The sequence below is a fragment of the Chiloscyllium plagiosum genome, chromosome 1 (assembly GCF_004010195.1).
Source record: "Chiloscyllium plagiosum isolate BGI_BamShark_2017 chromosome 1, ASM401019v2, whole genome shotgun sequence".
In the NCBI taxonomy this organism is placed as follows: Eukaryota; Metazoa; Chordata; class Chondrichthyes; order Orectolobiformes; family Hemiscylliidae; genus Chiloscyllium; species Chiloscyllium plagiosum.
In genome coordinates this window covers 42,047,083-42,119,171 of record NC_057710.1, presented here as the reverse complement: position 1 = coordinate 42,119,171, position 72,089 = coordinate 42,047,083, and the positions used below count along the sequence as shown (strand labels likewise).

The window sequence follows — 72,089 nt, the reverse complement described above, 5'->3', positions numbered from 1 at the left end:
TGTGACAGCCTGAAAGCTGTATTAACCACTGCCCCAGTAATATCCACACATAATTACACAAAGCTATTTGAGGTGGCTACTGATGTGAGTGTCAGTACTGTATTCTTACCAAGGAGACACTAAAAGGATAGAAAGACCTAATGTGCGTCTATCCAGGAAATTGAACATTTATCAACAGAAATATTCAACAATTGAGAAGGAGACTTTGAGCTTGGTGTTGGTGTTACAATATTTATGTTGCCACTAATGTGTCTGAAACAATCAATCATGTTTACTAATCATAACCCATTAAAAGTTTTTGGAGAAATTTAAGGACAAAAATTCCAGACAGTTTAGGTGTAGCTTGTTATTACAACCATTCAATTTAAATTCTGCACGTGATAGAAGGAGAAAACACAATTGCCGATGCATTGTTGAGACTTGGATGAGAAGTGGAGGCACTCAGTGGCAGGAGTAAACAGACTGAAATAGAATGTAATAGTGTATGTTTATGTGGGTTATAGTCAATGTAATATATATGAATTATAACATACTAACAGTAAAGCTAAGGGGTTTCAAAATGAAGCAATCTTTGTATATTGATGGTTCAGTTTTTTGAGGAGGGAGCTATGACTATGCTGTCCATTTAAAAATATTTTAAAGGGTTCTGGCCTGGCTCATAAGTGACATGAACCCAAAATCGTAATTGAGGCAGTCTTCACGGGTATGGAATTTGGCTATCAACCTTTGCTCGGCATTTCTGCATATTATGTAGAGGCTAGTTTGTGCAGTTTTGGAGTATGTCTTCGGTTAGACCCTCGTCATGTGACTTATGCCTATTGTGTTATTACAGCCATTTCGTTTGTATCTAGTGCCATCTTAATTTTAATTTCTTTTGTAATTATCCCTCTGCCTCAATTAATCAGATTATAGGTCATCCCTTCACTTGCTAATCAGCTGTTGACACTTTACTCACCCTGTCTGACACTTGTGATTACCTGCAGAGACTTGTTATTCAGCATGTTGACACTCCACCTCACCCACTTGTACTATCTATTGACACTCTTAATTGCCTGGAATTATCTTGTGATGTTAAATTTGTGTGCAACACTACTTCATCCTAAACCGGAGTATTGCCCCTGCACTTTAGGAGGGATGGTAATGCATTGGAGGGTGCACAAAAGAGGTTTACAAGACTGATCCCAGAGATGAGGAATCACAGTTATGGTGGATTGAAGAGGTTTTCTGCGTAGAATTCTAGCTGGAGATCTGATAGAAATATTCAAAATTGAGAGGTCTTGACAATGCAAATAGGGAAAAATATTTCCACTGTTAAAAGTGGAAGAATGAGATAACATTTTGTTTCAATAACAAGTAAAATAAGCCAAAATGATATGAGGAAAAACACTAACACAATGAGTGGTTATTGTCTGGAATGCACAGCCAAATTATGTGGCTTTCAAAAGGAAAAGGTAGTTATTTGAAAAGCAATGATGTGCACAGACATGATGGATTGAATGGTCTTCTTCTGTGATGTAACAATTCTGTGAATCTGTGGTCTTTGCTGTACTTTTCTGCATTGGCCAGATGAAGAGCAATTTACTTGACCCTTAACTGACCTCTGAAATAGTCTAGCAAACTATTCAGTTGCAAAAAAATGCTAAAGGGAATGAAGTCAGAAAGCTCAATTAGCATTTATCTAGGCAAAGGAAACCACAACTGCAAAACCTGAACATCCACTCTTCGAGTCCTCCTTCCTAACATTTGTGCCAAAACTGGGACAGCTGTCTTACAAACTAGTCAAACAGCCAGGCAGAGTCATTCTGCCAGGTCATTCGGCTATAATGCGTATTTCGTCAATAAGAGTTGGCTATAAAGCGATTGATGAATAGGGGACGCTGTTTCTAAAGTGCGAGCTTTTAAAACCGGTGTTGGCTGTAACGCAATTGCATCACCAACACTTTAAGTGTCATTTTTATTGCATGGTTTTTATATAGCACAGGGTCACACAAGAACGTAACCATCACATTATAGAGGAACTACCTGTAAATGAATTATCATAGTCCTTAATTGGTAATTTCATATTCACACCATTATTAGTTTGGAGACCACTTACTGCAAAAATAAATGTTCTGTTTTCAAAAGTGAACATTTTGTAGAAAGTACTTTTTATAAAATACACAAAGATAATGAAAACCCAGTGGGATTGGCTCCCTCCAAGTCATTGATGCCAGCCCTATTATGTTCAATGCAGTGAATGCTATCTTGCAATGAAATATTGATATTGTAAACAAACATAGGCTCAATAAAATTCTTGTAGAAATGAACTAAGCAATTTGTGGAAAGACACTGACGAGTCCTTGGAGGAACACACTGTTCATGCAGAGACCTATTCTCAAGGGAGAGTTCCATATTGCACTGTTGTTTGTAGCTTGCATCAGGAGAAGACTTGCAGATGCTGATCTTCAGCTCATCACTATTGAATCCAAACTTCTTCCAACAGATTCTGGATAATGATGGTGTAAGCAGCCATCATTGCAATACGAATGTTAGAACTCAAGACTGTGCATGAACATAGAGTCATTGATTCCTACAGCACAGAAACCAACCCTGTGGTCCAACTTGTCCATAACGACCACGTTTTACAAACTAAACTAATTGTATTTGTCTGCACTTGGCCCATACCCATCTAAATCTTTCCTATTCATGTAACTGTCCAAATGTCTTTTCAATGTTGTATCTGTATTTACCATTTCTTCTAACAGTTCATTCCACAAACAAACCATCCTCTGTGTGAAAAAGTTGGCCCTCAGTACCTTTTTAAATCTTTCTCCCCTCACCTTAAGATTATACCCTCCAGTATTGAACTCCCCTACCCTAGGGAAAATATTTTTACCCTTCACCTTATCTATGCTCATCATGGTTTTATTAACCTCTACAAGGTCACCCCTCAGCCTCCTATCGTGGGTGGCACGGTGGCACAGTGGTTAGCACTGCTGCCTCACAGCGCCAGAGACCTGGGTTCAATTCCCGCCTCAGGCGACTGACTGTGTGGAGTTTGCACGTTCTCCCAGTGTCTGCGTGGGTTTCCTCCGGGTGCTCCGGTTTCCTCCCACAGTCCAAAGATGTGCAGGTCAGGTGAATTGGCCATGCTAAATTGCCCGTAGTGTTAGGTAAGGGGTAAATGTAGGGGTATGGGTGGGTTGCGCTTCGGCAGGGCGGTGTGGACTTGTTGGGCCGAAGGGCCTGTTTCCACACTGTAAGTAATCTAATCTAATCTAATCCTATGCTCTAGTGAAAAATGTCCCAGTCTATCTAGCTGCTCTCTAAAACTCAAACCCTCAATCCCAGTAACATTCTTGTAAATCTTTTCTATACCCTCACCAATTTAATAATATCCTTCCTATAGCAGGGCAACCAGAACTATACACTGTACTCCAAAAGTGGCCTCACCAATGTCCTGTACAACTGCAACTTGATGTCCCAATTCCTATATTCAGTGGTCGGAGCAAAGAAGGCAAGTATGCCAAACACCTCCTGTTTACCTGTGATGCAAGTTTCAAAGAACTATGCACCTGAACCCATAGTTCTCTCTGTTCAACAATGCTCCCCAGGGCCTGCCATTAACTGTACAAGTCATTTTCATTTACCAAAATGCAACACCTTGCATTTATCAAATTAAATTCCATCTGTCACTCCTCAGTCCATTACCCAATATGAATGTAGAAAATAGGAACAGCAGAAGAAAATTAGAGATGTTGACCTTGGTATCTTCAATATTTAGAAATCTATTGATCTTTCTCTTGAATATACACAATGATTGCCTTTCCACAGCTCTCTTGGGTAAAGAATTACAAAGTTTCACCATGCCTTTGGTGATGACATTCCTCCTCATCTAAGTCTTAAATGGGCTACTTCTTGCTTTGAGATGCCATCCACTGATTTCAAACACCCCCAGCCAACAGAAACATCCTTTCAGAATCAACCTGATTGAACCGTAAAGTAATTTTGTCATCTTCAATGAGATTATCTCTCATTCTTCTAAACTCAAAAGAACATAGCCTCCATCTCTCCTCATAGGTTAATTCTTCAATCTGTGGAATCAATCATTGAACATTTATTACCTAAGGACAGTTTACCCTTTCTTACATAGAGATCAAATCTTTGCACAATAAAACTGCAGAGATTGAGATGGTAGGTTTATATTGATACTGTACCAGATTATGAGAGGGCCTAATTTATAAACTATCAGACGAATGTCAAGACTGCCTTCTGTTATGGGACAGACCAAACCTCCTCAAAGCATATCAAGGGAATAGCCTGCATCTTAACTTTGATCTTATTTAAAGGCAAGTGTAAGGCACTGTGTTCCAGATGTGATTCAATTGGTCATACTACTAGGCTTTAACTGAAGCACAATTTATTCTTACAACACAGTTAAAATGCAAACCAAATAAAAGGAGGTATAGCTGTGACTCTGCTGAAATACTTAAAATAATATATATTTTAACTCCTAATCATCAAATGTTCCAATATTAGCAGCATCCCATAAACACACCCTTGGCAAAAGCAAATTCAGCAGAACAGATTTTTCTTAGTGCTATCTCCAGTCCAGGAGAAAGAAACACAAAAAGAAATCTAGGAATAGAGACAGAGCTCAAGCTTTTGCTGCAGCAGAATAAGAGCTGCATCTATCAGCTTCAACAGCTAAAACCTCAAATTCAACTGAGCAAAACTTTGGATCTCTGTGAGGCTGACTCCGCCCACTAAGCTTCTTTTATCAAATTTTTTAAATAACACTCCGAGCTCAAAAGTTGTTTACGCACTGCAGACACTCCGGCACCACTGTGGCAACACCTCTCTGCAAAAGAAGCAGCCAGGAACAAATCCTTCTGAAAGACACAGTACCATTACACTCCTGAAGCAATGATTCCAGTGACCTCAATTCCAAATTATTATCATTTGTTGTACAAAAATTTTGTTAATAAAGGCAAAAAAAGGTCTTAAGTAATTATTTCAACGAGATGGAAAAATTATTGCCATTTAGCAAAGGAAACAGGATAGCTGGTTGAGATTTTCTTTCACATGTTGCATGCTGCCATGGCTTGATGTTTATGATTGAGTCAATTAGGATGGGTATCTTTTGGCATATTTGTTTAAGATGTATATTTTGAAAGATGCAGATTTGTGAGCAGCCGAGTAGAGAGCAACTTGGGAAGGTAAGTGGTGTAAAAACTTACCTTGTGGTCTTGGGGCCTTCACTTCAAGAGAGGAACCAAGCAGAGATCAGTCCGGAAGGCAGGTGATTGTGTTTCTGAATCTGAGCGGGAAACTGAAAGATGACATCACAGGATGGCCATGATTTGATTGGCTAATAAGACATCAGCTAAATTTGAATGTCTAAAATTGAATCTAGTTAATTTATTGGTTACAACTTATTTATTGTTTACAAGTTGCATAAGCAGAAATACAAACACAGTTTACAAATTTTTTGAAAACCAAATTCAAAATTAATTCAATAAAGTATGGTCAGATGATGTTATTTCTGCATGATATGGGAGCTGATGAACCCCATTGTAGTCCCCAGTGACCATGTCTGTGGCAAGTGTTGGTTGCTCAAACAACTCCGGCTCAGAGTCGATGAGCTGGAGTCTGAGCTTCAAACATTGCAGCACATCAGGGAGGGGAGAGAGGCACCTGGATGCTGTGTTTCAGGAGACAGTCACACCCATTGGACTAACTAACTCTAATTCGACCAGTGGTCAGGCACAGCAGGGTGTGGCTGTGAGTGAGGCAGGTAGAGGGGTCCAGGAGGTAGAGTTGCAGGAAACTCAACCCTTGTCTGTTTCCAACAGATTCAAGAGTCTTCCTCCCTGTGTGGATGGGAATGGGGACTGCAGGGAGGATGAGCTGACTGAGCGCAGCACTATGGTGCAGGGAGCCATTCACGTGGGAGGAGAGAAGAGAAATGTTGTAATTGGGGATAGTATTAGGGGCATAGACACTGTTCTCTGTGACCAGGATCAAGAATCTTGTTGCCTGCCTGATGCTTAGGTTCAGGATATCTCATCTGGACTGCAGAAGAACTTCGAGTTGGGTGGGTGGGTGTGTTTGGGAGGGGGTGGGGTGATGGTAAAGATCCAGTGGTCATGTTCCACGTAGGTACATAGATAAAACTAAGGCAGAGACTCTACAAATGGAGTATGAATAGCTAGGAGCTGCTTTAAAAATAAGAACTGAAAAGGTAATAATCTCTGGATTACTACCTGATTAGATTAGATTACATTACATTACATTACATTACAGTGCGGAAACAGGCCCTTCAGCCCAACAAGTCCACACCGACCCGCCGAAGCGCAACCCACCCATGCCCCTACATTTACCCCTTACCTAACACTACGGACAATTTAGCATAGCCAATTCACCTGACCTGCACATCTTTGGACTGTGGGAGGAAACGGGAGCACCCGGAGGAAACCCACGCAGACACAGGGAGAACGTGAAAACTCCACACAGTCAGTCGCTTGAGGCGGGAATTGAACCAGGGTCTCAGGCGCTGTGAGGCAGCAGTGCTAACCACTGTGCCACCGTGCTGCCCCCGAGCTAATTGGCACAGAGTCAATAAGATTAAGCAGGTAAATTTGTGGGTCAAAGGTTAGTGTGGGAGAAATGGGTTCAAATTCATGGGACAATAGCACTAATACTGAGGAAGAAGGAACCTGTTCCAATGGGACAGTCTTCATCTGAACCATGCTGGGACCAGATTCCTAGAGAATTGCGTAACTAGGGCTGGAGACAGGGCTTTAAACTAAACTGGGTGGGGGAGGTTCAGTTATAAGGGAGACTAGAGAACCCGAATTAAAGGAGAGGTTATTAAAATCTCCAGCACAGACACAAATACGACAGAGTGTTTGGAAAGGATTAGCAATCAAACTTCAAGCACACTGGAGAAATGAATGACAATGTGAAGAGGGATGGTTAATATAGGACTGAAAGTTTTATAACTGAATGCATGCAAAATATAAGGCATAAGGTAAATGAGCTGTGGTGCAGATCCATATTGGCAGATGTGAGGTGGTGTGCATCACGGAGATGTGGCTGCAAGGGGATCAGGATTGGGAGCTGAATATTCAAGGATATATATCCTATCAAAAAGGTAGGCATGTGGGCAGAGGGGATGGGTTTACTCTATTTGTAAGAAATGAAATTAATTCATTACCTATCAGTAAGAAATAAAATGAGGTCAGATGGTGTAGAATCTGTGTGGGTAGAATTGAGGAACCGCAAAGGTGAAAAAAACCATAGTTGGAGTCATGTAGATACCTCCAAACGGTCGTCAGGAGCTGGAGCACAAGATACACCAGGAGATAGAAAAGATGTGTAGGAGAGGCAAAGTTATAGTGATAATGAGGGATTTCAATATGCAGGTGGACTGGCAAAATCAGGTTGGTAGTGGTTTGGAAGAAAAGGAATTTGTGGAATGTCTACAAGATGGCTTTTTGGAGCTGCTCGTGGTGGAACCCACTAGGGAACAGGCAGTACAGCATTTAGTGTACTCCAACGAGGCAGACTTGATAAGAGGGATTAAGGTAAAGGAATCCTTAGGGAGCAGTGATTGAATTTACTCTGTAATTTGAGAGAGGAAAGATAGACTCAGAGGTAATGGTATTTCAGCTGAATAAGCGTAACTACAGAGGCATGAGGGAGGAACTGGGTAGAATTGACTGGGAGAGGAGTTTAGCAGGAAAGACAGTGGAACAGCAATGGCAGAAGTTTCTGGGAGTAATTCCAGAGACACAACAGAGATTCATCCCAAGGTAAAAGAAGCATGGTACAGGAGAGATGAAGCAACCATGGCTAACTAGGGAAGTCAGGGATAGCATAAAGGCAAAAGAGAAAGCAAAACAAAGTAGAGACCAACAGTGGAAAATCAGAGGATTGGGAAGTTTACAAAAACAACCAGAAGGCAACAAAAAAAGAAATGAGGGAGAAGCTTAAATATGAGGGTGAGCTAGCTAGTAATATAAAGCAAGACTGTAAGAACTTCTTTAGATATTTAAAGGGCAAAAGAGAGGCAAAAATGGACATTGGGCTGCTGGAAAATGATGCAGGAAAGAAAGTAGTGGGGAACAAAGAATGGCTGAGGAACTGAATAATTAATTTGCTTTAGTCTTCACAGTGGAAGACATGAGTAATTTCCCAAATATTCAAGAGATTGATGGTACAGAGCTTAGTATGGTGGCCATCACCAAGGAGAAGGTGCTAGAAAAACTGATGGCCTGAAGGTGGATAAATCATCTGGACCAGATGGACTACACCCCAGAGTTCTAAGGAAGATAGCTCAAGAGATAGTGGAGGCGTTAGTGGTGATCTATCTGGAATCAGTAGAATCAGGGGGGGTCCCAGAGGACTGGAAAATTGCTCACATAACACCCCTGTTTTAAAAAAGGGAGTAGGGCAGAAGATGGAAAAGTACAGACTAATTCGCCTAACCTTGGTCTTGGGTAGGATACTGGAATCCATTGTGAAGGATGAGATTTCTGAATACTTGCAAGTGTATGGCAAAATGGGGCAGAGTCAGCATGGTTTCATCAAGGGGAGGTCATGTATGACAAATCTGCTAGAATTCTTTGAGGAAGTAACGAGCAGATGAGACCAAGGAGAACCAATGGTTGTTCTCTACCTAGACTTCAAGAAGGTCTTTGACAAGGTGCCACACAGGAGGCTACTGAGTATGATAAGGACCCAGAGTGTTAGAGGCAAGGTGGTAGCATACATAGAAACTTGGCTGCCTGGCAAAAAGCATAGAGTAGGGCTAAAAAAAAGTCCTCCTCAGGGTGGTAACCAATGAAAAGTGGTGTTCCGTAAAACTCAGTGTTGGGATCACAACCTTTCACTTTATACATTAATGATCTAGATGAAGGAACTAAGGGCATTCTGGCAAAGTTTGCAGATAATACAAAGATAAGTAGAGGGACAGATAGCGGGAAGGCTGCAGAATGGTTTGGGCAGGTTAGGAGAATGGACAAAGAAGTGGCAGATGGAGTCCATCGTGGGAAAGTGTAAGGTCATGCACCTTGGTAGGAAGAATAGAGGCATGGAATATTTTCTAAAAGGGAGAAAATTCAGAAGTCTGAATTGCAAGGAGACTTTGGTGTTCAAGTCCAGGATTCTCTCAAGATAAACTTACAAGCTGAGTCAGTAGTTAGGAAGGCAAATGCAATGATTGCATTTATTTCAAGAGGACTTAATTATAACAGCAGGGATGTATATCTGAGGCTCTATAAGGCTCTGGTCAGGCCACATTTGGAGTATTGTGCGCCCAGTTTTGGGCACCATATCTCAGGAAGGATGTACTAGCCATAGAGGGTGTTCAGAGGAGGTTCACGAGAACGGTCCCAGGAATGAAAAGCGTAATATATGAAGAATGTTTAAGGACTCTGGATTTATACTCAATGGAGTTTAGAAGGATGAAGGGAAACCTAATTGACACATACAGAATACTGAATAGTCTGGACAGAGTAGATGTTGGGAAGATGTTTCCTTTGGTAGGAGAGACTAGGACTGAAGGGCATAGCCTTAGAGTAAAGAGAAGACCTTTTAGAATGGAGATAAAGAGAAACATTTTCAGTCAGAGAGTGGTGAATCTATGGAATTCACTGCCACAGAAGGCTGTGGAGGCCAAGTCATTGAGTATATTTAAGACTGAGATAGGTAGGTTCTTGATTGTAAAGGGGATCAAGAGTTATGGGGTTGAGAAACCTATCAGTCATAATTGAATGGCAGAGAAGACTTGATGAGCTGAATGGCCTAATTTCTGCTCCTATGTCTTATGGTCTTGCCCAGTGGTAATGAGAATGTGACTTTGCTCAAACTTCATGTGATCGAGTTATTTAACTGAGAGCCAAATTTCAGCCTCAGATAAAAGAAAGTTGAGAGGATTTGTTTCTCAAAGGAGCTGTACAAAGATGGATTAGATCACAGCATTAAAAAGCTGCTGTGAAACGAAACTGTTGAGGAGTAGCTGACACTCTCAGAGATCTCAAGATCAGAAATCACATGACACTAGGTTATAGTCCAACATGTTTATTTGAAATCACAAGCTTTTGAAGCGCTGCTCCTTCATCAGGTTCACCTTGCGATTTCAAATAGACCTGTTGGACTATAACCTGGTGTCGTGTGACCTTGTCCACCCCAGTCCAACACCAACACCTCTATATAATGAGATTTCAGTTTGGCTTGGGCAAGACCATCAGGGAGGTGATGGCCTAGTGGTATTATCACCAGGCTATTAATCCAGATACTCAGCTCATGTTCTGAGGAGAAAGATCAGAGCTGAAAATGTGTTGCTGGAAAAATGCAGCAAGTCAGGCAGCATCCAAGGAGCAGGAGAATCGACGTTTCGGGCATGAGCCTGAAGAAGGGCTCATGCCCAAAACATCGATTCTCCTGCTCCTTGGATGCTGCCTGACCTGCTGCTCTTTTCCAGCAACACATTTTCAGCTAATGTTCTGGGGACCCAAGTTTGAATCCCACCACAGCAGATAGTGAAATTTGAATTCAGTAAAAATATAGCTGAAATTAAGACTCTATTGATGACCATGAAACCATTGTTGATTGTCAGGAAAAGCATCTAGCTCACTAATGTCCTTCAGGGAAGGAAATCTGCCATTCTCACCTGATCTGGGCTACATGTGACCCAGTCCTACAGCAATGTGGCTGACTCTAAACTGCCCTCAGAAATGCCTAGCAAACCACTCAGTAGGACTCACTACAAAGTCTCGACAAAGAAATGAAGCCTGACAGACCACCCAGTAACAAGCTAGGCACCTGAGAAGGCAACAGGAGAAACAGCCCTGTTGACCCAGCAAAGTCCTCCTCACAATTATACACTGACTACGATCTAGGACCATGTCATCTCTAGGAGAAGCACAAAACCAAATAAGGTTCAGACCAAATTAGGGAGAGAAATTTGCAAAGTTTCACTTTAACCCCCTGAGGCAGTGGAAATGCGTTCAGGAAGTCTTCTTGGTCCTGATATCCTGTGTAAGCATCCACCTTCAGCAGTATAGAGTCCAGTTCTCACTTGAAGGGATTCTGGTGATATCTGCAAAAGGGTCAAGTTTTCATTCATCCCCTGCATCAAGCATTACATCCTGGCATTGAATGGAATTAAATTTGATGTCAGCAGGACATTGCATTAAAAGATTAAAAAATAACATTTAAAGAGTGCCTGTTAATCATTGAACATTGTGGAAATATTATAAAAAATGCTCTTCAATGGCTATCATAAGACTGCAACTGTTAGGAAGTTGAAATAGAATGAAATTAATTCCTTGAAAAGTCTTATGCTGTCCCTTTTTGTCAGTCTCCCACCTGAATTACCCCACAGATTCTGTTGAAACAAAGTCAAAGTTGTTTCCATTACAAAAACTATGTTACAAACTGTTTTTTTATATAAATGTAACATTAATAATGAAAATGCTAATATAACGGACTCCTTTTGAGATTATTTGCTGCATCGTGGTATAAACAATTAAGAAATGAATTTGGTACCTAAGTTTGTGCCCATTGGGAAATGGTTTTAAGTAGCAATGTTCAAAGCACTTGTCTCCTTCTACAGCTCCTATGAATAAAAGCCTTGTGATTTTTAATCCTATGCAGCAGCATTTCATCAAATAATATTCACTGAGAACTTAATTCTTCCATAATGGAAATGGAGTCTGTTCTACTTATTAATGAATTGAATGGAGTTTGCAAATTGAACTAACTCTATAGTGAATATACAAAATATAATATTATTGCCTTTACCAAAATTGAGAGTAAATACTTCGTAGAATTCATTGCAGCAAATTGTGATTAATGTCTTTAGTTAACTGGGAAATACATGCAATATTATCGTCAATGTCTGTTTTAAGGTATTCTCAAATGTTTATGCAACTTATGATGTAAGCATTCATGACTAAAAGAAATTTGAAGAAAAGTGTAATCTTTCAAATTAATGTAGTTTTATTTTACTTACAGATGTTACTCGGCTAAAAAAAGCCTATATACATGAAATCGGATTCGCAACATTAACTCTGCTTTCTGTCCACAGCTCCAGACCTATTAATTTTCAAGAAATTAATTTCATTCTATTTCATTCTCCAGCAATTTCTGTTTTTTTTGTTTGTGGTATATGAAGTTTACTGTATATTGTATGCATGGGATTTAATTTAATGCATGTTTGCTATTGATTGGCTTGAGGTGTGAACATTCCAGATAATGGCACTGGTAACAATCTCTACAATTATGTTTTGATGTTGTGCTAATGTATACATCTGCCATTGAATACTATAGTTCTTGTAAACAAATTGCTTATCCAACTTCAACTGAATATCACTAGTACCATCCTGAAATCAACCCAGAGGAGATGTTGCTGGGATTACCAAGTTTTACCTATTAGGAAATATTGAATAAGCTGGCGCTCTTTGGAGCAGAAGAGGTCACAGAAGGTTTTATTCAGATGTATATAATTATGAGGGTCCTAAAAGGATGTCTATGTAGGACACATTTCAAGAACCAACAGGAATAGATGTAAAGATTATTACTAATAAAAGGATTATATGGTAGTTGAGGAAAATCTTTTTCACTCAGATGGTGTTAGGAGTTTGAAACTTATCCCAGAAAGGGTCGTGGAGACAGAAACACTCAAGATAGTTGAAAAGAACTTGGTTATGCACTTGATGAGCCATAAAGGAGTTAGAAAGTCGAATTAGGCTGGACAGGTATTTTTAGCCACCTCAAACATGATGGGCCAAATGGTCACCTTCCTGGGAGACAAATTTCTGTGATACTATGTAATTTTTTATAACATAAATCTCTCTAAATCTCTATAGCTTTTCAATAGCATGCATCTGTGTTGCCACCCAATTAAAATGACTCACTTAATCATGTTTGTCAAATCAAATCTGTGAATTGTGAGGCATTTTTCTTTATTTTTTTCTATAAATATTTTTACCAGCATAAAAATAAGAGTCCAGAGAAATAAGCCTGTTGGTAAAAATGATCTTGAAATATTATTGAAAGTAGACAGTGGAGAATAATGATGTACAGCGTGATCAGGACCATCTGCCTTTGGAAGATTGAAGAGTTCAATGGTTTAATCCAGATTACTGAAAGCCAACCATTTTCGCAAAAGCACTTTACTAGCTCCCTGCCTTTCAAGTAAAAGCCTGCAGGCTGACTGGTCCCCTGTTCATTATACATAGCTTCTGTCTTAGCTTTGTATCTGATTAATTGTTTTATTAAAGAAACATGTCTTTTTTGTTGAAATCGATGGTGAGTGGACAGGTGAAGAATTTAGGACTTGGGGGTAGAGATGAAGAAAAGAAAGACGAAGGAGGCACTTTGGACCCTGCAGCTGCAGCAGGCATGACTAGAGAAGAATATGAAGAATACCAAAAGCAGATGGTGGAAGAAAAGTAAGTTTAACAAAAATGTGGTTGGACCGAAGGGTCTGTTTCCATGTTGTATGAGTCTCGACTCTATAACTAAATTCATTATAATTTTGTTCATGTCAAAGAAGTAAATTACTGTAAATCAACACAAAGTAGTGGCAGCATTATATATAACTTACTGAGCTGTTTTACCCATATTTTAACAATTCCATTTGACAGATTGCTGAAGAAAACAATTCTAGATGCTACCTTATTTACTGAGCATTAATGATATCAGGATGTGGATGATAATCATGCTAATAATCTCTATCATAGATTTGTGCTGCTAATTAGTTTTCAAACTGTTTCCAACAAAAACAACTAAAAGGCTGAAAAATTTCTCAAGTATATATCAGCAAAGGTTTTGTTTTGATACTCAAATTTCTCTTGCCACCAAAAATTCATATTTGATGTATTTGTACAAAAAAAGTTTAAAAGCACATTTTAAAGGTGTTGTTCTTTTTATCATATATTTATAAACGTTTGTCAAATATATTCAATAAGAACAATTAGTTGACACATTTGTTTTGTTCATGTAATAGCTTTGAAGTTTGCTGAAATATCTTTTGTGCCTTTTTTCAGTCATTAAAAACAAATTGCAGGTGTATTAGGTAAGAACAGCCTAAGAAGAACAATGAGGAATGCAAAAACAGGATTAAAGTATATTTGTGTAAAAGAACAAAGTATGGTGAATACGATTGGTGAGCTACATGCATAAATAACTCTGTAGAAAAATGATGTTACGGCAATAAAGAAAAAGTGAGGACTGGCTGGTTACAATTCAAAAATATAAAGTGTTCAGAAAAGAAAGAAAATAAAATGAGAGATGGACTGGAAGGACTATCAGGGACAACATTAAAGTGTTATTTGGTTAATTAATTCAGTTCAAGCTGAGAAGCTGTTCAAGTATTTTGGGTACTTGATAGGCTTCAAAATAATTTATTTTTATTCATTGATGGGACGTTGGTGCTGCTGACTGGATCACCATTTAATGCATGTCACTAGTTGTCCTTGATATGTTGGTAATGAGCTGTTCTTTTGGACTGCTGCAGTCCAGTTGGCGTAGGTACTTCCACAATGTAGTTACAGAAGGAGTTTCAGGAATTTAACCCAGCAACACTGAAAGAACAGCAATATATTTCCAAGTCAAGATAGTGAGTGGCTTGAAGGGGAACTTGCTAAAGATGATGTTGCTTTATATCTGGTTGCCCTTGACCTTCTAGATAGTAGTGTTTGTGGCCATGGAAGATGCTGTCTAAAGGGCCTTAGTTAATTTCTGCTGTGTATCTTATAGATGAAACATACTGCTGCCACTGAGCAGGGAGTGAATGTTTGTGGATATGCTGCCAACAAATGGACTGCCTTATCCTCTGGATGGTATCAAGCTTCTTGAGTGTTGTTGGACTTATCCAGGCAAGTGGGGTGCATTCCATTACACTCCTGACTTATGCCTTGGTGATGGTCCAATGTGGTAGACAAGCTTTGGGGAGTCAGGAGGTGAGTTACTCACTGTAGGATTCTTCGCCTTTGGCTTGCAGTTGTAGCCAAAGTATTTAAATGGCTAGTCCAGTTCAGTTTCTGGTCAATTGTAACTCCCAGGATGTTGATAGTGCAGGATTCAGTGATAGTGGTGCCCTTGAATGTTAAAGGATGATTACATTTTCTCTTGTTGGAGATGTTCTTTGCCTGGCACGTGGTGGGTGCAAATGTTACTTGCCACTTGTCAATATGAACCTGAATATTGTCCAGTCTTTGCTGCAATTAGACATGGACTGCCTCAGTAACTGAGGAGTTGCAAACAGTACTGAACATTGTGAAGCAACTGAGACTGATTGGACCTACGACACTGACTCGAGGCATTCCTGAAAAATACTGAGAGAGATGAAAAATTCACAGGGAAATCAAACCGATTCATAAAAGTGGGGAGTGGTGAACGAGGGGGATGGGGAGGGGGATAAGGTTGAAATGTGATTTTATTATCCAAATCAAAATTAAGATAATCTAATCTTAAAGAATAGAAAGAGGAAGAAGTATCTGTAATTTTTTTTATAAGAATCTCCTTAATTTAGAAATGAAGGATTGCTGGATCTGGTCCTGGAAAATGAGTTGGACTAAGTGCCGTCGGAGAGCATCTGGGTAAGAGTGATCATTATATCATAATGTTTAGACTATTAAGGGAGTAGAGTTAGGAATAATCCTATATAGAACTTCAAAACTTCTAAAGTTAGAGGGCTAACCTCAATACAAGAAGAAGGGATCTAGCTGGGACAAAATGAAACCAGGAACTGACCGGAAAAACAGAAACAGTGGAGTCAGAAGCCATCTAGCTGGAAGTAAGAAAGAATAAAGGCATGATAACTGAATTGATCAGATAGGCCAAAATGGGCTGAGGAGTGGCAGATGAAGTTTAATTTAGATAAGTGTAAGCTGTTCCATTTTGGTAAGTCAAACCAAGGCTGGACTTATGCATTTAATGGTTGGGCCCTGGAGTGTTACCAAACAAAGACATACAAGGTGCAGTGCTTAATTCCTTGAAAGTGGAGTTGATGAGGAAAGCATTTGGTATGCTTGCCTTCATTGGTCAGAACATTAAATAGTGCAGTTGCGATGTCATACAGGACATTGGTGAGGTGATTTTTAAAATACTGCCTCAAGAGTGTGGTGCTGGAAAATCACAGCTGGTCAGGCAGCATCTGAGGAGCAGGTGAATTGACGTTTCGGGCATAAGCCCTTCATCAGGAAAGATTCCGAAATGTCGATTCTCCTGTTCCTTGGAAGCTGCTTGACCTGCTGTGCTTTTCCAGCACCACACTCTCGACAGCATTTGCAGTCTTCCTTTTCTAATACTACATTCAATTCTGCTTGCCTTCTATAGGAAGGATGTTGTGAAACCTAAGAGGATGCAGAAAAGATTTACAAGGATGTTGCCGGAGTTGGAGGGTTTGAGCATTTGGCAGAGACTGAATAGGCTGGGGCTTTTTCAGTCCCTGGAACATCAAAGGCTGAGGGGCAACCTTATAGAGGTTTATAAAATCATGAGGGAGATGGATAGGGTGAATAGTCAAGGTCTTTTTTCCAGCATGGGCGAGTCCAAAACTAGAGGGCATAGGTTTAAAGTGAGAGGAGATAGATTTGAAAAGGACCTGAGGGGAAGCCTCTCCATATAGAGGATGGTGAGTGTGTTGAACGAGATGCCAGAGGAAGTGGTGGTGGCTGATATATTTACATTTAAAGGGCGTCAGGATGGATATCAGAATAGGAATAGTTTAGAGGGATATGGGCCAAAATCTGACAAATGGGACTAGGTCAGATTGGGATAATGAGTTGTACCGAAGGGTCTATTTATGTGCTATATGACTCGGATTATCCAACTCCCTGTGTGTCTTTCAGTGTTTTTACTTCAGGGCTATACATTGGGCAGGAAATCGTGTTGAAATTCTCCAGTTCTCTCTGAATGGCAGAGAGCAAAGGGGACTTTGGTTTAGACAGTAGATGCACCTCCAACCGTGCAATACTACCTTGGTACTGCTTTGGAATGCAAGCCTTGATTTTATGCTTAATAACTTGAGCCCACAACCTTCTGACTCCAAGGGCAGAGTGCTTCCCACTGACCCAGACAGCTGATAATTAGATTTTATATCCACATGAGACTAGGCCAACAAAGTCTTGATCATTCCACTATAATGTGATGACACATAAAAGCAGGTAACATCTTATACATAAAATTATGAACATTGAAGAAGATTTATCTAAAATTATCTAAAGCCCAGCTGCTTGATGTAAAATGTGATTCCAGCATTGTCTGGACATGCTAAGTAAATTTGTCCATGCTCAGTCTTTCTGCCTTGATCTGCTGTTCCATCTGTTAATCTTGTTTCATAAAATTAGTGCACATTTTTTCAAAAAAAGTCTTTATTCTACAAAGAATAACCTGGCTTATTTCCAGTCTTGGGGCAGTGGGCAAATCAACTCCAGAATCCCCAGTCTGCCCAGGAAAAGCCACTCACAGTGACAACCAATCAGGTAGAAGATTCCCTGCCCAATAACTGGAATGGAAGGAAAAAATGAGGAGTCATTCTTCTAATCACAGGGTAGGTAGTTCTCCCCTGTGCTTGCTGATGGACTTATTAACACTGAACATGGGAGAGAATCGGTCTTTGATTGGAGGGGTGAGATGAATGGCACAGTCACCAATGGGAAGTAGTGGGGCTGGAAAGGGAGGTAAGGTTATTGGTCAGGGAAGTGCAAATGTTAAGGAGGGATGCCCACAACTAAAGTTGGGGACCAAGGCTGTAGAACGACCCCCAGGGTCCTGGGAGCAATTCAGGAGATGGAAAATAAGGCAGAAGTCCTGTGGGCTTGGTGGGAGAATTGAAGCTGCACAGTCAGGGAATGAAAGCTGGAAAGAGGAATGATGTGCAAAAAGTGTGGAGAGGATCTTGAAATGTTAGAGTGGTCAGCAAACAGGGAACAGTTTGAAAGGGAAGAGAGAAGCTGCAAAGAGGAGGAAAAAGGTTAAAACTTTTCCAGAAAGGAATACTCACCTAACTGGGAACATTAAAACTGAAATAATCAGTTCCTCAAATTTGTGCAATTAATGAGGAGTCTTTAAATAAAATAGCGAAAGTTTGAAAGCTGCTTTGTGGGGGACCAAATGTAATGAGTGCTATTATAATGAACAATTATATAATTTAATATTGACCTATTTAATTTCACAAATACTTGCATTTATGTGTTTTCCCATATCAAAGCTTCTTGCATACTATGAATTACTTAAGGGGTATTGGTGGTTTTAAATACAAACATGCTACAGCATAACTGACCTCACTTATCAACAGAAAGCATGCTGGAGGTGATGGCTCACAAAAACAGAAGTTGCTGGAAAAACACAGCATCTGTGAAAAGAAAGCAGAGTTAAAACTTCAGGACCAGTGACCCTTCTTCAACTCTGTTTTTGGTCTGATTCCCAGCATCTGCATTTTTTTTTGTTTAGAATGATGGCCTTTTGCATATAGCAGTATGTCATTGTATTAAATTTAAAAATATTTTTTGCTAAATTATGCTTATTGTCTTGAGTCAACTTAAGTACAGTGGTGTCCAGAAAATTAATGTGTTCTTTGGTGTGCTGTGGATTTAAGTTTAATTAATTGGGATGATAATTGGGAATATTGATGAATTCTTCAGACTTTGCTTCTGTGTGACTAAATCCCCCATAGTTCAACACAAATATGGAAGGTATTGTCACGAAGTGACTGCATCACTTAATTAAGGATTTAATTAAACTGAAAGAGGTGCCCGTAAGAACGGAAAGGTAGTCCTCCTAAATCAAAACGTAGTTCTGGAGAAATGTCATGAGGATCCCTCAAAAATACACATTTGGAGTCCTGATTTCTCATGGTCTTTCTCATAGCCTAAGATGAATTGAAAAAAACTCTGTTCAATTCCCACAGCAAATAGCATGATCAGTAAATCAGTAATTTAATTATTCACATTCACTCACAAACATAAAATAGACCAAAGATAATTAAACAATAAATATAACTAAAGAGATTATCAATAATGCAACTCTTGGGCAGGCCAGCATAATGAAGGAGGAAGTGTTAGGTGTCTTAAAATACATTAAGTTAAACAAGCCCCCAGGGGTAGACGTGATTTATCCCAGGATATTGTGGGAGAGGCAAGGGAAGAAATAGCTGAGGCCTTAACTGATACCTTTGGCCTCAGGTGAGGGTCCAGAGGACTGGGAAATGGCCAATGTTGTTCCTTTGTTTAAGAAAGGAAACAGAGATAATCCAGATAGTCATAGGCCTGTGAGCCTGATGTCAGTAGTGGGAAAGCTGTTGGAAAAGATCCCGAATGACAGAATTTATTCACATTTGGAAGTGAATAAACTTGTTAGTGGGTTTGATTTAAATTTGATTTGATTTGATTTATTGTTGTCACATATACCTAAGTATAGTGAAAAGTATTGTTTTGCAAGCAGTATAAGCAAATCATAGCAAACAAGGACATACAGATCATAGGGTGTTTGGACAGAGCTAGGGCATACAAGGTCACAGCTGCATCGGAGGTGCGTAAGGCAAGATCAACATTAGATTTAAAATTGGATAGGTCCATTCAGCACTCTAATAAGAACAGGGAAGAAGCTGTTCTTGAACCTTGTTAGTATGTGTGTTCAAGCGTCTGTATCTTCTACCTGATGGAAGAGGTTGGAAGAGAGTATTATCGGGGTGGGAAGGGTCTTTGATGATGTTGACAGCCTCTTTGCGGTAACAAGAGGTATAGATGTAGTCTATGGATGAGAGATTAGCTTTTGTGATGGTCTGGGCTATACACACAACTTTCTGTAATTTCTTACAGTCCTGGTTGCCGTACCAAGTGGTTTTGCATCCAGATAGAATGCTTTCTATTGTGCATCTGTACAAGTTGGTCAGGGTCCTTATGGACATGTTGAATTGCTGAGCCGCCTCAGGAAGAAGAGGCATTGTTATGCCTTCTTGACTATCACATCAATGTGGGAGGTCCAAGACAGATTGTTGGTTATTGTCACTCCTTAACACTCTCGACCCTCTCCACCTCAGCTCCAATGATGTAGGTAGGGACATGTCCTCCTCCTTTCTTCCTGAAGTCAGTGATCAGTTCTTTAGTCTCACCAATTTAATTGAGTTTTTTGAGGAGGTGATAAGGATTTTTGATGTGTGAATGGCAGTGGATGTTGTCTGGATGAACTTTTGTAAAGCATTTGATAAGGTACCTCATGACAGGCTGCTACAAACAGTAGGGTCTTATGGGATCTAAGACGAGTTGATGAGATGGAATGCAACTAGCTTGATCATAGGAGACAGAGTAGTGGTGGAAGGTGTTTTTCCGAATGGTGATCTGTAACTAGTGGTATTCCACTAGTTACCTGGGACCTTTGTAATATAGGTATAAATGATCTGGAAAAAACTGGAGGTGGTCTAATTAGTAATTTTGCAGAAGACAAAATTAGTGGTGTTGCAGATAGTGAGGAAGATTGTTAAAGGATGTAGTGGGATACGGATAAATGGCAGATGGAGTTTAATCCAGACAAAAGTGAGGTGATGCATTTTGTAAGATCAAATTCAGGTGTGAATTATACAATAAACAGACAAAACGCTTGGGAGCATTGACATACAGAGAGATCTGGGGGTACAGGTCCACAGATCCCTGAAAGTGGAAACTCAGGTGGATAAAGTGATCAAGAAGGCATACAGCACACTTGCCTTCATTGGCTGGTGCATCGAATATATAAGTTGGCAAGTTATGTTACAGCTATACAAAACTTAGTTAGACTACATTTGGATTATTGCATGCAGTTCTGGTCACCAGACAACCAGAAGGACATGGATATTTTGGAGATGTGTAGAGAACGTTTATCAGGATTTTGCCTGGTTTTGAGATGGGGGGGTGGGGACCTGATAGAGGTTGACAAAATTATGACAGGCAGAAATATGGTGGATATCCAGAGGCTTTTTCTGGAGGGTGGAAACGTCAACTACAAGAGGGCACAAGTTCAAGGTGAGAGGAGAAAAGATTGGGGGAGAGGTGTAGGGAAAAGTTTTCATACAGAGGGTGGTGAGTGCCTGGAACGCACTGTCAGTGGAGGTGGTGGAAACAGGCAAGTAATCAATATTTAACACATGTCTTGATAGGACATTTAATGGGAGGTGAACAGAGTTAAAGAAACTGCACATGAGCAATAAGTAGTGGGTTTAAACAAGGAATAGGAATCAGCACAGTCTTGGTGGGTCAAAGGGCATGTTCCTGTGCTGTATTAAATTGTATTTCTTTTTTAAAAATGTATCATATTATTTTCTAATACTCTACAGCGTGGGCGGCACAGTGGCACAGTGGTTAGCACTGCTGCCTCACAGCGCCAGAGACCCAGGTTCAATTCCTGACTCAGGCGACTGTGTGGAGTTTGCACTTTGTCTGCGTGGGTTTCCTCTGGGTGCTCCGGTTTCCTCCCACAGTCCAAAGATGTGTAGGTCAGGTGACATGGCCATGATAAATTGCCCGTAGTGTTAGGTAAAGGGGTAAATGTAGGGGAATGGGTGGGTTATGCTTCGGCGGGTCGGTGTGGACTTGTTGGGCTGAAGGGCCTGTTTCCATACTGTAAGTAATCTAATCTAATCTTCTGTTTGCTGAATGAATTTGATTATAAGGTCTCATAATAAACTTTAACTCAACTTTGCATTGGTTTTGTTGTGAAAATTTTAATTTCACTACAGTGTGATTCCAAAAATAAGCTGATAATCCTGATACTATATAAGTAGTGGGGAATAAAGCATATTTCTGATGAGAAACCTACTTTCAAAGTCCACTCCAAAAAAGGGTCAATGTAATCTTGGAAAAAGAAACAGGGTGAGGATCTTTTTATGATTTGATGTGACATTTCACAAACAGTCATTTATAGCTTTTCAGTGTTGCAGGTTCCATGTTGTCTTAAAAAAATGCTTTAAAGGAATAACAACTCCTAGTAGTATTGCAATTGAAATAATGATCCACTTATACCTGTTTCAATTTAGTACACTGTATTCACTATTCATATTGTGGTCTTCCCTTTTTGATTTGATCTGATTTATTGTAGCCACATGTACCTTAGTACGGTGAAAAGCTGTTTTGCGAGCAGTATTGGCAGATCATAGCAAACGAGAACATACAGATCATAGAGTGCTCAGACAGAGCGAGGCATACAGGTTACAGCTGCACAGGAGGTACATAAAGCAAGATCAGCATTAGCAAGATCAACATTATTTGAAGTTAGAGACGCCCACTCAGCAGTCTCATAACAGCAGGGGAGAAGCTGTTCTTGAACCTGTTGGTGTGCGTGTTGAATGTTCTGTATCTTCTAAGTGATAGAAGAGGTTGGAAGAGAGCATTATCGGGGTAGGAGTGGTCTTTGCCGCGGCAACAAGAAGTGTAAATGGAGTCCATGGATGGGAGATTGGCTTCCGTGATGGTCTGGCTGCGCACACAGCTTTCCGTAGTTTCTTATGGTCCTGGTCCGAATAGTTGCCATTCTATGCCATTAAGCACTAGATAGAATGCATTCTGTGGTACATCTGTAGAAGTTGGAGAGAGTCCTTATGGACATGCTGAATTTCCTAAGCTGCTTGAGGAAGAAGAGGCGTTGTTCCTTCTTGACTGTTGCATCTATGTGTGGGAGATCCAGGACAGATTATGGTTAACATCACTCCTCGGAACTTGATGCTCTTGACCCTCTCCAGCTCAGCCCCATTGATGTTGATAGGGGTGTGTTATCCTCCTTTCTTCTTGAAGTCAGTGATCAGTTTTGTAGTTTTGCTGACATTGAGAGAGAGATCCTTATCATTGCACCACAACACCAAGCACTCTATCTCCTTCCTTTATTCTGACTCATCATTGTTTGACATCCAGCTCAACATGGTGGTGTTATCTGCAAACATCTGCAAATGTAGATGACATTTGCACAGAATTTAGCTGCACAGTTGTGGATGTACAGGGAGTATGGTAGGGGGCTGAGAACACATCATTATGGGGCACCAGTGTTGAGGATTATGGAAAGATCAAATACAGGCTGATTGACTGCATTGTAGAATACCTCCACTCGATCCAAAAAACATAATCAATACTTCCTGTCACTTTGGCATGTCAATTCTTCACCTTGTTCCCACTCTGGTTTTTCAGGCCTCAGCCAGCTAGTTTTCCAATGAAGAATCAGAGAACAGTACCTCATCTTATGACTTGCCAATCCATTGCATTTTGAATGATGAGTTCAACAATTTTAGATCATAGCCTCTGCCTTCATTTTCATTAATGAGTTTTTTTTTCAAAATTCTGATTTCTTTCTTTACATTCATGTGTTATGGACTAGGCCAGACCACTCAAAACATTCTTAAGCAGGCAGCCCCAGACAATAAATTTGCAATTTATTTCGGTAAGTGTATAGTGAAAATTACCCGGAGTAAGTTAGCTAGGTTGACTACTAGATTTTAAAACAGACAAAAATTTATTCACAAAATTATACAATGAAACACAAAGAACAGAATAAAGAACCCCTACAGAACTCAGCCTATCCAACTAGACTTAATTATATACACAACAGTCCCAGTAAGCAAACTCCCTTTAAAAACCAGTATAAATGGAACACATGCTTACAGGTTGAAGTTGAAGGGCAGAAAGAGAATTTCCATACAGCTCCCTGTTAAACTTCCAACCAGTTCAAGACTGAACTAAAACTGTTCAGCTCAGCCAAAGAGCTGACCACTTCCCTTTCTTTATACAGGTCACTTCTAAAACATGACCACTTTGGCCTGAGGTCTCATCTGTTTACATATAAACAAAGGGCGTCTCAAAATTCTTTCCATCTGTTCCACTAGCAAATTTATCTGCTATTACTGTTCCTCTTTCCCCCTTCTTCCTCCCACTTGTATTGCTGATCCATCCATGGTTCCACTAACCTGGTCAAGGTGGCACTCCTCCAAGGAACCAACATCCTTACTGTAACCATGTTGGAAAACCAATAAGTGAGCAACACCGCAAGGTGATTCCTGCACCACTTGCCTCTTCTTGCACTACCTGATGCTGTTTTTTTTCCCCTTCTGCCTCCATCTTTCCAGCAACCTGAAACCCTGACCTTATGTTTTTCTACTTGCTGCACACATGACTGTCCCACAACATGCAACACAATACAGAGGTCATTCAATAAGACTACACCATGCCTTAACTTTACGTTACCTGTGTTAACTTTATATTACTTGGTCCTAACTTAATTAGCCTTACAGTTATTGATGAGTTACTATCTAGTTTAGATTCCTGCTAAGTAATGGGTAACAATTAAACCAAACACTTCCATCTGATTGACAGATAGCTGCCATTTCCAAGCAGTTCTCTGTTTAACAATGTGACCTAACTTACTGGAAGATTGTTAATTCCATGTCAGAGCCTGACTCTTAATATAAATTTAAAGATGAACAAGACTTACCAGAATTTATCACTTGAGCCTACTTCTCTATTCCCTCTGTCTATGTCTCACTCAGCTGTGGTCTCCTAACCATTTTCCCTTACTGTGCCTGTCATTTAGAAAAGTGTTCAGAATTATAATGCAAAATACTAACAATTTAATGGCTGTTATTACAGCAAAATCTGGGCTAAATAATTATTCGTAGTTTATGGATAGGTTCTGAAAAACATTTTAAGAAATCAAGGATTGACAAACACTAGGCTTAGTAGAGAAAAAAACTTTAAGCGGTTTACAAAAAGGATTAGCGATGCATCAAGGGTAACAGAGATCAGATTTTTTTAAATAGATTACCTACAGTGTGGAAACAGGCCCTTCGGCCCAACAAGTCCACACTGACCTTCCGAAGAGTAATCCACCCCCCTCTCTGTGACTAATGCACCTAGCAACTATGGACAATTTAGCATAGCCAATTCACCTGATCTGCACATCTTTGGACTGTGGGAGGAAACCGGAGCACCTGGAGGAAACCCACACAGACACGGGGTGAATGTGCAAACTCCACACAGACAGTTGCCTGAAGTGGGAATTGAACTTGGGTCCCTGCACTGTGAGGCAGCAGTGCTAATCACTGAGCCACCGTGCCACCCCAAATGCTAAACTATGTTTGCAGCAAAGACTCTGTGAGTACGGTAAATAAAATATTAAAATGCCAGTCTATCTGACCAAGTCTGCTGAAGAACATAGATGTGAATTATTAAAGAGCAAAATGATTCTTATATTCTACACTCTGCATTCAGATATTTGGGGAAATAATATCCATAGAGGTTCTTCAAATTTTATGCCCGAGTTCATGAAAATTCTGAAGAAATAATGAGGGGAATACTTATGGTGTTTCTCCAGAACCTTTGTGCATTTTTGTGTCAAGGTCTCTCTCTCTCTCTCTCTCTCTCTCTCACACACACACTCACTCACTCACTCACTCATAGAACCAGACGGTATAGAAGAGGCCTTTGAGCCCATCAAGGTCACTTCTGGAATATTGTGTCCAGTTCTAGTCACCCAGTTATTTGAAAGATGTTACTAAGCAGGAGAGGGTTCAGAAGAGATTTACCAGGATGTTGCCAGATACAGAAGTTTTGAGTTATAAAAAAAGATTGGATAGGCTGGCACGTTTTTCATGATTAGAGTGGTGCTGGAAAAGCACAGCAGGTCAGGCAGCATCCAAGGAGCAAGAATTTTGACATTTCGAACAAAAGCCCTTCCTGATGCCCCCTTGTTAGTGACTCTTCTCAATTATATTGAGAAATTAGGGTTAATGCAAACAGATTAATTTCATTCCAGGAATAATGTAAAGCTCGGCTACAACTTGGGAGTACTTGCAGAATTCCAGGGCTGCAATGTATCTAGGCTAGCTATGTGTAAGGACTCCTGATAATGAATTAGCAGCTAGTTTTTCACTATGCCTGATATTCTTTCACTAAAGTTCACAAGACAAGCTCTTTTTGTGACTCATTGTTGCACTTACATCATTGTAAATGAAAAGCGGAAAAGTGGCAATATTTTCCACACCAATAGAAAACAGAAAAATATTCGGCATAGTGTATAATAGACTGCCAGTTCATTCTAAGCCTATTTTGTCATTGTAATTTACTGATTTCACTAGCCTCTACCTGTCATAGACAATTGAATTTTGTGGTCAATGCCATTCAGTACCCTCGCACTCAAGCACAGACATTAAATGAGCTTTACCAGTAGAAGTTCAGTTCAGCCAATACAGAACACACTCCTAGTGCTTGTGTGAGTCAGACAAGTAATTATGTATCTCCTCAACTAATCAGATGGAAGTATTGGTCCACCAGTCACCCACAGTGGTGCCAGTCTGCACCATCTATAAGATGCACAGCAGCAATCCCCAAATTTCCTTTGACAGTTCCTTTCAAATACATGATCTCTATTAATTAGAACAACAAGGGGTAGTGGAGACATGTGAGCCCTCCAACTACAAATTCCCCTCAAAGTCACACAGTATCCTGAATTTGAAGTATATCATCATTCCTTTACTGCCAATGGGACAAAAACCTTCTTAACCACACTGTCTCAGCAGCTATTTAAGAAGGGAGAATCACTACCACCATTCTCAAGAGCAATCTGCAATGGGAAACAAATACTGATCTTGAGGTGCTTACATTGGCAACCTTTGTAACTTAACTGAACAGTTCACTGACCAACAGAAAAATATAGAATTGTTGGAGAAACTCAGCAAGTCTGGCAGCACCTGGGGAGAGAGAAACAGAATTAACATTTTGAGTCTGATATGACTCTTATTCAGAACATTGGGTTGAAAACAGAGTTAGCAAGTTGATTCTGATTGGTTGAGACTTCACCATGGAGAATGCATCAGGGAAGTGTTGACCCCAAGTTTCCGTTTAAATTTAGAAAATGCAATTCCTGGACATGTTCCTTTTTTCTTTTAGAGGAATATATGTAGCTTCTAGCACATCTAAGTGAATCATGTTGCAAGAACAGCTGACAACCTTAATAGCTAGTGTAATTCTTAGCTCAATCATGATTGATCAGCAAGTGCTATTGCAATCATGGAATCATAGTCAGCATTAGGCATTACATTCTGAGTGCATAGGTTGATTGAGTTTGGTCGGTCTTAAGTCTATTATAAAGAAATTAAGGGGTGTGCTGTTGATACTATCCACCAGTTTTTCGGGTAATACACTGGCATTAGTATTTATATCAGTAACTTGTGCGGTAGACAGAACTTCTTTTTTGGCTTGAGAGCGAGATCCACTTTATAGAAAATATCATTGTTACTATATAGAAGCAAAGTGAAATGGTTAACTTCACTGAACACTCACATTTTTGCGATACCTCACACTTCCAGGATAATTTGAGATCGACTGGATAATTTTTCAGTTCTAAAGGTGGCAACTTTAGGCACACTTGTGTGTTTTGAATACACAGTGAGCAATCATCTTTTTGGTAGCATTATCACGCAGGTCAGCTTTGAAAAATCCTAATTCAACCAAACACCTTAAACATGATTTATAAAAGTGAAATTGCGTTGAAGATTTTAATACAATTCTTTGAGGAGATATTGAGCAGGGTGGATGAAGGGAGCCCAGTAGTTGTAGTTCGCTTGGATTTCCAAAAGGTGTAATATAAAATGTTACTACACAAAATAAAATATCAGGATATTGAGAATAATATACTAATGTGGGCAGAGGATAAATTGACTGATGAGCGCAAGTCAAAAAGCCTCACTCAAACATCTTTATCAATAATTCTCAAGCTCTATACAACCAAATTATGATTTGATCTACTATCTGTAAAGTTTAGGTCATCCAAAACTATGTTGCATGCATTCAAATTCACACCAGGTCTATCTGCCTATCACAGGAAACAGTGAGTTAAGACAAACAGGTCATTTTCAGATTGATAAAGTTAGTGACAAAGTTGAATGTCACATGAATCCAAGCTGGAGCCTCAACTCCTTATATTCACACCAGGGATGGAAATCTGAGAAATGGCTCACAAATGTCAGACAATGGCAATCTCCAACAAAAGAAATTCTAAACATCAGCCTTTATTGGCATTGCCATCACTGAATGCCCCCAGTATCAACATCATGGGATTACTATTGACCAGAAATTGAATGGGGCTAGCAATATAAATGCAGTGGCTGCAACAACAGGTCATAGGGTGGGAATTCTGTGAGTAAGTCATCTCGTGCCTCCCCACCTACAAGGTAGAAGTCAGGAGCGTGAGTGAATATTCTGAATATGCTGAAATTCAACAACATCCAAGAAGCTCAGCAGTATCAAGGACAAAGCAGTCTGTTTGATTGACCCTCTATAACATTCTTTATCTTTGCCATGGACATAAAATGCAGCAGTGTGTTCCATCAACAAGATAAACTGCAATAACACACCAATGCTCCTTCAACAGCTTCTTCCAAACCAGGAACCATTACCATTTAGAAGGACAAAGACAGTAGATGCATAGGAATGCCACAGCCTGCAAGTTCCCCTCCAAGCCACACATCATCCTGACTTGAAACTATACTATAGTTCCTTCAATGTTTTGGGTCAAAATCATGGAATTCCCTTCCTAACAGCACTACTGGTGTCCTTTTACCCCAAGAACTGCAGGTCATTTGAGAAAGCAGCTCACCACTATCTTCTCCAGAGCAATGAAGGAACGGGCAATAAATTCTGGCTTAGCCTGTGATGCCCATATCCAATGAATAAATCTAAAGAGGACAGTCTAAATTGTAACCAGATTTGCTAATTGACACAAAAGTAGTTAAGACAGCAAATTTTGACCAGGAAACAAAGCACTACAAAAATTGTTGATAGATTAAGTGAGTGGGCAAAGGTTTTCAGATGGAGAATGTAGTGTGGCAAAATATGTGGGTATATACTTGGGTGGGAAAAAAGGAGAATTATTTAAATGGAAACAATAAACATAACACTGTCATATAGAGGGAATTGGGTGCCCTCAGAAATAAATCACAAAATTTGGCATTAAGATACAGCAAGTAATTTGGACGGCAAATGAATTTTTGGTCTTTATTGCAAAAAAGGTAGAATATAAAAGTATGAGTCCTGTTAGAGTCACGGAGTCACACAGCATGGAAACAGACTCTTCAGCCCAACTCATCCATACCATGCAGAAAAGATTTACAAGGATGTTGTCAGGTTTGTAGAGTTTGAGTTAAAGGGAGAGGCTGGATAGGCTGGAGTATTTTTCCCTCGAGCTGAGGGGTGGCCATATAAGAATTTATAAAATCATGAGAAGCATCATAGGGTGAATAGCCCAGATCTATTTCCTGGTGTGATGGAGTCCAAAACTAAATGGCATGGGTTTAAGGTGAGAGGGGAAAGATATACAAAGGACCTGAGGGGTAACATTTTCATTCAGAGGGTGGTGCTTGTATGGAACGAGCTGCCAAAGGAAGTGGTGGAGGCTAGCACAATTACAACATTTAAAACTCATCTGAATAGGAAGGGTTGATAAAGATATGGGCCAAATGCTAGCAAATAGGACTAGATCAGATTGGGATGTCTGCTGATGTGGATGAGTTGGACCGAAGAGTCTGTTTCCATGCTGTTTGACTGTATGATTATATTACTCTATAACTAGCCTCATTTGCCTGCATTTGGACCATTTCCCTATAAACCTTTCCTATCCATGGAACTGTCCAAATGCCTTTTAAATGTTGTAATTGTACCCACCTCTATCATTTCCTCTGGTAGCTTGTTCCATGTATGCATCACCCACTGTGTGAAAAAGCTGCCCCTCAGGTCCCTTTTAAATCTTTCCTCTCTCACCTATGCCTTTTAGTTTTGAACTCCTCTACCCTGGGGAAAAGACCTTGACTATTCAGCTTATCTGCATTCCTCATCATTTATAAACCTCTATGAGTTCTACAACTTCCTATGCTGCAAGGAAAACAGTCCCAACTTATTCAGCCCACCGTTATAACTCGAATAGGGAAAGAGACCCTTTGGTCCAACCTGTCCATGCTGACCAGATATCCCAATCTAATGTAGTCCCATTTACCAGCACTTGGCCCATATCCCTCCAAACCCTTCCTGTTCATATACCATCCAGATTTTGCAATGTTGCAATGTTTATAAGTTGCAATTGTACCAGACTCCACCACTTCCTCTGGCAGCTCATCCCATACATTCACCACCTTCTGCGTGGAAAAGTTGCCCTTTAGGTCCCTTTTATATCTTTCCCCTCTCATCCTAAACCTATGCCCCGTAGTTCTGGACTTCCTCACCCCAGGGAAAAGACTTTGTCTATTTATCCTATCATGCCCCTCATGATTTTATAAACCTCTATAAGGTTATACCTTAGTCTCCAATGCTCCAGGGAAAACATCCCCAGCTTATTCAGCCTCTCTCTATAGCTCAAATCCTCATTCAAACATTCTTGTAAATCATTCTTGCACCCTTTTCATTTTAATAAAATCCTTCCTATCACAGGTCGACCAGAATTGCACACAGTACAATGTAGCCTTACCAATGTCTTGTACAGCCACAACATAACATCCCAACTCCTCTATTCAATGTTCTACCTGATGAAGGAAAACGTGCCAAATGCCTTCTTCACTTTCATGACACCACTTTCAATGAACTATGTGCCTGCAATTCTCAATTTTCTTTTTGACTACAGTCCCTAAGGCTCTCCCATTTACTGAGTAAGTCCTGACCTGGTTTGACTTACCAAAGTTTATCTCCATTGCCACTCCTTGGCCCACTGACTCAATTGATCAAGATTCTGTTGTACTCTTAGATAATCTTCTTCACTGTCCAATCTGCTACCGATTTTGGTGTTATCCTCACAAGTGTTAACAAGGCTTCCTACACTCTCATCCAAATCATTTATATAAATGATGAACAACATGGACCCAGCACTGATCATTGCATCACCGCTGGTCAAAGGCCTTCAGTCTGAAGAACAACCCTCCATCATTACCCTCTGTCTCCTATGGTCAAGACAATTGTATATCCAATTGGCTAGCTCTCCATTGATCTCATGTGGTCTAATGTTACTAACTAGTCTACCATGCAGAACCTTGTCGAAAGCCTTACTGAAGTTCATGTAGTCAATGCCTACTGCTCTGCCTTCACCTACTTTCTTGGTTACCCCTTCAAAAAACTCAATCAAATTTGTGAGATATGATTTCCCATGCACAAAGCCATACTGACTATCCCTAATCAGCCCTTCCTGAAGAAAGGCTCATGCCCGAAACATTGATTCTCCTGCTCCATGGATGCTGCCTGACCTGCTGTGCTTTTCCAGCAACACATTTTCAGCTCTGATCTCCAGCATCTGCAGACCTCACTTTCTCCTATCCCTAATCAGTCCTTGCCTTTCCAAATTTATGTAGATCCTGTCTTTCAGAATCCCTTCCAACATCTAATCCACCATTAATATTAGGCTCAACAGTCTGTAGTTCTCTGCCTTTTCCTTGAAGCCTTTCTTAAATAAGGGCACAATATAAAGCCCTTATTTCAGTCTTCCAGCAGCTTACCTGTGGCTCTCTATGATACAAAACTCTCTGCTAGGGCCCCTATAATTTCTTCCCACAACATCATAGGATACATTTTATCATGAATTGATGATTTATCTACCTTTATATGTTTTAAGATCTCCAGCACCTCCTCTTCTGTAATGTGGACTATTCTGAAGTCATCACTATTTGTTTCCCTGATTTCCCTAGCTGCCATGTCTTTCTCCACAGTAAATATTGATGTGAAATATTCGCTTAGAATCTCACCTATCTCCTGTGGCTCCATCTATAGATGGCCTCATTGCTCTAATGAGGCCCTATTCTCTCCCTAGTTATTCTTTTGCTATTAATATACTTGTAGAATCTCTTTACAGCCTCCTTTGCTGTATTTGCCAAAACTATCTCATGTTCCCTTTTTTCCGCTCCTGATTTCCCTCTTAAGTGTACTCCTACACTTTCTGCACCCTTCAAGGGATTCTTTTGATCTCAGATGCCTATACCTGCCTTATACCTCCTTCTTTGCCTTGACCAGGGCTTCAATATTTCTTGTCATCCAGTATTCCCTACTTTTGCCAGCCTTGCCCTTCACACAGGAACATGCTGGCCCTGAACCCTCATTATCTTGCTTTTGAAAACCTCCCACTTGCCAGATGTCTTTTTATCTGTGAACAGCCTTCCCCAATCAACTTTTGAATGTTCCCGTGTAATACCATAAAAATTGGCCTTGCCCCAGTTTAGAACTTTAACTTGTGAACCAGACTCATCCTTTTCAGTAACTATTTAAAACTAATAGAATTATGTCCACTGGTCCCAAGTGCACCCTCACTAAACCTTAGTTACTTGTCACTGTTCTAAATGCATAGGACTTTGTTGAGTTCACATTTCAAGTACTTTGTATAGTTTTGCTTTCCTTGTTTAATGAAGGATACGCCTACTTTGTGTATCTCTGCACAGAGGTAGGCAGACTTTCTGATTTCCTCCAACCTTTTCTAATTTTGTTTTGGATCACCAGCATCCACAGTGTTTTGCTCTTATATAGTGAGATAAAGTGGTTAGGTAAGGAGGAAATGTTGAGTAGGGAGGAAAGCTTGAGCAGGCATGGCCTAACTAGATTGGATCTACACCTAAATGAGGAGATCCTTGCCTTAGAAATGATGCAACAGAGGTTCATGAGGTTGATTCTTGGGCTGAATGGCTTTCCTCTGAGGAGAGACTGTATAGACTAGGCTTCTGCTCTCTAGACCTTTGAAAGCTGATACGTGATCTTATTAGAACTTTTACGATTCTGAGGGGGCTTGACAGAGTATATTGAGAGGATGTTTCCCCGTGTGGGGTGTGAGAGGCCCTTGTCATGGTTGTTGTTTTCTGCAAAAATCATAAGGCTGAGTCATGGGAGGGGTATATGTTAAGCTAGATATACTTGCAAGCAGTTACAAGTTACTGTATCTTGCTTCTACAAAAATTGCATGGCGGAATCATGAGAGTATATACCAAGAAATAACTAATTGAAAAGGGAGGTGGTCGACTGGTAGAAACAGATGTATTGACATGACCGTTGCAAATTGTCACGCACATAGGGAGTTAGTATGAATAAGATAACCAAATAAGACCCAGTGTTGTGTCAGCAAAAGTTATAAGACTCAGCTATCAAGGGTGGGGGGGGATTCGGGGGTTGCACACCAACAACAGGCCACACACAGATGTGGTAAGCCAATTAGATTAGCAACTGCATAGAGCAATACAACTATCAGATATGAAGTAAAAGGAGGAGTACCAAGAGACTAAATTGAACTATATAAATTGTAACGTAACCTCCTGATCGGTGTGCCTCCTTTAATGGTCACCCGGCTTGCAAGACCGTATGAATAAAGGCTGCTTCAGAATTTGACTCGGACTGAAATTATTGAACAGTGAGCTTCGTTTCTCACATGGGGGACTTTAGAACTCAGGGTGGAGAGGGGGCAAGTTTCAGAATATGGGCTCTCCCGTTTAAAGGCAATACAATATTTCTTTGCCTGAAAGTCATTAGCCTTTGGAATTCACTACACCAGAGAAATATTAATGCCAGGTTATTGAATATATGCAAAACTGAGTTACACAATTTTATTTCTATGCTGAAGTCAATGGTTATGAAGTTGGTGGTTGGCTAAAAAATTAAATTACGTCAAATCTAAAATCAGTCATGGTCTTATTGGAGCAGGCCTGAGGGGCTAGATGGCTGATTCCTGTTTCTCATGTGACTTCTGGATTACTGGACTACAATTTGGCAGCTGTCAGAGGTCCCTGCACAACAGAAGCAGGATGCAAGTAATTTGAAAGCTGCAAACTTATTTCAGGAGCAATATATTTTTATTATGTTGCTCCTTTTCTCTTTGTGTTTGAGTCCTTCTCACGTCCTTCTCGCTTTTAAACTCATTCCAATTCCACACTCACTGAGTTGAACTATATTTTTAAGAGGCTGGCCTCTTGAATTCACAACAAGCTGAGAAGCATTTTAGTCTTCACTGTAGCATCAAAATGAATTCAAAAAAGTCCTTGAATGGAAATAAACCTGATTTAATGAAAGATCAAGTTGTTCCTTTGTCAGGCAAGAAATAGCCTTGAATTTTCAAGCTTTTAGAATTAATGACAAGTGGTGTATGCTTTCTTCTATAAAATGCAATTCAAACATACATAGTTAAATTCAGCAGCTATTCATTTTGATTAAAAAAACCTTTTGCAGAAATTTTCATGAAAAGTTATTGATGAAGTTTTTGTACTTTTGTTCTTTTTTTATACATAGCCATTTGCAGAAGACCTCATTATTTCTAACTGGTAAATGAATGATTACCTTGGATGGCAGTGGGGGAAGGGTTACATTTATTATTGGCTCATTTCTTTTGCCTTTTATGGATATTCATAGAAATACGTGGTTACTATTAGTAGAACAGGACTCTTCCATAATGGCAAGATCTAATCTTGGCTATTGTGTCAGAAATATTTGTGCATCATTTTAGGGTTCACCTTATTTAACAAAGTTTATATATCAATCAAGTCTGCAGGATGTCCACCTGAGTAAAAGCTTTGCTGTTTTTCCTTATAAATTGCTTCCTCTAATGGGAGAAAGTGAGGACTGCAGATCATGGAGATTAGAATCAAAAAGTGTGGCTCTTAAAAAGCACAGCCAGTCAGGCAGCATCCGAGGAGGAGGAGAGTCGATATTTTGAGCATAAGCTCTTCCTCAGGAATGTGGGGGTTCCAAGGGTATGAGAGATAAATAGTGAGGGAGGGGTAGTGTAGTTGGGCTGGGCAGATGGTAGTTGGGAATGCGATAGGTAGATAAGGTGGGGGGGTGATGGTAATATGTCGGAGTGGAGGTTGGAGCAGATAAGTGGGAAGGAAGATGGATAGTTAGGACGGTTCAAGAGGGTGGTGCTGAGTTGGAGGGTTGGATCTGAGATAAGGTGGGGGAAGGGAAGATGAGGAAACTAGTGAAATCAGGTTGGAGGGTCCCAAGGTGGAAGATGATGCGTTCTTCCTCCAGGCGTCAGGTGGCTAGAATTTGACAGTGAAGACAGCCCAGGACTAGCATGTCCTTGGTGGAGGGGAGGGGGATTTGAAGTGGTCGGCCACAGGGTGGTAGGGTTGTTTAGTGCCTGTGTCCAGAGATGTTCTCTGAAACATTCCGCAAGTTGGCGTCCTGTCTCCCCAATGTAGAGGAGACCACATCAAGAGCAATGGACACAGTAGATGAGGTAGGTGGAGGTGTATGAGAATCTGTGTTGATGTGGAAGGATCCTTAGGGGCCTTGGATGGAGGTGAGGGGGGAGGTGTGGGCGCAGGTTTACACCTCTTGCAGTGGCAAGGGAAGGTGCCGTGAGTGGAGGGGGAAACGCCCTGATGAAAAAAATAAGCACAGAGGCAGAGCTGTGGGGAGAAAATTTTGTCACAATGTGTGTTGAATTTGTTGATCTGGGAGCAGAGAGGAATGAAGGTGAGGCCTTTAGTAAGGATTGATTGTTCATCCTCAGAGAGGGGGAGGTCTGGGGGCATGGTAAAAACATGACAGAGCTGAGAGCTAGGACTTGGTGTGGGGCTGGAGTTGGGAGTGGGGGCAGAGACTGTCTTTGGAGTGAGTGTGCTTATGGTATCGTGGGTGATGTCACCAACGGAAGTGATGCTCACCCTAGGAGTCAGGGGGGCAGAAGCAGGCAATCAGTGGCATCCGCAGGGGTGGAAGTGATGTTCTATGTGACATTCATGATGTCTTCGCCCTCCAATCACAATAGGACAGAACACCCCGGTCCTCACCTTCCACCCCACAAACCTCCAGATACAACGCATCATCCTCTGTCATTTCTGCCACCCATAAACAGTCCCCATGACCAGAGATATATTTCCATTCCCACCCCTATCTATGTTTGCAGAGACCTCCATGACTCCCTACTTAGGTCCACACACCCCTTCCCCACCCCCCCACCAACCAACCCTCCACTCCCAGCTCCTTCCCTTGACACCTCAAGAGGTATAAAACCTGCACCCGCATATCTCTCCCCTTACCTCCATCCAAGCCCGAAAGGATCCTTCCACATCTGACAGATACTCCTGTACCTCTACACACGTCGTCTACAGTGTCTGTTGCTCTTGATGTGGTCTCCTCTACATTGGGGAAACAGGATGCCAACTTGTGGAATGTTTCAGAGAACATCTTTGGGATACAGGCACTAAACAACCCCACCACCCTGTGGCCAACCACTCAACCCCTCCCCTCCTCCCACTCCTCCAAACACATGCAAAACCTGGGCCTCCTCCACTGCCAAATTCTAGCCACCTGATGCCTAGAGGGAGAATGCCTCCTCTTCTACCTTGAGACCCTCCAGACACATGGGATCAATGTCAATTTCACCAGTTCCTCATCTCCCCTCCCCAGATTCAACCCTCCAACTTTATGCCGTCCTCATGAATTGTCCTACCTGCCCATCTTTCTTCCAACCTATCCGCTCTACCCTCCAATCTGACCTATCACCATCACCCCCCACCTTCATCTACTTATCGTATTCCCAGCTACACAAGCCCTCCCTCCCCACCCCACCATTTATCTCTCAGCCCCCTTGGGCATCCCCCACATTCCTGATGAAGAGCTTATGCTCGAAACTTCGACTCTCCTGCTCCTCGGATGTTGCCTGACCAATTGCGCGTTTCCAGTACCATGCTTTTGACCTCGCTTCCTCTAATGGGTTTAATATCATATCAAGATCAAATTATACTTATGTAAAACCTTTAATGTATTAAAGCAACCCAAGATGATTCACAGTAACATTATAGAATAAAAATATGACACTGAGTCACATAAAGGAATCTTAGGTCAGAGGTCAAAATGCTAGATGGAAGAGGTGGGTTTTACAACAGGGCTACAAGGAGGAGAAAGAGTTAGAGAGGCCTACAGTGCACAGAGAACATTCAAGAGCTTGTGGCATAGACAATGGAATACATGATTTTCAGTGATGGAGCAATTGGTCAAGGGGCCAAAATAAAGGACAGCAAACAAATTGGAGAGTTGTGCTGTTGATAGGAATGTTAGGTGAACAGATCTGGTGTGAACATGAATGTTTGCAACGTAGTTTTGGATGACCTTAATCCTAACCATAATGGATCAAATAGCTGTACAGATCAGGTAGTTGCACTAGGACCTGAGAATAACTGACAAGAATAACTGAAAGCTTTTCATATTGCACTTACCAGATCAATTTGCAAAGAATATAAATGTAGGAGGAAAACGACATATTTATACTAATGAGAAGAAACTACTGCCTGGTTGGCAAGTAGACTCTCATTGCTAGAGGCGTGGCCATGGAGAATGAACCAGTTATGTGGTGACTGACTGTTAACTGCCAGGCTTTGTTTACATTTAAATCAGAAAAGTTGACTATGATTCATCATGGCATTTACTTGGGAAAGTTAAGGCTGTGGCATATGTTGTTGAGTTGGCACAGATGTTTTATGTGCAAGTTCTTGTTGTCTGTAAAGAACAAGCTATATTAAAAATACAGCTGTTAGTATAGCTGCCTCACAGTGCCACGGATCTGGTTTCAATTCTACCCTTGGGCGACTGCCTGTGTGGAGTTGCACATTCCACCCTTGTTTGCATGGATTTCCTTTGGTTACTCTAGTTTCCTCCCACAGTCCAAAGATGGGCAGGCTAGGTGAATTGGCTGTGGCAAATACAGGGTTACATGGATATGCTAGGTGGGATGCTCTTTGGAGGGTTGGTGTGGGCTCGTTGGGCCAAATAGCCTACTTCCACACTGTAAGGATTCTATGAATCTACAAAAAATGTAGCTTCCAGTAAATGGAAGTGCACGACCCTGCCTGCCCCAACTGAAGATCTTAAATCCTCTTCAGTGTAATTTGAAGCACATTTGGGATTATTTAGTAATTGTTGTCCAGTTGACGAATCACGCCTAATTTTGGACATATATTTTGAGTTTCATGAACACAAATTAGTTGGATATGGTCAATACCATGCTTGAGGCTTTGACAAAAGCATTTCAACACAATTTGTGTTTTTTCAGCAAGTCAAAATTGTACATCATGGGAGACCAAGGAGCGTATTTGAATAGTCAAGATTAGAGGTAACAAAGCCAGAAATTATCTCTTCAACAGCAAATGGGTGAGACAGAGGCAAAGTCAGCTGATGTTCCAGAGGTGAAAGTAGTCAAATACACTGAAGTCACGAATATGCTCATCTCAGAGTCTAATATGACACGCAAGTGCAGAAATGACTGTTTTAGTACCAGACTACTGACAAGGAAAGGGATCGAATTGATAGCAAGTGGGACTAGTTTAGTTTGGGAAACTCAGTTGCCATGTATACGTTGGACTGAAAGGACTGTTTCTTGCTGACATACTCTATGATTCTATGACTGTAAGTGGGGAGACTGATGAAGCAAGAATTGGCCAGGTTGCATTGGGCACCAGACCGAAAACTATGGCTTCTGTCCTTTCAATAATTAACTGGAAGAAGTTTCTGCTTGTCCTATACTTAATATTGAAGAAGCAGTCTGATAATTCAGCAATAGCAAGGAGCTGAGTTAAGTGATGGTAATGCAGTCTCGGGGGGTGTCATCAGCATACATAAGAAAATGAGTGTTCTGAACGTGGTGAAGTTGCTGAGGGATAGCATGTAAGTGATAAATAAGTTCTCCAAGCACAAATCTTTGGAGAACACTATAGGTGAAAGTATGCAAACAGGAAGAAAAGCTGATGCTACGATTTTTGTTCTTTATTCATTTATAGGATATAGGCATCATACTGGGCCAGCATTTATTGCCCATCCCTAGTTACCCTTGAGAAGGGGTTGATGATATATTTCCAAGTCAAGTAGATGATTAGCTTGGATGGAAATTGGAGGTGGTGTTCCCATGTATCTGCTATTCTTGCCCATCTAGCTGGTAGTGGTCATCGATGGAAGGTGCTGACTATGGAGCCTTTCTGCAGTGCATCTTGTAGCCAGTACACCCTGCTGCTAATGAGTGTCATGCATTTTTGTGAATGTGGGACCAATCAAGTGGGCTCCTTCACCCTGGATGGTGTCAAGTTTCTTGAGTGTTTTTGGAACTGCCCCCATCCAGGCAAGTGGTGAATAGCAAAGGTCTTTACCATAGGGTGGGGAATTCAGAAACAGGGGGCATTTTTATAAAGTGAGAAGCAAAAGATTTAAAAAGGACTTGAGGGGCAACCGTTTCACACAGAAAAGGTGGTTTGTATGTGAAATGAACTGCCAGAGGAAGTGATAGGCACAGATACAACATTTAAAAGAACATTCGGAAAGGCACATGAATAGGCAAGATTTAGAGGGAAAGGGTCCAAATGCAGGCAGATGGGACCAGTTTAGTTTGGGAAATTCGATTGCCATGGATAAGTTGGACTGAAGGGACTGTTTCTTCTTGAATTACTCTATGATTCTATGACTGTAAGTGGAGAGACTGATGAAACTATAATTGGCCATATTGGATTTGTCTAGATTTTGTGTGCAAGGCATATTGGCCTAATCTCTACATCTATAATGTAGGCATTTTCAGCTCTTTCATTATTGAGGATAGGGATGCTTATCGAGCCTCCTCCTCCAATGAGTCATTTAATTGTGTGCAATTAATTGCGACTAGATTTGGTAGGACAGGACATCCCACCAGACCCATCCCCTACCTCAACCCTGTAACACTGCATTTCTGATTACTACTCTATCTAGCCTGCGCATCCCTGGACACCTGCAGTCTCGGGGGGTGTCATCAGCATACATAAGAAAATGAGTGTTCTGAACGTGGTGAAGTTGCTGAGGGATAGCATGTAAGTGATAAATAAGTTCTCCAAGCACTTAACTCAGCTCCTTGCTATTGCTGAATTATCAGACTGCTTCTTCAATATTAAGTATAGGACAAGCAGAAACTTCTTCCAGTTAATTATTGAAAGGACAGAAGCCATAGTTTTCGGTCTGGTGCCCAATGCAACCTGCCATTTTGCATGGCCAATCCATCTAACCTGCACACCTTTGGACTGTGGGAGGAAACCAGAGCACCCAAAGCAAACCCACACAGACACAGGGAGAATGTGCAAACTTCATACAGTCACCTGAATTGAATCTGGGCCCCTGACACTGTGATGTTAGGGTTGTTTATGTGTAGCAGAGTGAGCTAACCGCTGAGCCATCCTTATATGCTTTGCCTTTCTTACTGGTTCCCTCAACACCTGTTGAAGACCCAGTCTAGCAGCTATGTCCTTTAGAACTCCACCAGCTCAGTCAGTAATGGTGCTGCCGAGTCACTCTTGGTGACAGACATTGAAGTCTCCACTCAGAGTACACTCTGAAACATTGCCACCCTCAGTGCTTCTCCAAGTAGTGTTCAATATGGAGGAGAACCAATTCATGAGCCAAGGGGGAAGCGATGTATACCATTCATATAGAGGTTTCCTTATCAACGTTTGACTTGGAATGATGAGATATTAATGGTGTCTGGATTCAATGTTAAAGACTACCAGGACATTTCCCTCCCAACAGTATACCACTTTGTGCCACCTCTGCTGGGTCTACCCTACTGGTGGGAAGGGGATGGTGTTGGTCTTTTCTGGGACATTGTCTCTAAGGTACGATTCCTGAGTATGACTCTGTCATGCTGTCCATTGACTGCAGTAAACCCAAATTACTTAGAAGATATTTGTGTGTAAAAGCTTGTAGCCTATTAGCATGTTATTTGTTAAGGTGTCCTTTGCTGAACTCCTGGTGGCAAAAACTTGCACAACTGAAAAGTAATGTAAATTCACATTTTGTATGTGAATGTATTAAAGTGGTTATCCTAATCATAACAGAAAAGGATTATATGAAAGAAGAATATAAAACATTTGAAATGAACAATCTGTCAGTACCCGAAAAGGGAGAAACATTACACACATTGGGTAAATGTTAGCGTACACTGGCTTGTCCAGCTGTACCTTGAGTGTTACTAAAAAAAAATTTAAAGTTAAATTTTGCAAATTGTCTTGATGAGTGCAAGATAAAATGCTCCAACAAAGTGTGTCTATTATCAGCAGTACTCATGTTACTTTGCCTCAAAAACACTTCCCATGGCCAACAATTACATCATTAATTGGCTCCATACAGATGGAACAGGTGAGATCATGAGTCTATATATTTTGAGTTTCTATTGATTTGTCTAAGCTATGCCAAAGAGATGGGCCTGGAAATATTTCTGCTTTCATGCATTTAATATCATGAAATCAAAGGCTATTTGGTTAATATGCACTTACCACTGAGGCTCCAAGCCTTGTAAACTTCTCTATCCAAACAAATGCAGCAAAAGCTTCTTCATCTGGTGTAAGTGCTTTTATATTTGGAATTCCAATCTTTAATACAATATTGCTCTGATTCCAGCTTCAATATAAATCACAATAAAATCTGGCTTGATAGATCTTGTGTAGGAACAAATTACTGAAGATGCTGGAATCTGTACTGAAAACAACAAATGCTGGAGATCACTGTGGATCAGACATCTTATGTTTTCTTTCAAATGTTCGTTAATGTGGTAATCAGTGACTATAAAGTAGTCACGCGAGGCTGCAGAGTTTCTTTAACAATAGATCAGAAGTATATTACAAAAATAAGCTTTCTATGTATAGAACATAATATAGAAAAATCTTAAAACATACAGCAAAAAAAAAGTTTCCAACTCATTACACAACTCCAGAAAAGTATGTTCCGTCTCTCAACTTGTTAGGAGTCTACTTCACTGACTTCTGAGAGCTTCTTTCCTATAGACTGTGGAGCCAATTTAATGAACTTTTTCCAAATCTTCCACAACTCAGAAAGTAAGCTTTCTCCATTCTAATAACCTGTACATTTCTAAACAAACTCTTCTAGTTTTAAAGGTTCACAAACTAAACCTTTCTGCTGAGATGACTCTTTTTTTCCTGAACTAACATATTCCTGTAAAGAGAGAAAACTAAATTTGTTTTTGACTCCAGCCAAGTTTCCTCTGAATTGCCCTAAAAAAACTTCTAATCTCTGGATTTTGTAAACAAACCTCAATCCTTCACTGTTCTGAATGGAAAACAAGCTAATGGCCTTAATTGTTTACTCATATATCATAAATTACCATGGTATAAACATTTTTTCCACAAGCACACCAGAGGGATCTATAGGCACTTGTTTTCTAAGCAGTATTGAAGTAAGTTTTACAAAGACTTTGAAAGAGAACCCATCACAGAAGTAACCAAAATCCATATGCCACTACTTTAAAATCCAAACTCTAAAAACAATACAAACACAGAAATTACATACCTTTCATCACTCAAATACTAGAGCAGCTGTGATTAAAACATCAGAAAATTGTCATAGATTTCTTTAATGAAAGTGTAAGCATTTTTTATGCACCGATTTCACTGTAAAAAGGGAACAATTTTCCTTGTAGTGCTATGTCTATGGACTCGCTTGTTCTGTCATCATGCTCTGCTCAACATAACTTGAAAGTTGTATTTCCTTCTAATACCATTCATAGTCTATCAATGATAATACTTTGGCTCTCAAGCAAATTTCCTTTATACATAAACCTTAACAACTGTAACATGTTTCCTGTACATACATACCTTGTGCAAATATTCTTAGGCTAGGTAGCAGCAGTCTCTGAGATAAAACTGTAGGTTCAGGCAGGCTGAAAGTTCTTAGTGCACTATGAGCAGGAACATCTTATCAATGAGTTTTTAAGGTGCTGACTAACCACTCAAGCAAATATATAAAAAAAATTAATTTTAAAACAGCAGTGTAATTCTCTAGTCCCTTGCCCAAAAGGTGTCCCTCAATTCATGTCACTAGAAACTTATTGACTTACACTTCTCATTAGAGTTGTGAGACTTGTGTGTAAATGACACAATAGTGACAGCACTTCACAAATACTTCATTGCTTGTAAATCACATTGGGATATTCAAAGTTCATGAAAAGGGCCAACATTTTTATGGTTTTCTTACCAATGCTGCCACTGACAAATTTTCACCAGGAATTTTACACTTCCTGGCTGAATTCTCAGTCTTCAAACTTGCTAAGTCTTGTGGTTTTCAAAAGATTGGAAAACCATTATTGACAGTGCATCTTGATAGAACACTACTTTCCCATATACATATCAAAATCACATTTCATACTGTCAGTAGTTTGTAATGATGCATTTTTCATTTTGACCTGAACTGCCATCTGACCAAGAGGTGACTTATTTCGAAATGGCAATAAATTGTACAAAGAGAGAGAGAAAGAGACAGAAGATTATGCAGCAATAAAGAACCTCGATATGAAAATAAGTTTAATGTTGCATTTTAGACTCTTTAAACAGTTTTCTTGTCAGAAAATTGCACAAATGAACTCAAGAAACAATTAACAATAATCATCAGTTCTTTCCAGATATGAGGGAGCTTTTTGTTCATTTTTTTTTGTTCTGCTATTGAAGCTGTTTATTTCTTTCTGATTTCAGAATGGAACGTGATGGTCTGTTTGCACAGAAGAAAGCAGAAAGAGCAACACTAAGGGTTCATTTAAGAGAAAAGTACAGACTCCCAAAGGTTAAAAATATATTTGCAGATTTTTTTATTAAAACAAAAAATGATAATAGATTGGTGTTAATATGTTTTAAATATTATGATGGAACAACATACCAGGGTATTATTCCTGCTTAAATTTAATTGAACAGGATGTTGCACCAGGCAATCATATAAGAGAAGACTGCCGATATGAATTTCCTTGGGGCTATTTAGTTGCCAGAGGGTCTGCAGAAATATCATCTATGTGGTTTCTCCTGATCACCTGCTGATATTATGGCAGTTAATCAGGAGAAGGTCTGCAGAAAGTACCAATCCATATGAACAAACGAGTGGTGTTCTGTTTGATTTGCAATACAACTATTCTACATAGCCTCGAGTATCAAGATAAAATAAAAATGGCATTATGATCGATTGCAACAGGATACTCCCTAGATCAATTATACTATAATGTCTTTCAGACTGATGCAAAACAGTTTTGCCTTTGCATTGGCAAAAGTTGCAAAATGAGACAATGTCCAAGAGTGAAGCTCCATTAAGATTTCAAAATAGAGCTCTTTGGCCCTTTAGATGTTGGCAGCAATGCATGTTGGTTAGAAAGTTGATCAACTGGCAAAAAATCATACTCATATTGTTCCTAGGTCCTGTGTAATGTTGGCAAATACATGCTAATTTAAATGCTTATGCAAGCCCAAAGGGAGTTGACAACTTTGTTATTTGAGTGACAAACAGGTTTCAGTTTTTCTTCCAACATGTCTCGCAGTCAAAACTTCTGAATCCACTCCTAAAAGAGAGGTTCAGTATGCTCCGCGTTAAAATGCCTACTCTTTAATTAAATTTAGCTGTTTCTGAGTTACAATCACAGATTAATAAGAAAGATATGGATGAAGATTTAGCCAGGAAATCTAAACTAGTGTACTTCAATCAATTAAAGTTAACCTGGTTATTACAGTATTTGTTCATAAAACAGCACAGATGAGGGACATTCAGTCATGTGGGCTCTTTGAAAGAAGTCTCCAGTGAATTTCACTACCTGTTTCTTCCCCTTCCATATTCCCCCCGCCACCCCCAAATAATCCCATATTTTTTGGCCCTCCAATTAGGTCAGTTTCAGGAATTAAAATGTAAAAGCTTGGTTTTCTCAGTTGAAAGCTTGGCCTAAAGGGAAATAAACATGAATCAGTATTTGGGATAGTTCAGTGTGTTTTTGTTTTGGCAAACATATCAGATACGTGTTTAAAAATCTGGAATTATACTTATATTCAGATACATATAATGTAGAAAATATGCCAGTTTTTACATTTGTTATTGACATCGGTGACAAACACTGAATTGTAAACAATTCTATGTGTCTTTCCTTGAAGCCAAAAGTACACAAAGAGTTCACAAGCTTATCTCTGGCAGAGTCTTGTTTTCAAACCTTATTTGACCTGGAGATGGTGGTGAGTTGGCTTTTTAAATAAAGCTGCATGAATTGCTGGCCATCTAAGAGTTAAGAGTCTAGTGTGACTTAAAGGCTAGACAAGGGAAACATGATAGCATTCCTTCACCAAAGAGCAATTTTGAACCAGATGTGCTTTTACAGCAATTCAGTCACTTCATGGTTACTACCAGTAATAGTGTTCAATGCCTGATTTTTTAAAATGTTATTTAACTTTATCACTTGTTATGCTGAGACTTAAATTCATGATTCCAGATCATTAGGTCAGGCCTTTAGATTATTGGATCACTGACAGGACCACTCCTGACGGGACCATGTCCTACTTTGTCTTGGGCAACAGCCCATTCATTCACTGGATAAGGATTTGGAATTCTTAGTCAGGAAGAAATAATCAACAGGCACTGAAATATCTCCATTGAGGATGGTATCCCATCATCAGGTCACCCTTTATTTACACATGGAAAATCTTTGACTCTCCTCAGAGGCAGCTTTCAGAGTGAACAGAATCTCTGACACTCCTGTTTATATCTGTCAGCCAGGGCTCCCTGACTGAACCATGTTAACAACCCCAGTCAGGAGACTCATATTCTATGAGATCCACCTGGCTGACCTTGCTACAATCTCTACAGGTACTTGGAGAGATTTGAGTTAATTCAGGCAAATCAAATAAGGCATAATAGAAAAAAAAACTGATTATACAAGCACCAGGAGATTTATTTTTTTTTGGCAAGAGCTGTAGTGAAATTGTTGAAGAAAAAATGTTTAACGTAGTGATAATGACACAGGACTTACTGCCCATAATGACAGTGGATGCAGAAATATTGACTTTTAAAGGAAATTGGATGGGCACTTGAAAGGAATCAGGACCATAGAAACTAAACAGGGGCAGTAGGACTGACTAGATCGCTCCATGACAGCAGTAGGCTGAATAGACTCTGTCTGTGTCATTTTTGTCTCTATGGTTTAAGCAATAATAATTGTTATTTTAAAATTAAACAGTTTTCAGTTACAATAAAACAAAATTATATGCTCAAAATGTATTTGCAATGCAAATCACTTACAACTTTAATTTTTTAACTATCCAAACAGATGTGCATTCAGATATTTGCCAATTTGAATACAAGTTTATTTTATATCGCAGCTATGGAATTGGTCAAACTCAATTCTTGACACATCTGTTTGCCTAAATCTTCACAGTTAGATATTTTAGCTCCTGTTGCTTCCTTTGCTAGTTTCAAACATAGTCCCATTTTATTAGATAGCAATGAATGTTGCCAGATGTCTTTAATTCCAACAACAAAAAAAACTGCAGATGCTGGAAGTTTGAAACAAAAACAGCAAATGGTGGAAGCATGCAGTGGGTCAAACAGAATACTGGAAGAGAATATTTTTGGTATGGATCTTTGCACTAGAAATAATACTTAAAACAGGGAAGCAGGGAATATGGAAAGGAAGAAAAAGACTTTAAAGCACTTTCTTCTCATTCTGTTCCTTTTCACGTGCCATTTAACAGTCAGCTTTTCTATGAATAAGAATTCATTCTCAAAATAATCTTGGTTGCAAATTCTGCTGATGCTGATTGACCCACTGTGTGTTTGTGAAGGGCTTTCATTCTGTCTCTGATTCCTAGTACCTGAACATTCTCGAAAAAATATTTTGTTCAGGTCTATTTTCTTTCAGAAATACAGAATCAGATAAATAATAATGGATTCAGTACTGTGATATGCATAGAATCACAGTAGAGATTCTATCAAAAAGTACATCAACCAGTTGGGGAAATTTCACTGAAGCTTTGACTGTAGCAAAGAAACAGAAGAAGCCAATGGTACAAGATGTACCGAGGCTCAGAACCATACAATCTACAGCAAAATCAAAAACGTTCTGCTAGCAGAAAAGTTTCACAAAGTGTAGAACGCCTAATCACAGGGTAAACAAGAGAGATCTCCATTGCTTACTGGGAAGGAATACAACTTCTTTAAGCATAACAGCTTTGCAGTTCAAAGCCATATTCTGAACTCTGAAATTGATGTGGCGATTTCTCCAGTGAAATAACATGGAATTTCCAGAGGAGCAGCATTAATGTTTGAAAATTATTTTAAAATTCTGTTTCAGTTTAGGGTAAGGCGAGTTGTAAAGTTTGCTTAATCAGAATTTAGAATAAGGGTTATTTCCAAACACGCAAACTTATGTCCTTATGTGACTCCAGGCCCACTGAAATGTGGTTGACCCTTAAATGTCCTCCAGGCATTTGGGGATAGCAAGAAGTGCTAGCCTTGTTAGCAACTCCCACATGCTGTGAATTAATAAAAACAACAATAGTCCATTTTTATAAATTGAAATATAAATTTTTCAATCCAACTCTTTCATTCCAAGCAAAACAACAAATATTTTAAGTGAAACAGCAAGCTGTTGACTATTACTGATAGTTCCAGAAATCAGGTACAAATAAATTATTAACCTGCCAAATGCTTCTATTGAATATAGTGGTGATGGAAATAACTAGAAAGCCACAAACTCCAGCTAATGCTCTGAGTACTTGAGTTAAAGTCCCAACAAGGCAACATGTGGAATTTAAATTTGATAACTAACATCTGCAATTGAAAGCTAGTCTCATGAAACAATCACCGATTGTTGTAAAAACCCATCTGATTCACTGATGTCATTTAGGAAAAGAAATCTATTGTCCTTATTGGTCTGACCTGCTGTAACTTCAAACCCACAATAATGTAGTTGACTCTTAACTGCCTTCAGAACTAGCCTGATAAGACATTTAGTTAGGGTAATTAGGACTATACCAACAATAGCCACATCCTATGAAAACATTTCTGTTTCCTTGAGCTACCTGGTTTTGTTGCAACACTGAAAACGTGATGCTGATTATATTTTTTATAAATAGTACAAACTCCAAATACAACTTCAACTGTAAAAGTCAAAACATTTTGAAGACTTTAATTCTGTCATCCATGGCTCTTTTTTTCTTTCATTTCTCTTAATGATTCTTTTATATGATAAACTTTAATTTTATCTTTAAGTAAACTAACAATCTTTTTTATGACTTTCTCATCCCAAAGTACAGGTTCACACCTATTTCTTTATAATTCTTGCTGTTTCATTGATGGGAACCAGCATTTTTTAAAAAGAAAAGCAAGAACAGCAAGCGCATCTGGACCATCTGGTGTGTTCTCATCATTTAGACCAGCTAATCAACAAAACAGAGCTGTCAATTTATAATTGCTCATAGGTTTTGGGAACAATCTCCACCAAGACAATAATAAACTCATCAATGTTACTGAAGAGTTTTAATAAGAATCAAGTTCCAAATTCACGTGTTTGAATTGAAAGTAAAAACATTTTAATTATGACATCCTATATTTGTCATTACTCAAATCCTAATGAACCACATTTGTATATGTGATTAAGTTTTATTTCCTGCTACATTACATTTAAAGGGACACAATCACGAGGAAAGAAAAGTTTGCATTTTTTTTCATTTGCAGACAAGAAAATATATTATAAATTCTAAGTGCATCAGTACTTCACTTCCATCTAATATTACTTTGTATTCATTTCTCCCGCACAAAATAAAAAGTTACTGGATGTTTTTCATCAAGTGTTAATTGTGCAATCCATTTATTGAGTCTGGTTTTGACCTTTAGGTCTTGTTATATTAATTTCAATTTACCTCAAAGTTTCAAATGAATATTTCAAAAATCCAATCAGTTACAACACTTGTATGTAACTTTATTGCAGAAAATGAAGAACAGTAGTTCCAATGGTAGTCTTTTAAACAATATAACACTACTCTTTGCAATTTCAACTTCTAGCAGATAGATAAGCCTCCAAAGTAAACTGTCGTTAAACATAAAGCCAAGAATAACACACCTGCAAGTCGGTTCCTTTACTCTCTTGCCCTTTCCTCTGTGTGAGCTCTGATTTTGTAATTCTGTCATAGAATGAAAGATAGTGTCATTTCTGCACATTTTCAAGTTATGCTTGAATACATTTGCATGTGCATGATAACATTTTCAAGTTTTGCTTTGCAAAACCTATAAGCAAGGAATTATTATGAAATTGGTCATATTAATAAAAATGCATGTTACCATTTTACAATTTCCTATGGATTATACGATAGTGTGACTTCTGTTTGTACAGAGTGAACAGGATGAGAATCAGATTCAAATGGCCAGAGAGGATGTTGAGCTGCCAGAAGAGCTGAGGAAGATGGTAAATGAAGACCAAGAGGAAGAAGATGACAAAGATTCTTTCATTGGGCAAATTCATAGCCTCCAGAATATGGATGCAGATCAAATAAAAGAAAAGGCCCAGGCAACATTTAGTGAAATAAAGCAGGCTGCTGAACAGAAATGCTTCATAATGTGAGCCAGTGATGATCCCTCAACTTTCAATTTCTGTAAAACCTTGAATAAACCTTGTAATCATGCATTTCACACAGGAATTGTCTCTCCACTGTCCATTCTTGATATGAACAATGTTAGTGTGACATCTGGGGCACAATTTTTCAGAGGAAAATAATAAAAAAATGTATGTATGCATGTCAGGGAAAAAAAGTATGTTTAATTGAAGAGCTATCAAAAAGTTGAAGTATATTTTAAAATTATTTCTCCCCAAAGGCCTCTGTCAAGATTGTAAAGTGTGAACGTGCATGTGCTGCCATACATTTTAAACAGTGGGAATTGGATGAAATTAATTTACTCTGTGGGATTTGTTGGAATTTGTGGAATGATATATCTAATCTGATATTAAATCTACAATGACAACAAGATGATATTCTCCTTAATTAATACAATCAATAAAAATTGTCTGTACAAATCACAGAAAATAAAGGTGAAATTTGAATTTTTGGAGACCAAAGAAAACATTGAAAATTCCCATTAATTTATATTATCTTTGATCATAGATGTGAGAAGTACCTGGTGAAAGGTTCTCTGCAGTCATCCTTTACTTTGATAAAGACAAAACCCAATAGAAGAAAGACACTCAGAAAAAAGTTTTACAATGACCTGTAGGAAGGTTACAAGTCATAAAAATTGCATTCTAAGTATGAACATGAAAGTAGAATCATATTTTTGGCAAGTTTAGAGTAAATTATATTCTCTCATTGCCATGCTATTATTTGTTTCTTATTGATGTAAGAGCTTAAACCTGTAACGAAGCAGTCTACAGCAAGTGTTAGGATCTTAGCTCAGGTTTTAAATATTTATTTGATACAGTATTCACTCTAGAACACAACAATGTTGTCGAGAAGAATACTGAGATACAGATTACTAGACTAGGTGGGATTGAGGTTCACAAGGAAGAGGTATTAGAAATCCTGCAGAGTGTGAAAATAGATAAGTCCCCTGGGCCGGATGGGATTTATCCTAGGGTCCTCTGGGAAGCCAGGGAGGAGATTGCTGAGACTTTGACATTGATCTTTAAATCGTCATTGTCTCCATGAATAGTGCCGGAAGACTGGAGGATAGCAAATGTGGTTCCCCTGTTCAAGAAGGGGAGTAGAGACAACCCTGGTAATTATAGACCAGTGAGCCTTACTTCTGTTGTTGGTAAAGTGTTGGAAAAGGTTATAAGAGATAGGATTTATAATCATCTAGAAAAGAATAATTTGATTAGGGATATTCAGCACAGTTTTGTGAAGGGTAGGTTGTGCCTCACAAACCATACTGAGTTCTTTGAGAAGGTGACCAAACAGATAGATGAGAGTAAACCAGTTGATGTGGTGTATATGGATTTCAGCAAAGCATTCGATAAGGTTCCCCACAGTAGGCTATTGTACAAAATGTGGAGGACTGGGATTGTGGGAGATGTAGCAGTTTGGATCAGTAATTGGCTTGCTGAAAGAGGATAGAGGTTGGTGGTTGATGGGAAATGTTCATCCTGGAGTCCAGTTACCAGTGGTGTACCGCAAGGGCCGGTGTTGGGTCCACTGCTGTTCGTCATTTTTATAAACGACCTGGATGAGGGCTTAGAAGGGTGTGTTAGTAAATTTGCAGATGGCACTAAGGTCGGTGGAGTTGTGGATAGTGATGAAGCATGTTATAGGTTACAGGGACACATAGATAAGCTGCAGAGCTGGGCTGAGAGGTGGCAAATGGAGTTTAATGCGGACAAGTGTGAGGTGTTTCACTTTGGTCGGAGTAACCAGAATGCAAAGTACTGGACTAATGGTAAGATTCTTTTACTAGGATGTTGCCTGGTATGGAGGAAAGGTCTTACGAGGAAAGGCTGAGGGACTTGAGACTGTTTTCGTTGGAGAGAGGAAGGTTGAGAGGTGACTTAATAGAGACACATAAGATAATCAGAGGGTTAGATAGGGTGGACAGGGAGAAACTTTTTCCAAGTATGGTGACGGCGAACACGAGGAGGCATAGCTTTAAATTGAGGGGTGATAGATATAGGACAGATGTCAGAGGTAGTTTCTTTACTCAGAGAGTCGTAAGGGTATGGAATTCTTTGCCTGCAACGGTAGTAGATTCACCAACTTTAAGTCCATTTAAGTCATCATTGGACAAACATATGGACATACCATGGAATAGTGTAGGTTAGATGGGCTTCAGATTGGTATGACAGGTCAGCGCAACATCGAGGACCGAAATGCCTGTACTGTGCTGTAATGTTCTATGTTCTAAATACAGTTCTCAACCTGAACACAAATGAAAAAATGACAAAAGCAATGTATTTGAGATATTAATAAGAAATAACTTTTTACAGTGAGTTGCCAAGTCTTGCAATTCAGTGAAACAGCATGATGTCCACTGGAGAAAAAATGCCACTTTATCCAAAGTGACTGCATTGTTAATTTTCACACCAGAATTGATAGCTGTGCTTATGTGGCTATGAACTGAACCTTTACTAGATCAACTGGCAAAATGTATCCTGAACACTCATAGTAAGGTTAATAGTTAAAATTTACCAATTACACAGTTGAGTTAAAAAATACTGGCTTAAGAGCAATGTTGGTCTTTTTTTCCAAACGGAAGGGTAGCAGTTCATGGTGTTTCCCAAAGGTCATTTCTCGGACTACTACAATTTTCAGGGTATATAGAAATTACTCAGGTCCTAGAATACACAAAATAATTTGAAACTTATCCACATGTACTGAACTTGGAGAAGTGGCAAACATTGTGGATGACATGAATTGCCCAGAGCAGGACATAGGTAGACTAGCAGAATGGGCAGACAAGTGACAAATGGAATTTAATACAGAGAAGTATATGTTTTTGGCAGAAGGGATGGGAGAAACAATATAGACTTAATGGCACAATTTAAAAGAGTGTGCAAAAACTGAAGGACCTGGAGTTGCACTGATCTCTTTCACTACCAAGATATACTGAGAGCTGCAGTTATAAAGATTATAATATCTTGAACTGCATAAATAGAAGCATTGAGTAAGAAAGAAGGGAAGTTATGCTGAATCTATGTAGAGCTCTCAGGTGCCAAATGGAGCATTGATTTAGTTATGGTCACTACACTTCAGGATAATTGAAAGTGCCCTCGATGGGGTATAAAGGAGGTTTACCAGAATGACTCCAGGGAGGAAAGATTTTAGTTACAAAGATACGTTGAAAAGGATGATGTCATTCTTCTTAGAGCAATGTAGAGACTTGATAGCAATGTACCAGATTATGACAGGCTGAGAATAGACAAAGAAAAACTCTTGCCATTAACAGATCATACAAGTCTAATGGACATGGGTTTAAAGATTTGGAAAATATACAGGAGGAATGTAAGAAAGTTATAAGTCCTGGACCCACAGGAAAGTGGTGGAAAAACAATCAATGATTTCAAAAGGAAATTTGATGGGAATTTGAAGGAAATAAACATTTAGGACAATGGAATTCAAGCGGTGGAGTAGAAATGATGAGTTGTTCACAGAACACCAATGTGGACTTGATTAGTCAACCACGTCTTTCTGTGATGTAAGTGAATCTGACTCACAACATTATGACTTATATCATTTAGCAATTAGTTATCCACAGGGGGCCAGGCGAACCTCAAAACAAACCTTAGGAGGGAAACCGTATTAAACCAACATGGTGATCAACGCCAAGAGTCTAGACCTTTGCAAGTGAATGCCCCAATGCAAAAGGTTCAGTAAACTCATGGATGGTCCCCGGAGTGTCGGTGGCTGAGGGTGACCTTATAGAGGTTTATAAAATCATGGGAGGCATGGATAGGGTAAAAGGACAAGGTATTTTCCCTGGGGTGGGAGAATCTAGAACTAGAGGGCATAGGTTTAGGTAAGAGGGGAAAGATTTAAAAGGGACCTAAGAGGCAACGTTTTCTTGCAAATGTTGCATACATTTTCGTGCGTGTATGGAATGAGCTGCCAGAGGAAGTTGTGGAGGCTGGTACAATTACAACATTTAAAATACACATGGATGGGTATATGAATAGGAAGGGTTTAGAGGAATATGGGCCAAGTGCTGGGAAATAGGACTAGATTAATTTAGGTTATCTGGTCAGCATGGATGAGTTGGACTAAAGGGTCTGTTTCCATGTTGTACATCTCTATGACTCAGTGGCTATAATAGATGTACTTGCAAATGCTACATTCCATCAAATTGCCTCACAGTCTCTCACGTTGCCCAAGGTAACTCAATCATTCACACCCCAACAATATCTATGGCTGCATTTAATATTTATAGCTTCACCTTCCCCCCATGCACTTAGTACGTTAGAAGTCTCACACTTTCAACACATAGTGAACCATAGTTGCTATATCATCCAAACACATTGCACCACTGCAATGCATAGGAACAGCTGATGCATAACCAGAGACAAAAAGAACTGAAGACCTTTCCCATGATTCCTTTCCTGCCAACCCTCCAACAATGCTGCTTGCTATCAGTGGAACAGTCCATGCCCAGCAGTGGGGCTGAAATAATTAAAAATGATGAGATTCTCATACCTAATCCTACAGCTCACATTCTACCTCCCCCTCATGCCACTATCTCCTCTGATTTGGAATCTACAAATGGTGTAGGCATCACTACTTGCCTTAATTCCTCCCCTGAACACCAACTTGACATTATTCTTTTCTCCTTTCAGCTATCCAACAATTGCAAATGATCAGCTAGTAATGGAAGAGAAATGTAGGAAGACAGTGATGCAGGAAATATGTCATCCATCAATCACTATACAAATTACTCCCACAAGCTCAGTTAAAGCCATTGCACATACATTACAGAATAATCTAGAAGTGTGCTTTATGTATGAGGCAGGATGCTAGACATGAGCACCTCAGGATAGGCAAAAATATAGCTGTTACCTTCTGGAGGGTGAGTTGACATGAATTCTGTCACAGAAGGATTGCTGAAGAAAGCTAATGAGGGTGTAAACTGAAATGTTTGATATGCTGCCGTCAAATAGTTACAGCTAGCAATGTTCAAGAGATTAGCAGGGTGTCATAACAGACAGAAATCTGTCCTATAATTACTGAGACACTGTCCTGGGGGATTGCCAGTGGCTCCAAGAAGCATAAAATTCCTGTCCAGTCTCAGAATGATGGCATTTGTGCACCCACCAATACCACTCTAACAAAGTTTTTTCTGTTGCTTATCAGCCAACCAACCTGGACCACTATCATCTATATTGAGCTGGTACACTATAAAACTGATCCCTCCGGGTGTCCTTGGAGAAGGAGCACGCGGTGTCCACCAACACCCTGGAGTTGTTCAGGGAGAGGTGGGCGTCGCAGGGAGTGGAGTGCATATTTCTCCCTCCAACTCTATTTTGATTTAGTCCCTACCCTCCCCTAAAAAAATATAAACAGAAGTCAGTGGTGTGGTGTGGTGGATTTACACTTGAAACATCAACTGTCCTGCTCCTTGGATGCTGTCTGATCTGCCATGCTTTTCAACTCTGAAAAAAACAAAAAAAAATAAAATTGATCCCTTTAAGGCCAGAACTGGTTGAGGTCATCCTGCATTGCATTTGTAGTTTTCCCTAGGGAAAATCAGTGGTCTTCCACCCACTAGGGGTAGCACTGCTTCGCATTGCCAGGACGGGCAAGGAGGGAACAACAAGGACAGATACATAAGGGAGATTAGTTGACTTTTGTATACAATATAGCATTGTTTGATTTATAAATGTTTGTCAGATGGAAATTTTTAGTTCAATGTTATGGCCAAGAGTACACTGTGATGGTCAGTAATAGAGGAGAAGTGTGGGACTTAGAGTGAATGGAGAAATGAGTTCCAGTTTAATAGCACTGCAATTGGATGAGTAAATCATACTTCAGCCAGAAAGGGGGCTTGTTGGTTGCCTCCTCCATTCTTCCCTTCTCTTTCCCAACAGATGGCATGATGATGAGGTGGTGTAGCATGTAACAGAATGCAATAATTCTTGATACATGCTCTGCTGAGTACTTGAGGGATGCTTCAGAGATACCCAGGCAGCCAAAGTGGCACTCAAACATCCCAGTGATCTTCTTGTTCACATTCTGCAAATGGTACACTGAACAGCTGCAGAGTGAAGGCATCAAGACTGCTTCTAAGATACCAGACATTAACCTGCATAATACATCGAGTGTGATCAAAGAATGGGCATTAGGGAATGGAATCCATTTCACTTGGGGTCTACCTCAGAGTTGACATGTAACACCCACAAAGTTATATGAGTGCAGTCAATAAAACCCTACAGCATGGTGTGGCTACAATAATGTGAAGTCACACAAACTCCCCTGCTTCTCTCTGTTGAGAGAGAATGCAATGTTTTCAGCTGTTTTGGAATACAGGTTATCAATAACCTCCATTACTCAATAGTGAAAGACAAATTGGGAAATGTTGCAAATGTTGATTGCACAAGTTTGGGAAGACACGGATACATAAATGTTTATGGACACAGTCATCTTTGCAACCACAGGCAATGCTGCCAGTGAGGCGCTAGCCTGGTAGTAGTATTGCTAGACTGTTAATCAGAGACCCAGGTAATGTTCCAGGGACATGGGTTTGAATCCTGACACAGCAGAAGATGAAATTTGAATTCAATAAAAATCTGGAATTAAGAGGTTAACAATGACCATGAACCCATTGTCAATCATTGGACCCACCTGCTAGTTCACTGGTGATCGTTAGGGAAAGAAACTGCCATCCTTACCTTTTCTCACCTATATTTGCCTCCAGACCCACAGCAATATAGTTGACTCTTAACTGCCCTCTGGAATGAGCAAGAAGTGCTGGCAAAGCCAATTACACCCTCACCTGTGAATGATGTTTTTTTAAAAGGCTTATTCTGACATTGTATTTGTGGCTGTAGTAGACAATGTTCCACAGTTAGGACTTCCTCACTGAATGCAAACTTCTAATATAAGAAGAAAAACATTCCAGGCCTACCTGAAACTTTTAGAAAGGATTGGGGGTGGTGCTTACTTAGTTGAGAAGCAAGAATTCAGTTTCCCAACAACATTTAACATTTTGCTATTAAGTTCTCAGAATCTTTCAGAAGGATCAGTTTCAGGAATCTATTTTACATTCATCACCAATTGTGAATACTCAATAGCACCCCTGCCAACTGGAATTATATTCATGAATATAAACCAGTTTGCCAAAAACAGGTATCATGTCTGTTGTGTGGTTATGATATATACCTGTTTGGGGGTAATCTTCTTCTTCCAAATTCCAGTAAGTACAAACGTCTTCAGTTCATTCATAACCACGGTGTTTCTTTGTGAAAATGCCACTCCATGTTGATCAGCTCTAGAGGAAACTAAGTCATCTGCAATCTGACTCATGGTCGTTAAATGCTGACAATGTTGGGGGTGATGTCTGATGAGACCAACAAGGCTGTCCAAACCTGATAGCTATGCTGGCTGCCACCAGCACACCTGACTGGGCAGGCAAGAGAGTGTTATTTAATCTTTCCAAATTCATTACTTATTAACATAGAATATAGAACATTACAGCGCAGTATAGGTCCTTTGGCTCTCGATGTTGTGCCAACTTGTGGAACCAATCTGAAGCCTATCTATCCTACAGTATTCCATTTTCATCCATATGTTTATCCAATGACCATTTAAATGCCCTTAAAGTTGGCAAGTCTACTACTGTTGTAGGCAGGGCGTATCATGCCCCTACTGCTCTCTGAATAAAGAAACTAACTTGGACATCTGTCCTGTATCTATCACCCCTCAAATTAAAGCTATGTCCCCTTGTGCTAGGCATCACCATCCAAGGAATAAGACTCTCACTATCCACCCGAACTAACCCTCTGATTATCTTATATGTCTCAATTAAGTCACCTCTCAACCTTCATCCTCTAACAAAAACAGCCTCAAGTCCCTCAGCCTTTCCTCATAAGACCTTCCCTCCCTACATAACATCCTAGTAAATTTTCTCTGAACCCTTTTCAAAGCTTCCACATTCTTCTTATAATGCAGTGACCAGAACTGATCGCAATACTCCAAGTGTGGTCACACCAGAGTTTTGTACAGCTGCAGCATGACCTTGTGGCTCTGAAACTCAATCCCTCTACCAATAAAATCTAATACACCGTATGTCTTCTTAACAACCCTATCAACCAGGGTGGCAATTTTCAAGAATCTATGTACATGGACACCAAGATCTCTCTGTTAATCTACGATACCAAGAATTTTACCATTAGTCCAGTACTCTGCATTCCTGTTGCTCCTTCCAAAGTGAATCACCGCATACTTTTTCCACATTAAACTCCATTTGCCATCTCTCAGCCCAGCTCTGCAGCTTATCTATTTCACGCTGTAACCTGCAACATCCTTCAGCACTATACACAACTCTGCCAACCTTAATGTCATCTGCAAATGTACTAACATATCCTGTTACACCCTCATCCAGGTCATTTATAAAAATGAAAAACAACAGTGGGCCCAAACCACATCCTCACAGTACATCACTAGTAACTGAAATCCAGGATGAACATTTTCAATTAACCACCATCCTCTATCTTCTTTCAGCTAGCCAATTTCTGATCCAAACTGCCAAATCACACTCAATCCCATGCCTCCATATTTTGTGTTATAGCCTACTGTGGGGAACCTTATCAAATGCCTTCTTGAAATCCATATACACCACATCAACTGCTTTACCCTCATCCACCTGTTTAGTCACCATCTCAAAGAACTCAATAAGATTATTGAAGCATGGCCTACCCTTCACAAAATCATGTTGACTTTCCATAATCAACTTATTCTTCTCTAGATTATTATAAATCCCATCTCTTATAACCTTTTCTAACACTTGAACAAGGGAACAACATTTGCTATCCTTCAGTCTTTGGCACTACTCCTGTAGACAGTGATGGTATAAAGATCAAAGCTAAACACTCTGTAATCTCCCCCTGACTTTCCAGACAATCCTAGGATAAATCCCATCTGGCCCAGGGGATTTATCTATTTTCACATCTTCCAAAATTGCTAACACTTCCTCCTTGTGAACCACAATCCTATATAGTCTAGTAGCCTGTATCTCAGTATTCTTCTCAACAACATTGTCTTTTTCCAGTGTGAATACTGACAAAAAATATTCATTTAGCACTTCCCCTATCTCCTCAGACTCCATGCACAACTTCCCACTCCTACCCTTGATTGACCGTAATCTTTCTCTAGTCATTTTTTTTATCCTGATATACCTATAGAAGGCTTGAGGGGTTTCCTTGATCCTATCCATCAATGACTTCTCATGTCCCCTTCTGGCTCTTCTTGGCTCTCTCTTTATGTCTTTCCTGGCTAACTTGTAACTCTCAAGCACCCTAACTGCGCTTTCATGTCTCATCCTAACATAAGGGAAAAAGTGAGGTCTGCAGATGCTGGAGATCAGAGCTGAAAATGTGTTGCTGGAAAAGCGCAGCAGGTCAGGCAGCATCCAGGGTTCAGGTGTGGACCTCCCTGTTTGTAGAGGTCCCACCTACCACATAATGAGCCCTGAATTTCTGCCTTAAATCTCTATCCCTTTTCCTACCTATGTCATTAGTGCCTATGTGGACCACGACTTGGGGCTGCTCCCCCTCTCTCTCAAGGATCCCGAAAACATGATCAGAGACATCACGAACCCTGGCACCTGGGAGCCAACACACCAAACGTGAGGCTCTCTTGTTCCCACAGAACCTCCTATCTGCCCCCTAACTATGGAGTTTCCCATGACTAATGCTCTGCTCATCTAGACTGTGTGCTAGACACCTGTACCCCATGGTTTACCCCTGATAAGTCATATCCCAAACAGTATCCAAAATGGTATACTTGTTATTGAGAGGAATGGCTACAGAGGATCCCTGCACTGCCTGCCGGTTCCCTTTCCATCCCCTGACTGTAACACATCTGCCTTTTTCTTGCATCTGAGGTGTAACTACCTCTCTGAAACTCCTCTCAATAACCCCCTCCACCTCTCAAATGATCCGATGTTTATCCAGTTCCAGCTTCAGCTCCCTGATGCAGTTTTCGAGGAACTGGAGTTGGGTGCACTTCCCGCAGAGGAAGTGAGCAGGGACACCCGTAGTGACCCTTACCTCCCACATTCTGCAGGAGGAACATTCAACTGCCCTAACCTCCATTCCCACTACATTCAACTGCCCTAACCTCCATTCCCACTATTCTAAATTCCCAAAGAGACTGTAGAAAAATAAATAATAAAAAAGAATTAGTTAACTTACCAATCCAATGCACAGCACTTTTTTTTGGTTAGAGGAGGAGGATGAGTGGGTAACCCATCCACTCAAATATATTACTTAACTTATTCAGAGTCCCATGTATGCTCCTGCTCAGCGTGCACTCCACCTATTCATGAGGTAAGTTTTTAAATCAGTGACTCACCTTCCCATCAGCCCCCGGTTGACGCTCCCACTCTTCCTGCTGCTGAAATAAACATTCTTATGCAAGTGTGCTGATTCAGGATCTGCTGTTTGTTTATGTCTACTTAATCTGTAAATAAAACTGAGTAGTCATCTTTATCCAGTGAATATCAGTCAGTTGTGCTGTTCTATGGCTGACAGAAGATACCCTTGGATGAATTCAAAAGGGCACTTCAGTAACTCAAAATGTCATCTTTCGTGATTATGTCCTTGGTTAATGGTACATGGATTACTGAGTAATACAGCTCATTTTGTTTATATTTTAAGAGTAAACCCTGGCAACTGTATGAAAGTAGTTTGCCATTGGTAACTGTAATGAAGTGACAGACATTGATTGTACATGAAGTTGTTGATGGGGAGCAGTACCAGATCCTTAGAATCATAGAATCCCTACAGAGTGGAAGCAGGCCATTTAGTCTATCAAGTCCAAACTGACCCTCCAAAGAGCATCCCATCCAAATCCACTCCCCCCACCCCATCACTGTAACCCAGTATTTCCCATGGTTAATTCACTTCATCTGCACATCCCTGTGCACTTTGGATAATTTGGCATGGCCAATCCACCTAACCTGCACATCTTTGAACTGTGGGAGGAAACCAGAGCACCCAGAGGAAATCCACGCAGGCACGGAGAGAATGTGCCAACTTCATACAGACAGTTTCCGGAGTCCGGTGCTGTGAGGCAGCAGTGTTAACCGCTGAGCCACTGCCCTGCCCCACTCCATCTTCTATGTGACAGTTCTCACACTTGTAGAAGAGCCAAACTTTGTGTACATCGGGGTAACAAATCATTTACCCTTTTGCAGCACTAGAACTAAGTTCTGTCAAGCTGTTCATGGGGGCTAACCTCGACAATAACCTCCATTCATTCTGTCTCATCAATCAGAATGGCCTCATCAAAGCTTGGTACAGCAACTGCTCTACACAAGACCGCAAAGAAATTACAGACAGTTGTGAAAGCGGTCCAGTCCATCATGAAAACCAACCTTCCTTTCATTGACTCCATTTACACTTTCCAATGCCTCAGGAATGGAGCTAACATCATCAAAGACCCCTCACACCCCGGTTATACTCTCTTCCACCCTCTTCCATCACGCAGAAGATACAAAAGTTTGAAAATATGTACCGACAGATTTAAGAACAGCTTCTTCCCTGCTGTCATCAGACTTACAAACAGATCTCTCATATATTAGTGTTGATCTTTCTCTGGCAACAATGGGCCTGGAAGTAGTTGATGATCACTTTTAATAGCATGGATAGGGAGGTGGAGATTGAGGTGTTGTCGTCCCACTACTGACATATGTTCAGTGGTCTGAGGTTAATAAAGGAATGTTAGTTAAAGCAGTGAGCTCTGACACAGCATCATTGATGTCAAATCAGTGTTACATACTGTCACTCCATATACTTCCAGTGGACGTTTTGTATCAACTGGCATATCCATCCCAAGCTACCACATGCTGCAATCAGCATTTTGATAGCAGCTATCCATGGAACTTAAAACAAGAAACATTTCACAACTGAACATATAACATTCACATCTGTAAGCACCAGCAAAATTGCTGTATACAAATCAAGCATTCATTAGAGCTTGGCACAGGCCATCTGATCAGCTCTGAGATCAACACAAATCACCGATGCCAGCACAAATTATCGTGAGTGATTATGATGTGGTAGACATCACAGAGACATGGTTGCAGGACGTTCAGGACTGGTGGTTAAACATCCAAGAATTTACAACTTATTGAAAAGACAGGGAGGTGGGCAGAGGGGGTGGGGTTGCCTTATTAGTTAAGAATGAAATTAAATCTATGGCACTGAATGGCATAGGATCAGATGATGTAGAGTCTGTGTGGGTGGAATTGAGGAACTACAAAGGCAAAAAAACTATGTACCTCCCAGCAGTGGTCAAGACCAGGGGCACAAGATGTACCAGGAAATAGATAGGGATGTCAGAAAGGTAAGGTCATGGTGATCATTGGGGACTTCAATATGCAAATGAGCTGGGTGAATAATGTTGCCGGTGGATCCAAAGAAAAGGAATTCATGGAATGTTTACAGGATGGCTTTTTGGAACAGCTTGTGATGGAGCCCCTAAGGGAGCAGGACTTGGTGCTATGAAATGAACCAGACTTTATAAAAGATCTTAAAGTAAGGAAACACTTAGGAGGTAGCGATCATAATATGGTAGAGTTCAGTCTGCAGTTTGAAAGAGAGGATGCAAAATCGGGTGTAATGGTGTTACAGTTAAATAAAGATAATTACAGGGACATGAGAGAGGAACTGACAAAAATCGACTGGAAGCAGAGCCAAGTGGGGAAGACAGTAGAGCAACAATGGCAGGAGTTTCTGGGTGTAATTCAGGACACAGTACAGATGTTCATCCCAAAGAAAAGAAAGCTTATCCAGGGGGTGGGGTGGGGAATTGGGGAGTGAATTGGGGAGTGGATCAACCATGGCTGATGAAGCAAGTCAGGTAATGTATCAAATAAAAAAGAGAGAGCCAATAAAATTAGAAACAATAGTAAAAGTCTCTTTCAATACATAAGAAACAAATGAGAGGCAAAAGTAGAAATAGGGCCATTCCAAATTGATGCACGGAGGCTAGTTCTAGGAGATAAGAAAATAACAGAAGAACTTTATAAGTAATTTGTGTCAGTCTTCACAGTGGAAGACATGAGTAATATCCCTAAAATTAAGGAGAGTCAAGGAGCAGAGTTGAGTATGGTAGCCATTACAAAAGAGAAAGTGCTAGAAAAATTAAAAGATCTAAAAATTGATAAATCTTCTGGCCCCGATGGGCTACATCTGAGGGTTCTGAGGGATGGTTGAAGAAATAGTGAAGGCATTGGTTGTGATCTTTCAAAAGCCACTTGAGTCAAGGAAAGTCCCAGATGATTGGAAAATCGTTGTTGCAACCCTCTTGTTTAAGAAAGGATCGAGATAAAAAATGGAATCTTATAGACTGATGAGCTTAACCTCAGTTTTAGGTAAATTCTAGAATCCATCGTTAAGGATGTGATTTCTAAATTCTTGAAAGTGTTGGGTCAGATTAAAACAAGTCAGTATGGATTTAGTAAGGGGAGGTCGTGCCTGACAAACATTTTAGAATTCTTTAAAGAGCTAACAAGTAGGTTAGACTAGGGAAATCCAGTGGATGTTATCTATCTAGATTTCCAAAAAGCCTTTGATAAGGTGCGTCACTGGAGGTTGCTGAGTAAGGTGAGGGCCCATGGTGTTCGAGGTGAGCTGCTGGTATAGGTTGAGGATTAGCTGTCTGACAGAAGGCAGAGAGTTGGGATAAAAGGTTCTTTTTGGAATGGCAGCTAGTGACAAGTGGTGTCCCACAGGGTTCAGTGTTGGGGCTGCAGCTGTTCACTTTATATATTAATGATCTGGATGAAGGAACTGGGGACATTTTGGCAAAGTTCGCCGATGATACAAAATTAGGCAGACAGGTGGGTAGTTCTGAGGAGGTGGAGAGGCTGCAGAGAAATTTAGACAGTTTAAGAGAGTGGTCCAGGAAATGTATGATGAAATTCAACGTGAGCAAATGCGAGGGCTTGCACTTTGGAAAAATGAATGCAGGCATGGACTATTTTCTAAACGGTGAGAAAATTCATAAAGCCAAAGTACAAAGGGATCTGCGAGTGCTAGTCCAGGATTCTCTAAAGGTTGAGTCCGTGATTAAGAAAGCAAATGTAATGTTGTTAATTTATCTCAAGAGGGTTGAAATATAAAAGCAGGGATGTGCACATGCGACTTTATAAAGCTCAAGTTAGGCCCCATTTAGAATACTGTGTCCAATTTTAGGCCCCACCCCTCAGGAAGGACATACTGGCACTGGAGCATGTCCAGCGGAGAATCACATGGATGATCCCTGGAATGGTAGGTCTAACATACAATGAATGACTGAGGATCCTGGGATTGTATTCATTAGAGTTTAGAAGGTTGAGGGGAGATCTAATAGAAACTTACAAGATAATACATGTCTTGGAAAGGGTGGACACTGAGAATTTGTCTCCGTTAAGGCAGGAAACTAGGACCCGTGGACACAGCCTTAGAATTAGAGGGGGTAAATTTAGAATGGAAATGAGGAGACATTTCTTCAGCCTGAGAGTGGTGGACCTGTGGAATTCATTGCCACAGAGCAAGTGGAGGCCGGGATGTTAAATATCTTCAAGGCAGAGATTGATAAATCCTTGACCTCACAAGGAATTAAGGGCTACGGGGGAGAGTCCTGGTGAGTGGAGTTGAAATGCCCATCAGCCATGATTGAATGGTGGAGTGGACTCAATGGGCCGAATAGCCTTACTTCCCCTCCTATGTCTTATGGTCTTATGGAGATCCACCTTCAAATTTGCCTGAAGTAATGAGATGAGATTTTCTTGTCTCTGTTCCCTTGGTCACCTTAACAATATTCCTAAGAAAGCTTTCTTCCCTTATCTTACTGATGTGATGAAAGCTGAAAGTTGTGTTGACCAGAGAACTACTGACTCAGAAATCAGCTGGGATATGGGAAGTGTGTTTCCAAGGTGATAACTACACTGTACATTGTTAGAGTATTACATCTCTACATATAAAAGAAGATAAGTCAGCGCTTACTAATTACATTCTGACAAGAATTCATACCATTGTTTCTTTCATTGTGGATGAACTAAAATTTGCATCTCAAGACTTTTAGTCTAATTATCCTATAGATTTCAATTCCAGAACAAAATCTAAATTTTATAGTGACCTGGAAATTTGCCACTTCCACCACCACATTATAAGACTCGCTGAAAGAGTATTATGTAAAAAAAGCTATTCATAATGCATTAGAAGAAAAACATTTTCTGAGTATATTGAACTTTCCAAGTGATTGCAATTTGTCGATTTATGCAATTGTGCTGGTTCAGTATTTTCCTGTGGCTGTTTCTATTAGTTTTAAGTTTGTAAATAAAACTGATTTGTCATCTTTATCCAGTCCATATCAGTCAGCTGTGCTGTTTGATGGCTGACAGATGATTGTGCTTACCATGCCAAATGATCAGGAATGTATGATGTCGCATGATTGTGTGGCAATTTTTATTCTAGGACACCTGTCCAATGTAAAAGCACAATATTTGAAACATGGCAGATACAGTCTGAATTTGGAAACAACAATATATATTTACATAGTTATTTAACATAGTGAAATGTCCTAGACACAAGGAAGTCTCACTGCAACTGTATATTCTCTTGCTGAGATAGCACGTGAAAAATCAAGTACAACATTGATCTGTTGTAGTGGGAGAGATTGGATTAACTAGGCCTGTATTTCTGTTTCGAGTTGCATTGAGTTTAGAATAATGAGACGCAATTTCATTGAAATCCTAAAAATTTTTGAGAGGTCTGGATGTCTCAAAGCTAGATGAGGTGATTTTTGGAGAGGTGGCCAAAGGTTTGAGCAAAATGTCATGTTAAAGGAGCAGCTGGAAGAAAAAGAGTGAGCTAAAGGGATGGAAGGCTTTCAGAAGGAAATTCCAAAGCTGTGGAGCTAGAGGCCAAGTTTTCAACTACCTACTGGTGGATGAAAGACATCAGAGGTGCACAAGAAGTCAGGATTAGACAAACTATGATTCCAACTTACTTTATAGCTACAGGGTGCTATTGAGGTGGGGGAGAATGATGCCCTGGAACAATTTGTGAACTGGAATGAAAATTTTAAAATCATTGCCAGTTGTAGATCAGCAAGCAATGTGTGGCAGTGAATAGGATTTGGCATAAGTGGACTTAGAACAGATTTGAATATGTTTCAAGTTTTGGATTTTCAAGTGTTCTTGGATAATTTTCTGTGCTGAGTCAGCAGACCCCAGGACAACGACAAAAGCATTGTTATAATCGGTCTCAGGAAACTTTGAGAGAGAAGAGGGAAACAAACAAATGTCCGTCTTATTGTTATCCAATAATCATGGCTAAAAAGTACATATGAATGTCACATTAGTACATGATCAAACGTACTTGGCTGGTCAAGTTGATGAAGGGCCTTTGTCCAAAACGTTGATTCTCCTGCTCCTCGGATGCTGCCAGACCTGCTGTGCTTTTCCAGCACCACACTCTCAATTCAGATCTCCAGCATCTGCAGTCCTCACTTTCTTCTGGTTAAGTGGATAAACAGCATACTGACCTCCCTTCATGTGGTATTTGTTTAGTGTGAACCTTTTCATCATTTTTTTTGTGATGTAGTCTCCACATCCTTCTGTGGAGGAGAATTCCACAAATATACCACCCTCTGAGTGAAGAAATAGCTTCTTCTCCTAGTCCGAAATGGCCCAGTATATATTCTAACATTGTGACTCCTTGTTCGAGGCACCTAGGCAGAGGAAACATCATCATTGCATCCAGTTTGTCCAGATCTCTCAGAATTTTATAGGATTGCAATGGAATTGCCTCTCATTATTCTAAGCTCAATGCAACTCTAAACACAAATACAGGCCTAGTCAATCCAGTCTCTCCTCCTACACCAGATCAATGCTGTATTTGATTTTCCAGGTGCAATCTCAGCAAGAGAATGTACAGTTGCAGTGAGACTTCCTTGCTGCTGTATTTAAACCCTCTTGCTGTGAAGGCCAATATTCCATTGGCCATTCTAACTGTTTGCTGTGCTTCCATTCACAGATTAGAAAAATGGTTTCCAGTTGGAGAGGCAGATTTTTGTAAAATCTTCCATTTCCACTTATCTGTATTTTGAACAAGAGCTTGGCGGATACCCTAGGACACCTCAGGGACCACATTGTGGGCCATGTACTGCCTGTTGAACAAGCCTGGTCTAGCAAGTACAGTGGTTTGAAGGACTAATTAATTAGAGACTGCATACTAGACTGCACGAGGGATGAAAAAATGTCAGGCTTACTTCAATCAAAGGACGATTTAATTCTGGAACAGACAGATGCAGCAGCAATCAGAGCCCAAAATTGATCAGTACTATGATGAAATATTGGGGATTCTTCTGAATTGATGAGACCTGAGAGCCTGCCCAAATGCCAAATGAGGACAATCAATGTCATTGATCATATTGGATTGTACGCGCTGTGGATCCCAAGCACAGTGACTATACAGCAGCAAGAATAGATTGCAAAAAGAGTGGCCAGTTAGGATGCTGGAAAATTTTGTATGCCAACAGCAATTAGCACCTTCACTGCCACAGGATCAATATCATGGAATTCCCTCCCTAATGGCATTGTGGGTCAACCCATAGCAGGTGGACTGTAGCGGTTCAAGAAGGCAGCTCATCACTACCTTCTCAAGGACAACTGGGGATGGGCATTAAATAGGCACTCATATCCCACCAATGAATAACTGAAAAAGGTACTAAAGCAGGCCATTCAGCTCATTGAGTCTGCTCTATCATTCAATGAGATTGCAGCTGATCTGACAATCCTCTCTCCTTTCTTTTCCCCATTTCCTTATTGATTAAATATCAGTCTCAGCCTTGAAGCATCCAGTAATTCACTGTCAGGAATAATGAGAAGTAATTATTCCTCATCTCTGTCTTAAATGTGTGACCCTGAACTCTACAATTATGCCCTCGGGTCCTAGATTCTTGCACAAGAGGAAACAATCTTTCCATATTCACCCTGTCCAGTTGTCTAAGAATTTTGTAAGTGTAATAGAGTTAGTTCTAATTCTTCTAAACTCCAACAAGTTCAGGCCCAACCTACTCAACTGCATACTAGTCTCTGTAAGGCAGTCCCTGTCTGCTTGTGGTCAGCTTGTGAACCTTCTTTGGACTGCCTCCAATGTCAGTAATCTTTTCTTAGATACATTCATAGTATTCCAGTTGTCGTCTGATTAGTCAGTTATACAGTTTTATCAAGACTTCTCTGTTTCTACATTCCATTCTCTTTGAAATAAAGGCCATTTGCCTTCCCTATTACTTGCTGAACTCGATGCTTGCTTTTCATGATCCATGAAAGAAGACTCCCAACCTTCTCTGTGCTGTAGCTTTCTGCAGTCTTTTTCCATTTAATAACATTCGGCTCCTCTGCTCTTCCTGCCAAAGTGCATTATCACACATTTTACATATAATATTCCATGTGGAATGTGTTTTTCCCAACTTGTTTAACCTGTCTATAGCCCTCTATAAACCTTTTGAGCCATCTTCACCATCTGCGCCCCCCCCCCCACCACCACCATATAGACACAAACCCATCACATTTAATTTAAACCACAACAGTCCTCCCTGCACTCTGAATGCTGACATTATATCCTGATAATACTCCTCCTGCTGTTTTAAATTCCCCTGTGGAGGACATGGTGGTGGTCATTTTCACTAACACCCACTTCCTATATTCTACCAAAACCTCCAATGCTGCTCTGCTGAACCCCATACACCCTGCTGCTATCACTGTCCTTGGCCCCACTTCTACCAATGCCTCTGCTTTTGACATCAAACCTTGAGCAGTCACACTCTTCTTGGCAGTGATCTCCACCGGCTGCCTGTCTGGGCATTCCTCCTCTCCCAACACTCCTACAACTGAGTCCAGAATTCTCCTTAATGGTTAATGGGACCCCAAGATTGCTGTGTGCAGCTCTCCAGCTTATGATGTGTGATTCCCCTGGTTGTTTATACTAGTCCCACAGGACTGACTACTGAACACTCCATGGACTGTACTGGGACAGTTGCCCTAACAGCGAACATCCCAAGCAGACCACTAACTGTGGAAAAGTCTCTGGACTGTATGCAGTCTGTGGCCTCGGCTGTCAGTACTCTGAACTCCTAATGGAGACGATAGATCTTACCTTTGTTTTTTCCTTTTGAATCAACTGTGCCTGTTCTTGTATACGTCCACAAAAAGCTGCCAGTGCACATTTCTCAGAATTAATGAAATGTTTATTGAAGAAGGAAAATATATGAGCTATGTTGCACTCAACAAGGAAAAGCAGAGGTTGGAAAGACTGATGTTATACAACAGAAAAATATTCAAATACACAGTATTACTTTTGTCTTAGTTACACAAGATATGGGAGGGTTGTCTAGCTCAGTTGGTTGGACAGCTGATGAATGATGCCAACAGCATGGGTTCAATTACCCATGATGGCTCAGGTTACCTTCTTAACCTCTCCCTTCACCTGAGGCACAATGACTTCAGGTTAAACTCGCCGTGACTGAAAAGGGAATTGACCTATGGTTTTCTGGGACTATGGTAATTTCGCTTTACAAACACTTAAACCTCAGCAAAAGGTCATCACTATCTTCAAACTAAACGTTCTTTCTCAGGCTGGCATAGTTTTAATCAGTTTTCTGAATATTAGTAGAAAGACTACGCCTTAACAAAGTAACAGACTATCACATCTAATTTTATAAAGATTTTATTCTTTCTGAGAAGGTAGTGGTGAGCTGGCTTCTTAAACTGCTGCAGTCCATTTGGTATAGATTAGATTACCTACAGTGTGGAAATCTGGCCCTTCGGCCAAACAAGTTTATACTGACCCTCCAAAGAGCAACCCACCCAGACCCATCTCCCTCTGACTAATGCACCTAACACTGGACAATTTAGCATGGCCAATTCACCCTAACCTGCACATCTTTGAATTGGGAGGTAACTGGAGCACCCGGAGGCTGCAGTGCTAACCACTGAGCCACTGATTGTGTGAGTTCCAGAATTTTCATTGAGCAATGCTGAAGGAATGGTAATATATTTCCAAGTCAGGATGGTGAGTGGCTTGGATACGAACTTGCTTGTGGGAGTTTTCCGTGTAACTGCTCCCCTTGTCTTTCTAGATGGCAATGGTTGTTGGTTTTGAAGATACTGTCTAAGCAGCTTTGCTGAATTTCTGTAGTACATATTACAGACCTTATACGCTGTTGCTACTGAGCATCTGTGATAGAGGCCATGATTGTTTGTGGACATGATGCCAATCAAGTGGATTGCGTTGTCCTAGATGGTGTCAAGCTTCTTGAGTGTTGTTAGAATGGAATTAAGTGGAGGATATTCAATAACTCTTTTGAGTGTAGGTGGTGGACTGGTTTTGTTGAGTGAGAAGGTGAGTTACTCAATGCAAGATTGTTAGCCTCTTCTAAGCTTGTAGCTGCAGTATTTACACAGCTAGTCGAGTTCAATTTATGGTCAATGGTAGCCACTAGGGTGCTGGTAATTGCTTAAAATATATTCCAAAATGTTAAATTATTTACAGTTTAACAATTACCTGTAATAGTCTGGTTCATATAAATATTTGCCACTTTCTGATCACTGATAATCTGATATTTAATGGAAATTGGTAAAAACCAAATAAATCTAATTTCAGTAAGTAATTAGATATTAACAACAAAAAGAGAAGTTGCTGGAAAAGCTCAGCAGGTCTGGCAGGATTTGTGAAGAGAAATCAGGGTTAACCTTTCGGACCCAGTGACCCTTCCTCAGAATTCACCAGACCCGAAACATTCACTTTGATTTCTCTTCATTGATGCTGCCAGACCTACTGAGCTTTTCCAGCAACTTCTCTTTTCATTTCTGATTTACAGCATCTGCAGGTCTTTTGGCTTTTATTTAGTAATCAGATGTTAGTGCCTTGAAACCAACCAAAATCAATGCTTTTTTTGTAGATTTATGCAGTTTTTTTAAGAAAAGTAATGAGGTTAATTAAAGGTGAAAGATAAATCTAGAAACAGATTGTAGCTTTGGCATAAAAATGCTACCTTCAAACCAGATGATTAAGGTTTAATTGTTAAGTGTTATCCTTGACAATGACAATGAGAAGTTGCTGGAAAAGCTCAGTAGGTCTGGCAGCATCAATGAAGAGACAAGGATAACCTCCTCCCATCCTGCCCCCTGTAAAAACGCCATCCCATTCTCCCAATTCCTTCGACTCCGCCGCATCTGCTCCCAGGAGGACCAGTTCCAAAAACGCACAACACAGATGGCCTCCTTCTTCAAGGACCGCAATTTCCCCCCCGACGTGGCCGACGATGCCCTCCACCACATCTCTTCCACTTCCCGCTCCTCCGCCCTTGAACCCCGCCCCTCCAACCGCCACCAGGACAAAACCCCACTGGTCCTCACCTACCACCCCACCAATCTCCATGTACAGCGCATCATCCGCCGTCACTTCCGCCACCTCCAAACAGACCCCAGCACCAAGGATATATTTCCCTCCCCACCCCTATCAGCTTTCCGTAGAGACCACTCACTCCGCGACTCCCTTGTCAGATCCACACCCCCCACCGACCCAACCACCACTCCCGGCACCTTCCCTTGCAACCGCAGGAGGTGCAACACTTGCGCCCACACCTCCCCCCTCACTTCTCTCCAAGGCCCCAAAGGAAACTTCCATATCCGCCACAGATTCACCTGCACCTCCACCCACATCATCTACTGCATCCGCTGCAGCCGGTGTGGCCTCCTCTATATTGGGGAAACAGGCCGCCTACTTGCGGAGCGATTCAGAGAGCACCTCTAGGCCACCCGGACGAACCAACCCAACCAACCTGTGGCACAGCATTTCAACTCCCCCTCCCACTCCACCGAGGATATGCAGGTCATTGGACTCATCCACCGCCAAACCACAACAACCCGACGGTCGGAGGAGGAGCGTCTTATCTTCCGACTGGGAACCCTCCAACCACAGGGGATGAACTTGGACTTCACCAGTTTCTTCATCCCCCCTCCCCCCACCTTGTCTCAGCCGAAATGGTCGGAGGAGGAGCGTCTTATCTTCCGACTGGGAACCCTCCAACCACAGGGGATGAACTTGGACTTCACCAGTTTCTTCATCCCCCCTCCCCCCACCTTGTCTCAGCCGAAATGGTCGGAGGAGGAGCGTCTTATCTTCCGACTGGGAACCCTCCAACCACAGGGGATGAACTTGGACTTCACCAGTTTCTTCATCCCCCCTCCCCCCACCTTGTCTCAGCCGAAATGGTCGGAGGAGGAGCGTCTTATCTTCCGACTGGGAACCCTCCAACCACAGGGGATGAACTTGGACTTCACCAGTTTCTTCATCCCCCCTCCCCCCACCTTGTCTCAGCCGAAATGGTCGGAGGAGGAGCGTCTTATCTTCCGACTGGGAACCCTCCAACCACAGATGATGAACTTGGACTTCACCAGTTTCTTCATCCCCCCTCCCCCCACCTTGTCTCAGCCGGATCCCTCCAGCCCGGCACCGCCTTCCTGACCTGCAGTCTTCTTCTTGACCTCTCCGCCTCCATCCTACTCCGACCTATCACCCTCACCTTGACCTCTTTCCACCTATCACATTTCCAACGCCCCTCCTCCAAGTCCCTCCTCCCTACCTTTTATCTTCTCCTGCTGAACACTCCCTGCTCATTCCTGAAGAAGGGC

At 40.5% G+C, this 72,089-nt stretch overlaps 1 protein-coding gene across 1 annotated transcript; it reads left to right on the top strand.

Annotated features, from left to right (window-relative positions):
* Window positions 1–13,150: 13,150 nt before the first annotated feature.
* cplx4a (complexin 4a) lies at window positions 13,151–49,798 on the top strand. Its single transcript, XM_043680323.1, has 3 exons — window positions 13,151–13,442; window positions 43,448–43,535; window positions 49,105–49,798. Exons 1-3 carry the CDS (start codon window positions 13,276–13,278, stop codon window positions 49,330–49,332), a joined length of 483 nt encoding a protein of 160 aa, XP_043536258.1. The 5' UTR covers window positions 13,151–13,275; the 3' UTR covers window positions 49,333–49,798.
* Window positions 49,799–72,089: the final 22,291 nt, after the last annotated feature.

What these genes read in the sequence shown, in the direction of transcription:
- cplx4a (XM_043680323.1), top strand. Translation starts at nt 13,276, where the DNA reads ATGTCTTTTTTGTTGAAATCGATGGTGAGTGGACAGGTGAAGAATTTA. An exon ending in AAGCAGATGGTGGAAGAAAA is followed by an intron (nt 13,443 to 43,447) that starts GTAAGTTTAACA and finishes TTCTGATTTCAG; the next exon opens with AATGGAACGTGATGGTCTGT. An exon ending in AAAAGTACAGACTCCCAAAG is followed by an intron (nt 43,536 to 49,104) that starts GTTAAAAATATA and finishes CTGTTTGTACAG; the next exon opens with AGTGAACAGGATGAGAATCA.